This window comes from Leucopleurus acutus (genome assembly GCF_964270905.1).
Source record: "Leucopleurus acutus genome assembly, chromosome: 20".
Lineage (NCBI taxonomy): Eukaryota > Metazoa > Chordata > Mammalia > Artiodactyla > Delphinidae > Leucopleurus > Leucopleurus acutus.
Genome location: NC_139162.1, coordinates 42,381,295 through 42,452,562, shown reverse-complemented (window position 1 = coordinate 42,452,562; position 71,268 = coordinate 42,381,295). Strand labels below are relative to the sequence as shown.

At 48.7% G+C, this 71,268-nt stretch overlaps 1 protein-coding gene and 1 long non-coding RNA gene across 2 annotated transcripts in view; one reads left to right on the top strand and one right to left on the bottom strand.

Annotated features, from left to right (window-relative positions):
• LOC309976944 overlaps positions 1-4,135 on the top strand; it is a 16,920-nt gene extending 12,785 nt beyond the window's left edge. The window contains exon 3 of the long non-coding RNA XR_014327016.1: positions 3,809-4,135. This is a non-coding gene — a long non-coding RNA (uncharacterized lncRNA). The remainder of the gene's footprint in view (positions 1-3,808) is intronic.
• A 38,807-nt stretch (positions 4,136-42,942) lies between these two features.
• Positions 42,943-55,409, bottom strand: KCTD15 (potassium channel tetramerization domain containing 15). The gene is made up of 6 exons (XM_082862109.1): positions 55,329-55,409; positions 53,670-53,762; positions 52,845-53,020; positions 47,807-47,951; positions 44,850-45,155; positions 42,943-43,727 (listed from the first exon to the last, which is right to left on the bottom strand). The coding sequence occupies exons 2-6, from the start codon at positions 53,733-53,735 to the stop codon at positions 43,569-43,571; spliced, it is 852 nt and encodes a 283-aa protein (XP_082718235.1). The 5' UTR covers positions 53,736-53,762; positions 55,329-55,409; the 3' UTR covers positions 42,943-43,568.
• Between the last annotated feature and the right edge of the window lie 15,859 nt (positions 55,410-71,268).

Sequence of the window (71,268 nt, the reverse complement as noted above, 5' to 3'; positions counted from 1 at the left end):
CCTGCACAGAGCTAGGCCAGAGAAATGCAAAAGGAAGAGTAAAACCAAACTCACCTCTCAGGCTCCACAGTACGTGGGCTCTGGAGTCCGATCTGACTTCATACGCCAGCTCAGCCCCACGGCCAGCGTGTATAACTTTGTGCAACCTCAGATTTGCCATCAGGGTTTCTGGGCACTAAGCAAAATAAAATGTGTCGAGCCCTCAGCTCCATAATGGCACCCAGTATGTGATAGTGGTAGTTGAAAATAATGATGCTAACGATACAGCTCCTCCTGTCTCTTCAAGACTTTTATCAGAACAGCGTACTATGTTTACGTACTATGAATGTGGGGACGTACTTAGAATAGTTTATTCTAGTGTGATGCACAGGAAAACTGTGTTTTAACTCAGTAAGTCTTTCCCATCCTGGGTTTTGTAAAGTTGGAGTTTCACTGTTTCAAAAAGCTCTAGTGAGCCTGGATTGAGAAGGGTCAGCAAAGAAATTGCTTCCAGCTGTCCAAGGGAGGCCTGTTGGGAGAAATGTCAGCTCCTCTGCCATGTTGGCTGGTCCAGGTGGGACCCCATTCAGCTAGTGAGGCACCCATCATTCCCCGCAGCAAGGCCAGGACCAGGGAGAGGTGAGTGAGGCAATTGCCTGGGGGCAAAATTTAAGGAGGTGCCAAAAAACTCAGTAGTCAAGATAAATAACATTTTACTGCAATATATGTTTAATAAGAATTAATGCAGGGACTTCCCTGGTGGCGCAGTGGTTGAGAATCCACCTGCCAATGCAGGGGACACGGGTTCGAGCCCTGGTCCAGGTGGATGCCACAGAGCAACTAAGCCCATGCGCCACAACTATTGAGCCTGCGCTCTTAGAGCCTGCGAGCCACAACTACTGAAGCCCGTGTGCCTAGAGCCCGTGCTTGGCAACAAGAGAAGCCACCCCAGTGAAAAGACCATGCACTGCAACGAAGAGTAGCCCCTGCTCGCTGCAACTAGAGAAAGCCTGCGCACAGTAATGAAGACCCAACGCAGCCAAAAATGAATAAATTTTTTAAAAAAAGAATTAATGCAAAAAAAAATTATGATGAACAAAATATCACCACTTTACACCCTGGCCTCCAGCCTCATCTTACTGACCCCTTCAGCAGCTGTCAGGGTCCTAACATCCTTCTTGCTGGGTGTCTTGGGCACGGCTAGGTCTGCCCTGGTCTAGGGGAAGGGAACTGGGAAATGGGTTCTGTGACTTGCCTTTCATCAGCATGGGGAGGAGCTAGGAAACCTTTCTGGACAATTATCTTTGAGTGTGTGTATGATTTTTTTTTTAATTTTTATTTTTTGGTGACCTTCATTGAGGAAATGAGAGACTTAAAACAAAACATAGAAACAAGTGGTAGGAACATGAGCGTTTATAGTAGAAAACGCAGATTTGAAAACTTCAGAAAGTCTTCTACTGTCTGTTGTCTATTTTTCAGAAAATAGTCAAGGGTTTGCAAAACCAAGAACAATTTTTCAGTTTTAAGTGCTTTCGCTTTCCCCCAACAATGCTGCTTCAGTAAATACAGGCTCAAGGGTACATCTTGTCTGCCCTTCTAGGATCTGAGCATTCTGTACACCTGGCTTGAAAGCTCAGCTGATTAGCTCTCAGACACCACCCATCTCAATCCTAGGCACATCCCCCCATCCCTGGCTGATGGGGCTGGATGCCCAGCGAGAGAGGATGTTTTCACCCAGGAAGAGACAGGAAACAGCTACAGTGTAGAAGATGTTGGTTTGATGAGACAATCCATTAGTTGGTTGACCCCTTCCCAAAAGAAATGGGATTAGGGGGGAAAAAAACCCCCAAAAACCTTCTTCTGCAAGTTGGAAGTCATGTGACAAATGATTTTCGTTGCAATACAATATTTAAGTCAAACTAAATGAATAATAATATAATCATGGGCATTCTGCTATTCTTCTATATATTTTTTTAAAAACTAATTTGAGAATATTTAGAAGTAAGGTAAGCTGTTTGTGGCAATTATTTGTGGTGTGTATCTAAACACGCTGTTGGGCTTCCCTGGTGGCACAGTGGTAAGGAATCCGCCTGCCAATTCAGGGGACACGGGTTCGAGCCCTGGTCCAGGAAGATCCCACATGCCACGGAGCAACTAAAGCCCGTGCGCCACAACTACTGAGCCTGCTCTCTAGAGCCCATGAGCCACAGCTACTGAAGCCCGCCCTCCTAGAGCCCGTGCTCCACAACAAGAGAAGCCACTGTAATGAGAAGCCCGTGCACCGCAAAGAAGAGCAGCCCCTGCTCGCTGCAACTAGAGAAAGCCCGCACACAGCAACGAAGACCCAGTGCAGCCAAAAATAATAAGATAATTTATTAAAAAAATAGAAAATAAACTCGCTGCTGAGGGGGCTGCAGTTCTATCAAGGTGGATGTCAGGAGACCAGGTCAGGGGAGCTGGAGGAAATCTAGGGGCAGAAGGACCCCACTTCCGAAAGAAATGGCAGTGGAGGCAGGCAGGCAGATTTTAAGTTTTCAGGCAAACACTGCTTTTGAAAATACTGGATTCTATAATTTGTTATATTAATGATCTTCTTAAAATTATTACTAAAAATGCCATCCAGGGGAACAGGAAGGTAGACTCTGTTTTGTCCTTCCCTTTATCTGTGAACTTCATTTAAAAAATCACTTTATTTTCAGCACCTTGGTTTTGTTGTTTTTGCCAGAAAGTAACTTTTCTGTTCAACAGTATATTAATGCAGAATAGAAATAAAGATGCTTTTAAAAATTCTTTCAAGCACAAAAGGAGATGGTTTTCAACAGATAATTTTACATATTTACATATTTTACCTTAAGCATTTTGTAGTCTCTGCCTACTGGTGAACGGATCAGATTTTTACACTCTTTCAAAATGAACCAGTTTGGCTTCTAAGCCACTGCAAAGGACGGAAATGAATTCGAACTTTTTTTTTTCCGCTTCATTTTCGCATCTTCGCATTTCCTTATTTCACATGGTTTAAAATAAAATGCCTCCAGCTTTATTTTTCCTTTCTCAAGAGCAAAGTGAATGTGACTTTTCGGAGGGGTCACAGGATGCCCTGGGGGCCCTTGGGTGTTGCTGGGCCGCTGCCTGCTTTCAGCTTGACTGAAGGGCTTGTCAGAGTTTTCATCTCCTAAGAAACAAGCCGCCGGCGCTGGCCAGAAGCAGGGGAAGGCAGCCGTCTGAGTCCCACGCTGGTTCTTTCCCACTGACATCAAATCCTGAGGTTTTGAAATTAATCCCACACAAAGACAGCCCTTCATTGTGGTGCCTGTTTGAAATTAGACTAGCAATAATGACCTTTCTAAGATGTCTCGTTGTTAAGATAGCCCCCTGTTGAGTCTGAAAGGCTGCTGAGGGCCTCTCCCCCACTCCCCCGACCAGAGTGGGTGAGATGCCCCAGCAGTCAGGTCAAGGTGACCGCCTGGCTTGGCTGGAGGTGCTGCCCGGTGGCAGGAAGTGGCCGCTAGCCCAGATGGCCGGGCTGCCTCGGGCCCCTATGACGTGGAGCCACCGTTGCTTCCCAGGTCTGAGCCGCTGACTGTCCCGGGCTGAGAACTGCTCTCACCTCCAGGTAAAACAGATTCCTTGACTTCTAACCAGTATTTTTGTTAAAGGGAACTAGAGCCATAAAGGGACTCGACCTGAACATTAGCAAAGAAAGCAGTCATCCCTCCAAGGAGGAGGAGCCCCCAAGGGGCACAGAATGGGGACCGGTGGTCCTCCGCAGAACCCCCGCTGAACCCCACTTATCTTGCTTCTTTTACACAGTGAGTTTTCTTCCCCGTAGCACGTGGCTTCCACAGCAGACTGCCTTGCTGGGGACGTGGATGGAGTCGGGTGCAGCCAGGTGGGCCAACCGGGGTTCAGGCATCTGACTGTGCCCCCTGAATCCGGAGCAGCACAGCCGCCTCTCCGCTGGGCCCTGGGCACTCACCCACTGTCTCTGCGGTGCCCACGGGCTCTTCACACGGAGGCGACTAAGAAAACATTTCTCAGGGAGAACAGACTTGAATGGTAACATCCCTGCCTATTAACAGAAACGGAGTATTTAGAGCTTATGTGGTTTGAATGTGACCTTCTTACCAGACTAGCTCAGAATAACAATTTAGTTATTTTCGAAAATCGCTGTACTTCTAAATAATTAGATATTGTAATCATTTCCATCAGTGACTCCATTCGGAGCCCTGTTTCAGTTAACATGGTCATTGTGCTACCGTGGCCTGCATGTAGCGCTCGGTCTTTGGAAATAGGAAGTGTATGTTAAGCGTTCTGTTATTTCTGCTGCCCACCACAAGCTCTGCTATATTTTTCCCAGTGTTCCTATTTGGAGAAGGATTCTGTGCTGTTGAATTTTGATATTCCTAGTGTCCTCTGCAAAGGTGGTCTCTCATTTGAGTTGCTTCTTTTAACCCTTGGCAGTGGTTTTGAAGAGAAGAGGCACGTGAAAACGGTCTGAGTATTTTGTAAACAACCAAAGCTGATTTATCAAAAAGAGCACTTTTTTCTAGTGTAACAGTCTCTGTCAAACTTCTTTCTCTTTTCCGAGTGCTGGAGAATGTGCTGGGTCTGGCCTTTGCATTTGGAAAGTTAGAATGACGCCTCCTTCTCTGTTTTAATACATTTCACCTCTCTGAGGCAGACGGAGCAGAAGCTCACAAGGAAAAGCGATGCCCTTTCCTGCGGTGACATTAACCAGAATCACGTGGAAAACAATCCAAGCCTTGTAGGAAAAGGGAGCCATTAAAATGTGCCCTGAGCTATTGGCTGCACCCAATCTTGCAGCCTGGCTCACTCGCGGCAGCAGTCAGGAGGCTGCTCCCCTGGATGGAGAGAGCCTTGTTGTAGCGCCACAATTAAAATCAGCTCCTCTGCCAAAAATAAAAGGGAGGAGGGAGGGAGGAGAACATCAAAGACAGACTGAAATGTGTAGTTAGTAGTAAGAGTGGTCTCCTCTTGAACCAAAGCCTGCAGCGATTCACGGCCCCCTTGTTAATGAGAAATTTTGACCTCTGGTTTGTAAGTTAAACTTGTAATCCCAGCTAATGAAGTAAATCACTTCCAACTTGAGTCTGTTGTTCCCGTCTGCTCTGCACACTGCGTCTGAGAGTGAGGATCCAGGTCCACACACACAGATTGAAGGGAAATATAATTATTCAGTGACCGCAGAGTTTCTTGCGTGTTGAGGATGTGCTCGCAGTAACCCTGCAGGCGTGGATTGTGGACCTGTCTGTTATTTCATTGTAACCTGTGTGTTGATAAGAGAGAGAGCCTGTTAGACTCTGGGTTGAACAGCAGGATTGAATGACACTTCAGGGAGGTAAGTTGGGGACCCTACACACTGCATTTCTTCGTTTCTTTAGCAAATGGAAATCTTAGTTCCAGGCCAGCGACCGAGCAGACAGTCTAGTACTTTGCATAGGGTAGAAGTCGATGCATATTTCCTGAAGAAATGCTGCTGAATGAAGGAAAGACTATTCGGGTGATGTGGAGCTCAGAGGGAGAGAAGAAAGCACCGCTCAGGAATGTGAGTCCAAGAAAGGCAGGGCTGAGGAGTCTGCGAGCTGCCTGACTTCCGGCTGCGCTGAGCCTTGGTGGGGAGGAGAGGAGCCGTTGTGTGAAACTGGGTACAGCTGGGATGCTAAGGGGCTTGCTTCTTCGAGTGACAGATTATAGCGGAGAGAAAAGGGCTAAAAAATTACCCTATTTTAATTACGTGAGGGCAGAAGTAGGTATTAGGCTGTTGCTTCGTCTAAAAGGGATTTCATTCAGAGAGCTGTTGACATTCTGTTGGAGGTCCATGACACATCACATTCTGTTCCTCCCGGCTAGTCTAAATTCTCTAAAATTTTCCGGATTATTGTGTAAATTATCTTAGCTTCTGACCGGGAAACAATACTATTAATTTTTGGCCAGGAGACAACTCAGCCGCACAGTCTGGTGCCAGGGCATAGTGACCTGTCAGAGGTGAACCTTCTGGTCTTTGGGGAATGTTATCCCTCCCCCCAAGGGGAGGATGCCTTTTCTGGAGTTCAGGCCACCACCCTCCAATCTAGGCCGACTTTCCCAGTGGTGGGGAGGTGGCTGCCCTCGGAACCGGCTGGGATCACGAGCAATCAGTGGGACCTCCCATGGGGCAGGGGTGGCACTGCCCACCCTCTCTGTAGGCGGGATCTCTGTGACAAAAATCCCACAATGGAAAATGGCTCTTGTTCAGAAAAATCGGAGAAGCCGGAATTTTCCTTCTCCTATTGGACATCCTTGTCCCTCTCCAATCCCTTGGCAGGTATCAGCCTAAAACGTTTCTGAAGACTTAAAGCTTTCTAGGCCTAAGGAGGGAGTTTGGGAGGGAGGATGGTTTTAAACCACTGACTCCTGTTATTTCTGTTGAAGGGCACTTAGACCTAGTCTCCTTGTGTCTCTCTGGTTTTACATTAGACAAAGCGAAGCATTTGGGCATTTGTCCTGTTTGTATGACCCTGGAGAGAGCTCTGGGGTGAGTCCCCAGGCAGGAAAAGTCACTGACCGGTGTCTGAAATCTGAGGACGTCTGGGGCCTGAGGCTGGGCATTCAGATCTACTACAAACAACAGTGCGTTATACGTCAAGTGATTTGAATAATCTCATTTTTCCTCTAAATTTGAGCATGTATAAAATATTGATTTCATCAACAAGTGGAGAAAATGCCACAGCGAATCTGTTCTCCGATGGTGCACCTGGTATGTGGAGAAGCCTGTCGAGAGGGGCCATGAACATAATCATGCTTTATTAGCTGCATGGGCTTTTCCCTTTGTTTCTTTTCATTTAATTCAAAGTGAAACAACTCAGCATGCAAAACTGAAATTAGCTGGGAAAAAAAAAGGTGTAAGTGAATAAACAGGCAGATCCATTAGAGTCGATGGGTTATCGGATCCCTTGCCACTCCTCAGACAGCGGCCTATTAAAAGCGGTAATGTTTGCTGCCGGCGGTGCCCCTGGCAAAGAAAGAAGGCCAAGGCAGGCCTATTTCACATGCATCAGACACAAGAATTAAATAGACCAATGTTCCCTAAAAGACTGAAGTACATCTCTTTCTGACGTTCATCTCAGGCAAAAATTCATTGATCTCAGTATGTCCCTTGGCAATTATAAAATATTAAATCCAAGTCACACTTTTCTAGTTGGCTTAATTTTTTCTCTTTTCACAGCTTTCTATTTGATCAATTTTAACAAGTTAGGAATAGCATCTAATAATAAAAAGTGCAGAGTTTAAAAGTTTGTTCTTTTGACATTCTTTTCTTTTTTATTTTGTTTTGGGTTTTCATTAACTTTGTGTTATATAAAATGACTTGAATGCCATTTTAACAAACAGAAAGAACATGAGTGAACCAGAAGGTTCTTTACTGAGAATGATATTCATTAGTAGGCATCCAACGATAAGGACTGCCTGATTTAAAGATTTTTATTTTTTTTTTTTAGCACATGCCCAAATAGCCTTCTTATTGTTTTGTAGTCATTAATGCTCCTCTATTCCAAAATTAGCATGTGGTTTCAGCTGGGAGTATCTGGTGGGGCTAGAGGTTTGACTGCGTTCCACTGAGATTTACAAAAGATGCAAATTCCTTTCCCCATTTTTATGCATATGTAATGTTTTAGTGTTTGATGTTTGTTAATTCAGAATATACCATAAATGTTAACACAGACACACATGATAAAAATGCAGAATTTTGGCAGCCCGTTTTCATTAGACCATCAGTATGGGAATTATTGGGGGGGAAATGTTGCATAATAGTAACTTTACTCTCCAATTCTCCTTGCCATAAACTATGAGCACATCCCCCCCAAATTTATAATTTATAATATATAGAATCATTTTATGTGAAATAATAAATTCTTCTGAAATAAAATCTATTATGGTCTTCTCCCTACATTTAAGTTTTCATATGGGAAAGTTATTCACCTGTTGTCTACCAATTCCTTTATTTAAAGCTTCATTTATATTATGTCATTTAATTCTTACCACAAATCCATGAGGTCATGGTATTGTCTCCACTTTTCAGATAAGAGGTGCAAGGGGTCCACGATCATCCAGCACCTTCCCTCTCTGGCCAGCCAGGCCAGTCCCTCTGGGGTTTTGACAGCAGGATCAGAAAGAAAGAGAGGAGGAGAGGTCAGGTTGGAGAGGGAGAGGCCTGGGGGATAGTGCTGAGGAGTGTTGAAAAGGATGGGGCCACTGCAGTACGTCAGGGAGAAAGCAGGAGAGAAGAGACAGGTTCAGAAGCAGCACTGTGATCTGTGTATCTCCCTTAGACTGTTGGAGGAATGTCAGGATTGAACTTGGCTTATTTTGAAATTTATTATGTTTACGATGACAGATTGTGTTTCTTTGTCTGAGACACTACCCTGAGACTGGACCACATAGGTGATGGCTTTATAATTACTAAGGTTGTTTTGAATGGCCAATTACAATGTTTCAAAGAGAATTCAAAATAGAGCTGGAGCATGGGGACGAGAAGGCTCTAAGCCTGGTGGCTTCTGGGCTCCTAATAGGCTTTGCTCGGGTCTCTAAAGGGGCATCAGATGCAGAATTTTCTGCACAGTCTCTTTGTGGCTGTCATTGTCATTCTCCTCCTATGCCTGTTTTCCCTTGCTGCCCATGCGTCCTCACCTCTCTCACCATGCAATGATGATGCATTGCATTTTCCTCTCTGAGATGGCAAGAAAAGACCTCTCAAGGAGATGATTAGTGCCATAGGGGTCCAAACTGCCGTGAGCCATCTCTTGTCGTGGTCCAGACAACGCAGGGCCTGCTGTGGGACCCTGAGCCCAGGGCCAGCAGTGTGTACAATCATGGTGGGCTCACCCACCTCTGCGCCTCCCACCGTGATGTCCCCTCTCTGAGTCACTAGCCTCCATTAAGGTTTGCTCCCTCATCCGCATGCTGAGATCTCTTTTATCACTCCAGCACCTAGAACATGGCTTGACACAGAACAGGTGTCCAGGTAGGATCTGTTGAGCAGAAGGATGGATGGATGGGTGGATGGATGGACGGACAGACTGGAGAATGGTTGAGAGTATCTCGTAAACTCATGTCAGGAACTGAAATAGGCTACTCCTCCGAGGAGCATCGGCATTTTTTGAAAGACCTAATGTTGATGAAGATAATCAATAAACAATCTATGATAGGAATAGAAAAGAGTTTTATGTGAGCGAAACTGAGGACTATAGTCTAGAAGACAGCCTCTCGGATAACTGAGGAACTGCTCCGGAGAAGCACGGTTTTCAGCACAGTGTTATATCTTGGCAGAACAAGGAACATTAAACAAGTCTGGGATACATTCCTTCAGGGTTTCCATAAAAAATAGATCCGCACGTCCACAGCGAGTCAGTATGGCCTGGCACCTGGGAAGGGAGTCTTATCAAAGGAGTATGCACTGGCACCCCAGTAAGGTAGGCATTTCATCTTTATTTTTAATATGGACATTCTTTACTTCTGGTCAGTGCACCCTTTTCTTAATAATTAAAGCAGACGTACAACGTATGTTTGATAGGCCACAGTCTGCTTTAGTTAGCATACAGTTCAAGTTAATTCATGTATAAGCCAGAATGACTTCCCCTTTTCTCAATATGTGAACATTTCTTCTATCACTAGGAAGGATGCTACACACACCAAGAAATGTTACCTCAAAGTGGGGTTACCCAAAGTTTGCTCCTCTGACCACCTGTTATGCGACTTACCTGAGCAGCCTTTTCATTGGGTCCTTGGGCCCCACTCAAGACCTACTTAATCAGAAATGTGTCTTTTTAATAGGTGCTCCAGAGGATTCTTTTGCACTCCAGTATTTGAGAAGTTCTGCTTTTCTAAAGGTAAGATTTTAGGATTTAGGATGCTGATCTGCTGGAGGGGGAGCAGAAACTCTTCCCTGGTATCAGCAGCTAAAACCTCCTTTCTGCACCACCTACCTGATCCAAGGCAGCCCGAGGACCCAGCCCAGCCTCCTGGACACTAGGTGCCCTCCCTGCCACAAGGCCGAGGCTACATTCCCATAGCCCCCATCCCATCTCTCTCAGCAGCAGGCTTCTTCCTCACGCCCTGGGATCAGGGTGGACCTTTTGCAGCTTTGCCCTGCCCCCATGCTGCCCACATTAAGCTCCTTGAGTAGCAGGGACCTTGTGAGAGGCCCCAGGCCCTTTGGATCAGTGGTTCGCTACAAGCTTGTCCAATTCCCCCAAAGGAGGGAGCCTAGACATTTCCTTCTGGGATTCTGGGAGGAATTCCTGGATTATAGCAGCTGTCAGTGTGGGCTAACGAAGCTATTTCTTCTTAGGTGGAGCCTCAGTTATCTCATCTGTAAACTGGGAGTAAGAAGAACAACCTCCTTGGTTGCTTCGGACACCACGGGAATGTGAGAAACCTTTGCAAGTCTTAAAATGCGCAAAGGCTCTGCGCATATGTGCCCATTTTAACCTTGAATCCTGAAGTGTATCTGGGGTGATTTCCTTCCTCCATTGGTGGATCTAGGGGAAGACTCTCCTCCCCTCCAGATCTGAACCTCTCTATGTGCCTTGCGAGAGAAAAGTGCCTCTTGAAGGTCTGTGTGCAGTGAAACTTTGCACAGGCTTTGAGGGTTGCAGCATGTCCCCACAATCCCCTTTTCCAGATTAAATGTTTGCATCTCTTGTTATATTAGGAATTAGACCTGCTTTGTGATCATAGCACCTGAGTACCTGTAAAGTACAAAAATACAGTAGTGGCTGGTGTCTACGAATTGGCTGTTTTTGGTGTGCATGCGTGCCTCCGTGTGTGTGTGTGTGTGTGTGTGTGTGTAATATATATTCAAGGCAGGCAAAACGGTTTACATATTCCCAACCCATGTTAACAAGATGTTCTTTCCTGAACATAACATGTTTCTGAAAATTCCTGAATCTTTCACTCTGAAACTCAACAATATTGTTATTAAAATGGTTCTGTTTAAAGAACACCTTGGTGAACTTTGTTTCCTTTTAACAACATGCTCATTTTAAAGGTCAGGGTGTTGAGTTGCCAGAGCAGTGACCTAAAAATAACCTTTCCCTTCTACCTGAGTTTCTGATCCGTGATGTTAGCATTTGGAAACGCTCTTTCCCTTCTAGTTTCTGCAGCTAAAGGAGTTGCAGCCCCTTCAGCTATACTCATAAAAATTTGCTTCCAGACAACATGGTCTGTTTATTGTGTAATAATCGAAATGGCACTAAATTGCAGTGATTGCCGAACACTTAGGAATTGTATTAACCTCTTAAGTGCTAAGTGGTTTGCTGTCGTCTCCCCACTCAGATGTGCAGCCCCAATGTGTTTCTGTCCCTTTGCTTCCCTCAGTCAGTGTCATGGGGGAAGCAAGTGTCCTCAAGCCCAAGTCCTGCCTGGGAGCAGGCTGGACCCTGCTGGCACCGCACTAACCAGAACAGAGTCCTGCCTGACCTGTGGCAGAGATGATAAACTGTCCCTACCGGGGGTCCCGAGAGGCTGGATTGGCCAGTCTTGGCCCACCAAGTCCCACTTCTGGCTTCAGCTGTGTTGTGTGTTTTATGACAGTTGCTTTATAGCTCAGTTTGAGAATTGATTCTCCAAAGAGCAAAGAGAATAGCTGGTCTTTCTGCCAGAGCCATCATCTTTGGGAAGCTGCTCCCAGTTGGGCGAGTCCCGGCTGCCCTACAGGAGGCCAGGTGGCCGTGGCCTTGGCGTCCCTGCGTCCTGCCCGCCGCCAGCCCTGTCCACACTGCTCTGGCGAGCGGCAGGCCCGGGAAGGAAGAGTTAACCAGAAATGGAGCGGCGCTGCTCCAGGGCAGGCAGCCTCGCTGCAGAACCGAGCAGCGTTCGTGCAAAGGCAAGTCATTTCCCGAAACACTGCAGACACACGGCCTCGGGCAGCCTAAAACCTTTGGAGACCAAAATGGCTCGCAGGGGTTGGAAGTAATAAGGTGTTTTTCCCTTCTTTCTCCTTCACTGAAATTCTGCGAGGTTGCTCTGCATTGCTGGGGAACAATGGTGCTCTTTTTGTGTTTTCTATGGGTATTAAGATCCATTACGCTGTGACATTTTTAAGATTGGTTATCCTGTACTTTGGTGTTAAATTGAAGTTGTTTGTTTTGAATTTAATTCTTTCATTTTTCAAATGGAAAAGGCAGCTCTGCGTTGCGGTGAGGCTGGCTCACTGAAGTGTGCCCGTACTCATTCGGGGGTGGATATCTTTGCCATCCACGGACCTCGGCAGAATTAGCCCTGATAGAACATGACCTATTTCTCTATTGGAAAGTCTGTAAGAATCCTGGGAGACGACTTTAAAAACTAGGAACTAGGGGTCGTCTCCATTGTATGTCGAGGGAGAAACAGGATACGAGCTGGGTTTTAGCAGAATGTTATACATCCAATCTGTTATGCCTAATGCAGCCTGCATATAATTATTACTACTCTCTGTTTACGACAGCAGCAAAATCAGCTTCCATCCAACAAATGACCCAGCAGCAGTGGGCCAGCCGCCTCTGAAATGACATCTGTTAACTCTTTGTCAAATGCCCTCTCGTTGTCCCTTTCTCCTAAACAGCTCTGTGGTTAATTATGACCTGAGCATATGACACAGTCTTCTCGAGTGGAGAGAACTGCTTAGGGGCAAGGAGAAATCTAGCTCCAAGAAATTGTCTTCTCTTGCCCTTCAAAAAAAAAAAAAAAAGCCATAGCAAATTGTTTTAAAATAAACATTCATTTATTGCACTAGAATAGGTTGTTGGACTACGTTTTGATTAAGCACTAAGATTACAGGGTTATTGTATAGCATTGTGTCGAGAGGCCCAGCCATTCATGGAAAAAAGAATCACATCAAATTCTTGTCAAACCATAAAAAAGTTTCCATCAGAGGAACTTGGGCGGCCTTGATGCCTGTGGGCGGGGAGCTGGTATACATTTGTGCCACTGTTATCAACTTCATTAATGGTGAAAGGCAGTTTCATCTTAATTGGTCACTGGAACTTGGAAAGACCAATCTGATAAACCAGAATTTAGGCCCAGCCCCAATGAAGGAAGTATAAAGTGCCTTCTATATCCGGCTGCCCGGGGTTCGTGTGGGCTGGGTTTTCTCCCTGGAGCCGGTGTGGAGTGGCTGGTTTCCGGTACTGGCACTGATGTCCCATCTGGGGGCCTCCTTGCCTTCACCTCCTATGAGATGAGCTCAAGGATGCGAGTCCTAGGCCTTCACTTTGGATCCATACATCAGCGCAGGGCTGAACATGTGCCGATCTGGGTCTCTACTCTCTGCCTGCTCACGGCCCTGGGTTCTTGCAAGTGTCTCCCGCTGTGGTAGCCCCCTAGCTTCTTTGTGTGGAGATCATCAAAGGATTGCCGGGAACCGGGCTGAGCTGCCCCCACACAGGGCCACAGGGCTGAAGCCTGCCCTGGACACCAGTCCTTGAGAAATCCAGAATGGCATCCCTAACCTTGCCTGGGAAGGGCACTCGGGGGTTGAGGGGGTCCCACCGTGACTCAGAAGGGTCTCCCAGGCCCTTCTAGCCTGAAGGAAGCTCCTGATAGCCGCCTCCCAGCTGGACCCCTGCCTTGAGATTGAGGGGCGAAGTTAGCAGCCTGGGAGATTCCACAGCTTTCCATCTAAGACCCCGGGGAGCCCTGCCCTGTGTTTGGCCAACCCTGACGAGATAGCCTGGCCACAGACGTGACCAGGGACTGTTCTACAATCTGGAGACAGTAAATGGAAACCCATTCCAGACTGATGTTCTCAGATACTGTTTTCATTTCCTTTGTTGCTTCTGAAGGAAACGCATTTTAGTATAATTCAAAAACCACATTATCTGCCCAAATCCCATCTTTCCAGCAGCATCCTCTGAGTTGCCGCCCACATGGGTTCTGAGGCCTGCTCCTGCCCCTTGCCAGCTGGAGGGTCTGTGGGCTCACCTCTTGGAACCCACAAGGGTGAGAGGTGTCCCTGAGGGTCCCAGGTGTAAGCTTGTGTGAACACAGCAGTGCTGCCTCAGACGTCAGTTTCTTTTTACGCAGGCATTTAAATGTGTCTTCGCTTGGAAGCCAAGGCCAGACCAAGTAGATGGCGAGTTTTGGGGTAGAGGGAGCAAGTCCAGAGGTGGCCAGCTTGGGGAAGGAGGAGCGGCATTTCTGCGTGGATTTATTCATTCCCTAAGACCCTGACACGGAAGGTCCTAGACCTTGAATCAAAGTCGGACATTTCGGCTCTGTCCTTCCGTGCTGTGTCTCCAATCCCAATCGGGAATAAGCATCTGTGTGAGAGAGGTCCTGTTTCCTAATTTGTGGCAACTGGTTCCTCCAAGTAATATAATTATATTCAAAGTAAGTTATGTGATGGAAGCAGAATTTGAAGAGAGTATTGAAATGAATACTTTGGCTTTGTTCCCTGCTGGCTTTCTGCCAGGGAGGGGGGGCTGCTAAACGAGTTTCCGAAACCATGCCCCACGACGCACAGCCAGATGCTGGGACAGATCTCATGTGGTCTTTTTTTTTTTAATTGAAATATAGTTGATTTACAATGAGTTAGTTTCAGGTGTACAGCAAAGTGATTCAGTTATTCATATACCATACACACACACACACACACACACACACACACACACACATACATACATACATACATACATACATACATACATATATATATTCTTTTTTAGATTCCTTTCCATTATAGGTTATTACAAGATATTGAGTATAGTTCCCGGTGCTATACAGTAGGTCCTTGTTGGTTATCAATTTAATATATAGTATTGTGTATATTTTAATCCCAAACTCCTAATTTATTCCTCCCCCTTCCCCAACTTTCCCCTTTGGTAACCGTAAGTTTGTTTTCCATGTCTGTGAGTCTATTTCTGTTTTGTAAATACTTTCATTTGTATCATGTTTTGAGATTCCACATATATCTCATGTGGTCTTGTGCCACATCGCAGAACCTTGGCCCTGGCCATCCTGCAGACAGAATGGTCCATCCTGCAAACAGCATCCCTGGTCCATCCTGCAGACAGCATCTCCCCTGTGTGATTGGATAAACTGCCTCGTGTCACCCCTGCTTGCTTCACTCGAGTTTTAAGAACTTGATCCTGGGAAAGGGAGGAGAAGGAGCTGATTAGGAGTCAAACCCCTCATGCCCGGACCTTGTGCCCATGCTGCGTGATAAGGTGCAGGCCATAGAAGCTTCCTTGCAGGTCTCCTTTCCCAAGATGCTCCTCTCCTGCTCGCCCAGGACACAGGTGGGGTGTGGACTCGCTTCAGGAGGGGCCCTGAAAAGTGCATCCGGGTCAGTCCTGAGGCCAGGACCCTTCTCTGCCACATCCACAGGGCTGAGGCTTTGGGCCTGAGACTCAGGACCTGAAGTTTCCTGTTAGACTCTGTCCTGGGGATGCACATGTGGATTAAATTAGAGCAATATGTTTTTCTAACAGCATCTCGGCTGAAAAGCCAAGCAGATAAATGGAGACAAACCCAATTTTATGTGAATGGAAAGCGGCTGATGGGGGAGCCACTTCTGCCTGAAGCACCACAGCTGGCAGGGCTGCCCTCCTGGGCTTGCGCACCCTCCCACCTCCCCCTCCAGCCCTGACCCCGGAAGCACTCACCGTAGGGCTCCTTCTGCCTCTGAACACCCCTCACCGGGCCTCTGCTCTGGCCAAACCGGCTTCCTGCCCATCTCCAAACCTGCTGTGTGCTGCCCACCCCTTGGCCATGGCCGTCACCCATGCTGTGCTCTCTGTGCAGGATTTTCCCTCAAGATCGTCTGGCACCGTGGTGAAGAGTACACAGTCCACCAGAGTCACCGTGGGCAGGTCACTTACCTGCTTCGTCTTCAGTTTCCTCACCTGTCAGTGGGGATGATGATGTCTACCCCGCAGAGCTCAGGGAGGACTGAGGGATTGATTCACATGAAGCCCTTAGCACAGCACCTGGGACACAGCTAACATTTGTTGATCGTCATCATCATCATTATTATTGTTCCTACCACCTCTCCAAACACCACCTGGCCTCAGGGCACGGTTCTCTCTCTGCCCCACTGATCAGCTTCCTCGGAGGGATCATTTCCTCCTTATGGAGGTTCCTTCTGCACCTCCGATGGATGGTTTCATGCTGGCTGAAGGTAGGGAACCCTCAGCGCAGGGGCCTCGTCAGGGTAGCGGCAGAGGTGGAGATGGCAGGTATTTGGGTAACATTTGTTGGTAGCTTGGTTTGTGATTATGGGTTTCGGTGCTGGTTTTAATGAGAAGGAAGAGTGGGCCAAGCTCTCCCACAAAGGCAGCCTGTATCCATCACTCCCGGGCTCGCTCACAGGTCTTTCTTATGGAGCTGGTCCCGAGGCCCCCGGGGGAAACAGGTGGTAACTTCCTAGCAGTTGAACACTAGTCAGGAACTGATTAGTCCCTGGATGACTCAAGAGTTTAGGAGTAGTGTTTCGTATTATTGGAAGCCGCTCTCTTTTGCAAACACTTTCATGGACTTTCACTAAAGGAGCCCCTTCCTAGTATGACAAAATCATAAGTGGAACCCCTCCTTCTCCCCCGCCAGTGCCCACTGTCTGCTTCCGCACCATAAATCCTTCCTCATCAGACAGCCCCACTCAGCTGACATCCCCTAGTAGACCGTAATCTTCAAGAGGGAAGGGAAGGGGTTGTTCTCCGATTCGTACACCTGCCCCCAGTGCCGAGGCGCTTATACAAGTTACGGGTGAGGCAAGTGCTCCGTAAATCTCGAGTGCCTGATAGTACTACTTGGGAATGCCAAACCCTCCTCTCCTCTTGGCCCTCGCAGCTCTGTATCTGCACTCCTCTTCCGGACGCACAACGTTCTCCGGGAAGGCAGGTACTGCATCCAGTTCCTTACCGGCATCCTCCCAATGCTGAGAACATGGCAGGTGTTGCATAAATAGTTGCTGTGAACGAATGAGTAGAAGGAGAGAGAGTGTGAGATAATAGAAAATACATACTGGTCTCTGCCTTCGGTTCCTGGCACGGGGCTCCTGAAACCCTGGTAATTTCCTGGGTGGTAAGAGTGTCTTTTTTTCTAGTGAGGTGACTCTGTGGGGCTCCTGGATGACGGCTGGTCCCCAGAAACACCAAGCCATGATTAGAAGCTTGGAGTTTTCAGCCCCACCCGCGATTCTCTTGAAAAGGAAGAAGGGCTGAAAATGGAGTTAATGATAGATCATGCCTACGTGGTGAGGCCTCCACAAAAATCCCAAAAGTACAGGGTTCAGAAACCTTCAGGTTGGTGAACACATTCACGTACCGGGAGGGTGAACCACCCTGACTCCACGGGCACAGAAGCTCCTGTGCTTGGGACCCTCCCAGACCTCGCCCTATGTATCTCTACATCTGGCTGCACATCTGTATTCTTTATCGTATCATTTTATAACCTGGTAAATGTAAGTAACTGTTTTCCTGACTTCTGTGAGCTGCTCTAGCAAATTAATCAAACCCAAGGAGAGGGTCGTGGGAGCTTCTGATTTATAGCTGATCCGTCAGAAGCACAGGTGACAACCTGGACTTGTAACTGGCATCTGAAGGTGGGGGGCAGCCTTGTGAGGCTGAGCCCTTAACCTATGGGATCTGACGAGATCTTCAGGGAGATAGTGGCAGAATTGAGTTAAATTGTAGGACATCCAGCTGGTGTTGCAGAATTGCTTGCTGTGGGAACCCTCCCACACACATATGGTGACCAGAAGCGTTAGAAGTGAAGTGTTCCATGTGAAAAGTAAAGGAGAGGAAGAAGGAGGAAGGACTGAGTTTTCTTCCTAATACATAGAGAGGGATTGCTAAGAAAATGGCAATGCAGGTTATTGTCACAAGAAGACGGCTGTGAGTGTGAAAGAAAACAAGGGCCGTGTGAGACCCCTCTGGACAATGACCTTCACCGAAGGTGGCCCTGTAGGGAATAAATGCCCTCTCTTACTCTCCTCTCTCATTCCAATCTTGAGCTGGAGAGGCCTGGGGGCTTGACCCCCACTAGAAGCCGGAGGCAAAGAGCCCATTAATGTGGACCCCCTGGGCCAGCCCTGAGGGCGGAGAGGGATCTGGAAGTGCAAAATGAGCATGCTTGGCTCTCTTGGGAAGCAGGGAAGTGGATCCCATTTCTCAGCACTGTTCTCTGACAGGTACAAAAATGGCCTTCGTCAGCTTTGCCGATTCCATCCAGCTCAGCCTCTGATGCATTTTAAATTCCCCACAGAAGACAGACAAAGATGGACTCAGGTAGGGTCCTGCTCAGAGACAAACCTCTGACATCCCCACCTCCAACCGACTACACCCCAGCCTCAGACAGGGGGATCAGGAGTCAGGAGTTTAAAGTCACAGCCAGGCTCCATCCCCAAGCTGGTTTGGGATTATCCAGGTCAGAGAGCATGGGAAGGAAAAAAGCAGATTTCTTTTTTCTCTTTGAGTTAAAAGTCTGCAGCATACAAGCTACTCTTATATGCACGTCTTTTTGGAGACAAAGGGCAGTTGGAAAATTAGGAAGCAGTTTTTTTTTCTTTTCCTTTTCTGATTTGATGCTGGTGTCTTAAGAATCTGAGTTTATATGAAAAATGTGAGAGTGCCAAACCTCAAAGCAAGTCCTTGGAGCCAAAGTGAGTGGAGTGCTAGCGGAGAAGAAAAACGAGGGCGAGGTCATGATGCGGTGTGGCGCAGGAGGCCCCGTGGGCCCGCTCGTCTGGAATTCTGCAGCGCTCGGGTTGTGTGGGATCACAACGCTTCCCAGCGCTTGTTCATATATTATTGCCACGGGTGAGATGGGCGGGCAGCAGCATCCCACACATTCAAAAGACCTGTGTTACTGGTGGAGGGCTTGGATTGGCTCTCTGTTGGGAAGTCCGAATCTGGGAGATGCCTTATCACCCAGCAGGTCCCCCTTCTTTCTCCATAAAGTGGGGACCCCCTCTCAGGGTCCCACTAAGCACCTCCCCTTCTGGGTGGTATATATCTTTTACACTCTCTCTCCCTCTCTCTATATAAACATATGTCATGATGATGTGTATAGATCTAGGTTATTCATTTTAATTACTGAATATATTTCATTATATGACGTACTACATTTTATTTATCCACTGCTCAATTAATGGAAATGTAGGATGGTCCCACTTTGGGGCTAATAAGCAATGCTGCACTTAACACATTTTCATGTCTCTGCGTGCACCTGGACTTGAGGACGCTGGGGTATGTCGTTAAATGAGGAACTCTCAGGTGATGAGTAAGTGCATCTTCAGCTTTTCTAGCTCTTGCCAGATTCATCTCCAAATTGTGTCGTGAAAGTACACTCCCACTGGGAACACATAACTGGTCCCATTTCCCACATCCTTGCCAACAGTTGATGTTATCAGATGATTACATTTTGCCATTCTTATTCCTATTTCCCTATTTAATAGTGAGCTTGAATATCTTTTCACCTGTTTATGGACTATCTCATTTTTCTCACCTATGATTGCCTGATAATATCTTGACATTTTTCTACTAGATTATTCGTATTTTTCTTATTTATTTATAACAGTTTGTGAAACACTTTGGATATGATTTTTATTTTATTTTCAGTTATAGGGGCTGTAAATATCTCCTCCCAGTCTGTGGACTGTTTTTTTGTTTTGTTTTGTTTTAACATTGCTGATGGTATCTTCTGATGTGCAGAATTTTTGAATTTTAATGTAGTAGAAGTCTCCTTTTCTTTTGTGGTTTATAAGTTTTCTATCTTCTTCAAAAAATTCTTCTCTCACCTCAGTGACATAAAAATATTTTCCTATATTTTTTCTCACTTCATATTGATTGAAGTATAGTTTACACACAATAAAATGCATCCATTTTAAGTGTAGAGCCTGACACATTTTGACAAATGTGTACAACCGAGTAACCCCGCCTCCCAAAGAAAATATAGAATGTTCCCTCACACCTGCCCGGACAAGCTGCCTTCCTACCCTCAGGACCCAGGCAATGACTAATCTGCTTTTTGTCACTATAAATGAGCTTTAACTTTTCTAAATTTCATTTAAATAAAATACACGGCCCATAGATAGACTTCTGGCTTCTTTTGCCCAGCATGTGGTTTTGAGTTTCATCCATGTTGTCACATACCATTTATTTTTTTATTGCTGAATAGTATTCCATTGTATGGCTATAACACAATTTGTTTTTCCAGTTAATCTGTTACACATTTGAGTTATTTCCAGTGGGGCTGTTATGAATAAAGCTGCTATGAACATTTGTGTACAGGTGTTGATTATGTACATATATTTTGCTGTTTCTTGGATAAATATCTAGGTGTGGAATCTCTGGTTCACACAGTCAGTATATGTTTAATATTATAAAAACTGCTAAGCTGTTTGCAAAGAAATTGAACTATTTTACACTTCTGAAATGTAAGAGAGTTCTAGTTGCTCCACCAAAACTTGGTATTGTCAGTCTTTTTAATTTTAGCCCATTTTAGTGGGTGTTTAGTGGTATCTTATTGTGGTTTTAACTTATATTTCCCTAATGACTAATAATGTTGAGCATCTGTTTATGTGCTTCTTAGCTTGTGAAATGTCTGTTCAAATCTTTTTCCGATTTTAAAATTGGGCTGTTGGGACTTCCCTGGCAGTCCAGGGGCTAAGACTCTGCCCTTCCACTGCAAGGGGCGTGGGTTTGATCCCTGGTCCGGGAAATAAGATCCCGCATGCTGTGCAGCATGGCAAAAATAAATAAAATAAAATTGGGTTGTTTGTTTTAGTGAGTCCTTTGTAGAGACTATGCAAATCCTTCATAAGATATGTGTTAAGAGTATTTTCTCTCCGTTTATGTCTTGAACTTTTAATTTCTTGATAGTGTCTTTCAGAAAGCAGTTTTTCTTTTCATTTTGATAAAGTCCAGTTTATCAAAACTTTCTTTTATGAAAAGAAAATAAGTGTCTTGTCCAACACATCTTTGCCTACCCCAAGTTCACAAAGATTTTCTCCTGTATTTAATACTAGAAATTTTATAATTTTATATTTTACATTTATGTCTATTAATCTATTTCAAGTTAATTTTTGTGTAAGTTGTGAGATAAGAGTTGAGCTGATTTTTTCCATACAGATGTCCAGTTGTTCTGGCACCATTTGCTCTAAGGACTATCATTTTCCCAATCAAATAACCTTAGCACCTGTGTCAAAAATCAAGTAACCCTTTAAGTGTGGGTCTATTTCTGGACCTCTATTCTGATCTGTATTTCAGAATCTATATCCTCTGATCTATATATGTATCCTGACACCAGTACCACATTGTCTTGATTACTATAGTCTTACCAAAAGTCTTGATATCAGTTAGTATACGTCCTCCAACTTTTCTTTCTTTCAAAATTGTTTTGGATGTTCTAGGCCTTTACATTTTCATATAAATTTTAGAGTAGGCTTGTCAGTTTCAACCCAAACATAAAATCCCACTGACATTTTTGATTGGGATCGCTTTGAAGCTGTGGATCCACTTGGAAAGAATCAATATTTTAGCAATACTGAGTCTTCAGTCAATGAACATGGACTGTTTCTCCACTTATTTAGGTCTTCTTTAATTTGTATCAACAATGTTTTGTAGTTTTAAGTATAAATGTCTTGAAAATCTATTGTTAAATTTAGTCCTATATAATTTCATGGTTTTAGATGCCATTGTAAATTTTTAAAAATTTCACTTTTCAATTGTTTATTGTTATTATGCAGAGAAAAAGCTGGGTTTTTTATATTGAGCTTGAACTCTGAGGCTTTACTAAATTCACTTATAATTTCTAGTAGGCTTTTGGACATTCCTTAAGATTTTTATGTATGATATCATGTCATCTTTGAAGAAAAAAAAATTCTTCTTCCTATACAAGCTGTATATTTTTAAAATTTCATTTACTTGCCTTATTGCATTGACTAGGATATTCAGTACAATGTTGAATAGAAGTGGTGAGAGTAGGGCTTCCTTGGTGGCGCAGGGGTTGAGAGTCTGCTGGCCGATGCAGGGGATATGGATTCGTGCCCTGGTCCGGGAAGATCCCGCATGCCGCGGAGCGGCTGGGCCCGTGAGCCATGGCCGCTGAGCCTGCGCGTCCGGAGTCTGTGCTCCGCAACAGGAGAGGCCACAACAGTGAGAGGCCGGCGTACCGCAAAAAAAAAAAAAAAAAAAAAGTGGTGAGAGTAGAAATCTTGTTATTCCTGATCTCAGGATGAAAACATTCAATCTTTCATGATTAAGTATGATGTTAGCTGTAGCCTCTTCAGAGATGCCCTTTAGTGGGTTGAAGAAGTTCCTTTCAGTCCGTGTTTGCTGAGCTTTTTCTTTTTCATGAATGAATGATGAATTTTGTCAAAAGCTTCTTTTTGCCTCTATTCAGATGATCATATGGATTTTTTTCCCTTTATTCTGTTAATATAGTGAATTACATTGATTGACTTTGAAATGTTAAATCAACCTTACATTCTTCCATTAAACCTCATTTGGTCATCTATTGTTGGAATTAATTTGCACATATTTTGTTGAAAACTTACACACTGATGTTAATGAAGTATATCAGCCTGGAGTATTCTTTTCTTGTAATGTGTTTGTTGGGTTTCATTATCAGGTTAATATTGGCTTCATAAAATGAGTTGGGAAGTGGTTCCCTCCTTCTGTATTTTCTGAAAGAATTTATGTATGCTTCTAAATGATTTCTTCCTTAAGTGTTTCACAGAAATTCTCAGTCAAGCCACCTAGGCCCCACAATTTTCTTTGTCAGAGGTTTTCAAAGTTAGTAATTAACCAAAATTTAAAAACAGATGGAAGACTATTTAGACTTTCCATTTCTTACTGGGTCAGTTTTGATACTTTGTATCTTTCAAGGAGCTTTTCCAGTTCATCTGCATTGTCAGATTTGTTGACATAAAGTTGTTTATAATATTTCCTTATTATTCTTTCAATGTTTGTAGGATCTTTAATGATGACTCCTCTTTCATACCTGATGTTGGTAATTGTCTTCACTTTTTTTGTGTGATCAGTTGAACTAGAAGTTTTAAATTTTTTTTGATGTTTTCAAGGTTTTGATTTCATTGATTTTTCTGTTATTTGTCCATTTTCAATTTTATCAATTTCCACTCTTATTTATATTATTTCTTCACTCTACTTTCTTTTGGTTTGATTTGCTCTTCTTTTTCTAGTTTCTTAATATGGTATCATAGATCATTGACTTTAGACTTTTCTTCTTTTCTAAATATATGTGTTGAAAGATCTTAGTTTTCCTCTAAGCACTATTCAACTGCACTCAACTCCACATTAGCTGTGTACCAATAATTTAGTGTGTTGCATTATTATTATTCAATCAAGATATTTTCTAATTATCTGTGATTTCTTCTTTACTCATTGATTATTTAAAACTGTATTGCTTAATTTCCAAATATTTGGGTATTTAATAGATATCTTATTGATTTTTAATTTAACATTATGTGGTCAGAAAACATCTATGATTTCAATCCTTTTAAATTTATTGAGGCTTGTGTTGTATAACAGCAAATAGTCTATTTTGGTGACTGATTCATGTGCACTTGAAAGGAATGTGTATTCTTCCATTATTAAGTATAGTGTTCTATAAATGTCAGTTATGGCAAGATGGTTGATAATGTTCAAGTTTTCTATGTCCTTATTCCATTTATTTTATCAATTATTGAGGGAGGAATGTAGAAATCTCCAACTATAGTTGTAATTTTATCAATTTCTCCTTTTAGGTATGTTAGTTTTTGCTTTATGTATTTTGAAACTTTGTTAGTGCAAAAAATTTTAGATTTTTTTATGTCTTCTTGATGAATTGATCTTTTCATCATTATGTAATGTTCTTGTTTATCTCTAATAATACTCTGTCCTGATGTCCACATTGTATGATACTAATATAGCTACTTCAGGTTTCTTATGAGTATTTAAATGGTATATCTTTCTCTTTTAAAAAATTTTTAACCTATCTGTGTTTTTATATTTAAAGTGTTTCTTAAACAGCATATAATTTCATCTTGCTTTTTTATCCAATCTGACAATCTCTGCCTTATAGTGTTTAGACCATTTATAGTTAAAGTAATTATTGATATGATTAGGTTTAAGTCTACCATCTTGCTGTTTTTCTTATTGTACCATCTTTATCGTTCTTTTGTTCCTCATTCCTGCCTTCTTTTGGATTAAATATTTTTATTATTCCACTTCTATGTTGGCTCATTAACTATACGTCTTTATTTTCAGTCACGCTCTAGGGTTTATTTTGTGCATCTTTAACTTATTACAGTCTGCCTCCAACCAATGTTATACTACTTCATGTATAATGTAAGAACTATACAGTTTTACATTTTACTGCCTCATGTGCTTTGTACAATTGTTATTATATGGTTTACTTCTATATATGTTATAAACCTCAAATGCATCTTTAGTTTTGCTTTAAAAAATCAAGTATCTTTAAAGAATTTTTTTTAAAAAGCAAGAAAAACGAGGGCTTATATTTATCAACCTATTTACTATTTCCACGTGTCTTCCCTCCTTTTGTTGATTCACATTTCCATTTTGTATTGTATTCCTTCAGCCTGAAGAACGTCCTTTACCATTTCTTGAGGTGAGGGTCTGCTAGTGACATATTCTCTGAAATGCTGAAAAAAAGGTCAACCTGTAATTCTATATCCTGCAAAGGTAACCTTCAAATTTAAAGCAAAATAAAGACGTTTTTCAGGCAAATATTTTTGAAGATTACCTTTGCTAAATGTAGAATTACAAATTGACATTTTTTTCTTTCAGCACTTAAAGCTGTTATTCCATTTTCTTCTTGATCGCAGTGTTTCTGTCAAGAAGTCAGCATGAATTATCTTTGTAATTCCTGTATGTAATGTTTTAATCTGCCTTTAAAAAATATGTATAGTTGCTTCATCACCTGTTTTCAACCATTTAAGTATGATTTCTTTGTGCTTATCCTATGTGGGGTTTTTGAGATTCTTCTGTCTGTGGGTGGACATTTTTCACCAAAATTGGGAGTTTTGGATCATTATTTCTTGAAAAAAATCCCACCCCCACTTCCTTCTTTGTTTACTTTTTTTTTTTTAATTTTTTTTTTTTTTTTTTTTGGTGGTACACGGGCCTCTCACTGTTGTGGCCTCTCCCGTTGCAGAGCACAGGCTCCGGACGCACAGGCTCAGAGGCCATGGCTCACTGGCCCAGCCTCTCCGCAGCATGTGGGATCTTCCCGGACTGGAGCACGAACCCGCATCCCCTGCATTGGCAGGCAGACTCTCAACCACTGCACCACCAGGGAAGCCCTTTGTTTACTTTTATAGTTGTGTTATACTGCTTGATAGTTTTCCACAGACCATTGAGACTGTTCATTTTGTAAAGTCTTTTTTTCTTTCTGCTTCAATTTATTTCTATTCTATGTCTTCAAATCCAATGTCTTCATGTTTGCTGATTTTTATCTTCTTCAGTGTCTACTCTGATATTAATCCCATCCAGTGAGATTTTCATTTCAAATGTGAATTCTTCATCTCTAGAGGTTCAATCTGGCTCTTCTCTTTATGCATTCCATTAGTCTCATTATGTTCCCTTTAAATCTTTGAATTAAAAAAATTGCTGATTAAATTTCTGTTTTTGATGTTTTTCTGTAAATTCCTTGGGATTTTACTCATCAACAACATGTCATTTGCAAATAGAGAATGTTTTATTTCTTCCATCCCGATTTGTATGCTTTTAATTTTTTTTCTAGGTTCTTGAGATGGGAGCATAGTTGATTCATCTGAGACATTTCCTTTTTCTAATGTTAAGCATTTAGTGCTATAAATTTTCCTCTCATCACTTCTTTAGCTGCATCTCACAAATTTTGACATGCTGTGTTTTCATTTTCACTCAGTGATATATATATATATATTTTTTTTTTTTTCTTTTGCGGTATGCGGGCCTCTCACTGTTGTGACCTCTCCCGTTGTGGAGCACAGGTTCCAGATGTGCAGGCTCAGTGGCCATGGCCCACAGGCCCAGCTGCTCCGCGGCATATGGAATCTTCCCAGACCGAGGCACGAACCCGTGTCCCCTGCATCAGCAGGTGGACTCTCAACCACTGTGCCACCAGGAAAGCCCAGTGATATATTTTTAAAATTTCTTTTCAGGATTCTTCTTTGATCCATGGACTATTTAGAAGTAGGCTGTTTAATTTCAAAGTGTTCAGAGATTTTCTTGTTGTCTTTCTGTTATTGATTTCTAGTTTGATTCCCTATGGTCAAAGAACACACTCTATATGATTTCAGTTCTTTTAAATTTGCTAAGATTTGTTTTATAACCCAGGATATGGTCTATCTTGGTTAATGTTTCATGGGTACTTGAAAGTACTGTGTTCTGCTGTTATTGGGTGAAATACTCTATAAATGTCCATTCGATCCTGCTGGTTCATAGTGTTGTTCAGTTCTATGTCTTCCCTAATTTTCTATTTAGTATGTCAATCAGTTGCTGAGAGTGGGCTGTTAAAGTCCCCAATTAGAATTGTGAATTTGCCTATCTCCTTGCAGCTCTATCAGTTTTTGCTTCATATATTTTGAAGCTCTGTTTTTTGGTGCACACACATTAAGGATAACTAGATTTTTTGGTGGATCAATCCTATTATCATTAAGTAACGTCCCTCTTTGTGCCTAGTCATTTTCTTTGTTCTGAAGTCTACTTTATATGATATTAATATAGTGACTCCTGTTTTTAAAAATTTTTTTTTTTTATTTTTATTTTTTTGCGATATGTGGGCCTCTCACTGTTGTGGCCTCTCCTGTTGCGGAGCACAGGCTCCGGACATGCAGGCTCAGTGGCCATGGCTCACGGGCCCAGCCGCTCCGTGGCATGTGGGATCTTCCCGGACCGGGGCACGAACCCATGTCCCCTGCATCGGCAGGTGGACTCTCAACCACTGCGCCACCAGGGAAGCCCTAAAATTAATTTTTGCATGATATATTTCTTCCATCCTTTTATTTCTATTGAGATATAATTGACATTTAACATTATATTAGTTTCAGGTGTACAACGTAATGATTCAATATTTATATATATTGCAAAATGATCACCACAGTAAGTCTAGTTAACATTTATCACCACACATATTTACATTTTTTTTCCTGTGATGAGAACTTTCAAGATCTACTCTATTAGCAATTTTCAAATATATAATACAGTATTATTAATTATAGTCACCATACTGTACATTACATCTCCCAAGACTTATTTTATAACTAGAAGGTTGTACCTTTTGACTACCTTCACCCATTTCCTCCACCCCCCACTTCCTGCCTCTGACAACCACCAATCTAGTCTCTGTATCTATGAATTTGGTGTGCTTTTCTTTGTTTATTTCAGTTTTGTTTTGTGTTTTAGATTCCACATATAAGTGAGATGGTATTTGTCTTTCTCTGTCTGTCTTATTTCACCTAGCATAGTGCCCTCAAGTTTCATCCATATTGTTGCAAATGGCAAGATTTCATTCTTTTTATGGCTGAACAATATTCCATTGTGTAAATATACCACATATTCTGTATCCATTCATCCATCAATGAACACTTAGGTTGTTTCCATGTCTTGGCTAGTATATGAACATGGCTGCAATGAACATTGGGGCATATTTGAGTTAGTGTTTTCATTTTATGCAGATAAATAACCAGAGGTAGAATTGTTGGATCATATGGCAGTTCTATTTTTAACTTTTTGAGGTGCCTCCATACTGTTTTCCATAGTGGCTGTACCACTTTACATTCTACCAACCGTGCACAATGGTTCCCTTTCTCCATGTCCTCATCAACATTTATTATCTCTTGTCTTTTTGACAATTGTCATTCTAACAGGTATGAGGTGATATCTCATTGTGCTTTTGATCTGCATTTCCCTGATGATTAGTGATATTGAGTAACTTTTCATGTACCTGTTGGCCATCTGTATGTCTTCTTTGGAAAAATGTCTATTTAGATCCTCTGCCCATTTTTAACTTAGACTGTTTGGTGTTTTGCTATTGAGTTGTATGAGTTCTTTATATATTTTGAATATTAACCCTTTATCAAATATATGACTTGCAAGTATTTTGTCCCATTCTGTAGGTTGACTTTTCATTTTGTTGATATTTTCTTTTGCTGTGTGGAGGCTTTTTAGTTTGATGTGGTCCCACTTGTTTATTTTTGCTTTTGTTGCCTTTGCTCGTGGTGTCAAACCTAAAAAAATCATTGCCAATTAAAAAAAAATAATGTTTGCATGATATATGTTTTCCATCCTTTTATTTTTAACCTCCTATGTTGTTATGTTTGAAGTGAGTTTCTTGTAGGCAGCATATCCTTGAGTTGTGCTTTTTTACACACTCAGTCAATCTCTGTCTTTTAATTTGTGAATTTAGAACATTCATTTTTAAAGTACTTACTGATATGGCAGAACTTAAGTCTGCCATTTTATTATTTGTTTTCTGTGTGTTGCCTCTGATTCTCATTGCTCTGTTTCTCTTTTTCTTGCCTTCCCATGGGCTATTTGAGCATTTTTAGAGTTTCATTTTGAACTCTTTATGATGTTTGTGAGTATATTGCTTTGTATAGCTTTCTTAGTGATTCTCTAGGTATTACCATATACATACATAACATCGCAGTCTATTGGTGTCAGCGTTTGACCACTTCAAGTGAAGGATAGAAATGATACTTCCATTTAGATCCTTTTACCATCCCCACACTTTAAACGTAATGGACTTCAGAGTTTCCCCTATATACATCAGGTGGTATTATAACTTTTGCTTCAGCCACAAAATATGATTAAAGAAATTCATGAGGTGAAGGATAGTCTGTTGAATTTGCTTCTATTTTTACCCATTCCATCGTTTTTCTTTCTTTCCTGAATGACTCAGTCTTCTACTTTTATCATTTTCTTTCTGTTTGAAGAGGTTCCTCTAAGGATAGATCTGCAAGCAACAAATGCTCTTAGTTTTCCTTTATTTGAGAATGGCTTTATTTTCTTTTTATTCCTGAAAAAATAGTTGCACTGGATAGAGGATTTGTAGTTAACGGTTCTTTTCTTCAGCACTTGAAAAATGTTGTGCCACTTCCTTCTGACCTCCATGGTTTCAGATGAGAAATTCATTGTCATTTAAATTGATCTTCCTTTACAGGTAATGTATTGATTCCCTCGACTGTTTTTAAGATTTTTTTTTCATTGTTCTTAGTTTTCAGAGATTTGATTACAATAATATCTTGGTGTAGATTTCTTTTAGTGTTTCTTCTCATACTTTTCAGTCCCACACTCTTTTCTCCTCTCCTTCTGGGACTCTGATTATATGAATGTTACATCTTTTTTATTGTCTCACAGAATTCTGAAGCTCTGTAATTTTTTTAGTCTGTTTTCTGTCTGTCTGTTGTTTAGATTGAGTAAATTCTATTGATCTGTCTTCAGGTTCATCACTTCTATCCTCTGTCATCTCCATTCTACTACTGAGTCCATCTAGCAAGTTTTTTTTTCTTCCAGCTGTTGTATTTTTTAGTTTTGTAATTTCCATTTGGTTGTCTTTTATTACTGCTATTTTTTGCTAAGATTTTTAATTTTTAAATTTGTTTCTAGAGAATTTGTGTCTGTTGAAGCATTTTTATGGCAATGCTTTAAAATTGTTGTCAGGTGGTTCTGACATCTGATTCATCCAGTTATGGGAGTCAATTTTCTTTTCTCATTCAAATTGTTGTTCTTTGGAATGATGAGTGATTTTCAGTTGTATCCCAGATACTTTTGTTTTTATGTTATGATACTCTTGACCTATTTAAATCTATTTTAGCATGTAGGTTCTGGTATATATTCATCATATGTAGATATATATGTATACCAGAATCTATATGTATTAGTTCTAGTGATGGTTTGCCTATCAGAATCCTTTCAATGTGATTCTAGTCTTCTAGCTTCATTCTTCTAGCACTGCTGGGGCTACTGCTCAATCTCTGTTGATGTCATTTGTTGATGTCATTCCTGAGGCCACCTGGTATTGCTGGGCCAACTTCTTCAGCTGGATGGTTGGGGATGGGAGACAGAATCTGCTGGGCCTGGATCTTTTTATGCCACTAGCTGATGCTGCCCCTGCAGGTGGACCGGCTCACCAACCTCACCAGCTCAGACCGCCTGCCAGTGCCTCTGTCACGGAGCAGGCATTGGGGGTCCCCACTAGGTCTAGTCTCTTTGGGGCTTTTCTTTACTTGTCCTTTGTCCAGAAAGAGTGGACTTTCCTTGTCTTTTTGGTTTTTTTTTTTTTTTTTTTTTTATGCCCGTTGGTGGTTCTGAATTGTAGGAATCTTTGGTACCTAGTCCTCGGTATATGAGAGATAAAAAAGAAAACTGGAGAAATTCACTACGTTATAGTTCCTCAAGTCCTGAATCCCCTAGCTAGTCCACCTTCAGCTTTCTGGCTTTAAGAGTCTTTTAATCATTGTCTATTAAATAATTTCCAAGCTATTTAGTTAGAATTAGAGAGTAGTGTTTTAACACCTCTTCTTTACTCCATTGGTAAAGGTGGAGGAGGTCTTCCTGCCCTAGGTTTGTGGGGATGGTTGAATACACAACAGCTGAGACTGGGCAAATGAGATCAACAGCGTTTTAATAGTCACATATAGTCATAGCCTGAGGGAGGACACCACATGCCATGCAGGGTCACATGGGGGTTTCACTTGGGAACAGAGTGAACAAAGAGGGGCTATAGGAGGCAGGCTGCATAGTATCAAGAGGGTGGGGTGCCCCCTGGTTCCCACAGGAGAATGTGATTAGCTTATTTGAATAATTCCATGGGCTGGTATGGCACTGAAACCCGATACTCAGGAATAAACTGGAGCTGTGCCTGGTCCCTTTGATAAGGAGGTTGTTTGGCTAGAGGACCTCATCTGTGGGAACAGAGTGAGGAGGGAACTTACAGTTATGCCATTTGAGGGCCTCCTGATTTTACCAGATGCCAAGGCAGCCCACAATAGTGAATCTTACATCACAGAGAGAAGCAGGGAAAAGTACCATCTTTCTCCAGAACTGGAACTCAAGTTTTATTTTAAAAGTTATGAGAACTTTGTATTCTGATCCAGGTTTGTTTTGATATAAAACTGCTTTTCTCCAGATCTTCTATTAAAATTGTGGGTATATTCTTGGACCATCAGCATGAATCCTGAGCACACAGTATGCAGCTTGGGGTGATTTAGAAAGTGCTACTTAAGTTATGTTTTTCTTGAAGTATTTTAATTGAAAAGTAATACAACCATATTATAGATAATTTGGGAAATATGGAAAAGGAAAAGAACCTTCATAATTTTAACCTACCATCATATCAATTATAATTTTAGTATAATTTCTACAGTCTTTTTTCCACCCAAAATTTAAAACTGTAAGTATAGAATGTATATAGTTTGTTCATCTGCTTTTTATGCTTGATGGTTTATCAGAGTTCTTCTATTCCTCTTTCTTTCCTTAACATTTATTAGGTGGGGCTGAGCAAGAGAGGAAGCTGTGGAGGTCCAAAGTAGAGCTTGTACCCTGAGGGGTGAGCAGGACATCTGCAGAGGAGAGTAGTTCAGTGCAAGGTTGGGGGGGTGTCTGAACCCACGCTGGATGAGGAGAACATCTGCACAGTGGTGTGGCCTAGCACATGTGTCAGAGCCCAAGGAGGATGAAGAAGGCATCTGAGGATTTGGGGGGAAGGCAGTGACTGGATACTTTAAGCCTAGGGGAGCCGTGTTTCTCACTGTTGGAAAAGGGAGAACACTAGACTGGAATGTGGAATTATTGGTAAGAACTCATGATTTTCTATATATATAGAAATATATATATAATGTGCATAAAAGCATGAGTATATATGTGTACACACACACTTACATTCCCTGGCATTGTCCACTAAGAAGGTTTGGGAGAAGTGATACCCCAATAGCAATGAGTACACATAGCCCTATATCTTGGTTTCTAAACGGTATTCTCCATTAGAAGGAACCAGTGTTCCTTGCAGGAAGGGCTGACTCCAGGGCTGGAGCAGGAAAAATACAAGATGACTTTGTTATGCCGGGAAGCAAGGAGGTACTAAAAATGATGAGGATATGTCAAAGGAGTATGAAAGCCAGCATAGAGAAGCTCCCACTGGCCAAGTCTGGGGTAACTGGAGCACCAAAATAAATAAGGTAACAGATTATGACCCAATGAATAGAACAGAAATGGATGAATAAACAGATAAACAAATAGAAACTTCCATGAAGAACGGGGTATTACAAAGTTTCAAAGTACTGTTAACTACAAAGAGGAAAGGAGTAACTTTAAGGAGGAGAAACCTGGTAGATACCACCTTAATCGAATGATCAAAGTGAACATCGTCAGTAATGGGACAAATAGAAATCATGTGCCACCTGATAGGACGCAATGAGAAAAACAGGAATACCCTTCTGGGATATTCTGACCAAAGATGCCTAACCTGAATCTTTATTTTTTAATTAAGGTGAAATTCACATAACATAAACATCATCTTTTTAAAGTGAACAATTCAGTGCCATTTAGTACACTCACAATGTTGTAGGACTACCACCTCTATCTAGTTAAATATGTTCATTACTCCAGAAAAAGCCCCTACTCATTAAGCAGTTACTCCCTGTTACCCCCTCCCCCCAGCCCCTGGAAACCAATAATCTGCTTTCTGTCTCTATGGCTTTACCTGTTCTGGATATTTCATATAAATGGAATCTCATGCGATATGTGATCTTCTGTGTCTGCCTTCTTTCATCTTACATAATGCTTTTGAAGTTCATCCGTGTTGCAGCATATATCAGTATCTCATTCCTTTTCATGGCTGAATAATATTCCACCGTATGGATAAACCTTTTGTTTATCTGTTCATCCACTGGTGGACGTTTGGGTTGTTTCCACCTATCGGCTATTGTGAATAGTGCTATACAAGTATTTGTTTGGTCATCTGTTTACAATTCTTTTGAATATATAAGTGCAATTGCTGAATCACATATCCTGCTCGTGTCATGAGACAATATCGGCAAGCCAAAACTGAGGGACATTCTCTAAAATAACTGGCTTGTAATCATCAAAAACGTTAAGGATATGAAAGTTAGGGAAAGATGGGGGAAATTTCCCAGATGCAGGAACTAAAGAGACAGGACTACTAAATGCAACACATGATCCTGGACTGGTTGCCTTACTATTAAGGAAGCTACCGGAACAGTTGGTGAAACCGAATGAGTCAGAGCAGTAGACGTTGGTAACGTATCAGTGTACTTTCCCGATGTTGGAGACCGTTCGGTGGTTATATAGGAAAATGTCCCTGTTTGTGAAAAACACACACCAGTATTTGGGGGTGATGGAGCATCATGCCGACAAGTTGCTGTAAAATGGCTCATATAAAAATCGTTTTGCCTGGTGCGTACAGATTTTCTGTGGGCTTGGGATTGTTTCAAAATGAAACAAAATTAATTGAAAATATTTGATATATTTTCACTCAAGGGCTCTCCATATTTGTTTCCAATTTCCTCCTCTTCTCTCTTGAATACTCTCCATTTAGAGTCTTGCCTCCTCATTCCCACTTGACAGGGCGAGTGTTAAAGTCACTGATGAGCTCTATGCTCCGGAATCCAGTAGTCAAGCCCCAGGCTGCACCTTACTCTTGCCTCATCAGTGGCATCTGGCGGGTGGATATCGTCTTCCTCACTCAGCCTCCTGACCTTCCTCCCACCTTGCTGGCTGCTCCTTCTCGGACATCTCTCTGCTAATCCCTTCTTATCTCTCCTAAATTCTAGATGTTGGGTGCCCAAAACTCAGTTCCGGGGCCTCTTCCCTATGCTTTCTACCCTCACTCCCTTGGAGACCTCATCCAGCCTTTACCTACTACCTATCTACAGATGACCCTCTAACTTCTGCCTGCAGCCTGGACTCCTCCTGAGTTCCCCACTTGTGTACCTGACCATCTGCCTGCTCACCATCTCCGCTCCTATGCCTAACGGACATCTCAACTCAACATGTCCAAACCCGAGCTCCCAGCCTTCCGTGTTTTGCTCTCCCCCCAATAGTCTTCCTCATCCCAGTAAAAGGCAACTCCATCCTTCCTTTGCTCAAGGGAAAAACCTTAACATCACCCTAGACACCTTACTGTCTCTCATATCCCGTATCTGAACGGGCAGCTATCACAAGGATTCTTCCTTCAAAGCGTATCTAGAATCTAACCATCTCTCTGACCACCTCCACTCCTTCTACCCTGCTCCTTCCCCACTCCTCGGAACTATGACAGTAGCGTCTAACTGGTCTCTCTGCCTCTCCCTTTGCCCCCTCAGTCCCTGTCGCTCCTCTAATGACCGCTCTTCAGCGGATGCTCATCTCACTCTCTTCAAAGCCTAAGTCCTGATAATGGCCCACAGTCTAGCTTAGATTGGATGCTCCAGAGGCTGATGCTGAGATAAGAGCTGGAGCACAAGTGGTTCACTGGGGAGGTGATTCCCAGGAGCAGATAAACAGGGAAGTGAGACAGGAAAGGAAGGAAGCCAATACGAGGTGTGTTAATCAGTGGGTTACCGCTGTAAGCACCGGAGCTCCATGCTTCTGGGGACCTCTGGGAGGCTGCCTGGGGCATGCCTCATAATTGGCAAAGGCAAGCAGCAAGGTACCTGGGTATTTATTCACCAGCTCCACATTGGTTGGGGGCTACTCCCAGGGAACTAACTCCCTGGCCTGCCCTGCTGCACTCCTGTGGCCAGAAGAGGCCCTCAGACAGAGAGCTGCAGGGGCAGTAGGAAGCCAGAGGGTTTGCGTGCCTCCCATGGACAGTGCTGAAGGGATATAGGTGGGGCACTGGCAGCACTTTCTTCAAAGGCCCTACATGCTCCGACTTCTGTCCTATACCAGGTACCCCTGTCACCTCACCTCCTCTCACTTCTCACTCCTTTACTTACTCCAGCCACACAAGCTTCCTTCCTGCTGTTTCTCAAACACGTCATGCATGGTTCTACCACAGGACCTTTGCACTTGCAGCCACCTTGCCCAAAGTGCTCTTCTACCAGGTATCTGCCTGTCTCTCACCTTACCTTCTTTAGGGGCTTTATCTAAATGTTACCAGCCCAGCAAGGCCTTCCTGAGAAAACAGGTGGCCCCCTCCAGTTAGGACAATCTGAAGAGAGTTTAATAAAGTACTATTTACAAAGGGTAGACAGGGTATAGGGAAACTGGAAGGGGTGGTAATTTGCCCTGGGGCTAATGAAGGCAGCCATAGTTACCATAGCTAGGCCTGAAACGGCAAGGAAAGGATGTGTTCTTGGAGCTGGGTGGGCTGTATGAAAAGACTCCTAATAGGGGGTGAGGCCTTTGGAGGAGGGATGAGGGAGGCTGACCTCAGTTGCCTTCTGCCCTCCAGTCTCCTGAAGGTGTTTCCCATCAGCCATGACCAAAAGGAAGCCAGAGGGTAAGGGAACCCCTTCATGCTGTTCACAGATGTCAGCCCACAAGGAACAAGGCAGAAAAAGAGGGACAAATGGTAGGTGTCCAGCACACCAGGCAAAATAGCAATACACACATACTACCTATCCCCTTCTCTGCTTAATTTTTCCCCTTAACTTAGTACCATCTAACCTATGATATATTTTGCTTATTTATTTTGTTTGTTGTCCATCTCCCTCTACAGGAGCATAAACTCCACAAGGTCAGGGATTTTTGCCTTCTTCATTCACTACTGTATGCTGGAAGCACCTAAACTAATGCTAGGCATATAGTCGGTGTTCAATGAATAGTTTTTGATTGGATAAGGTGGCTGCCTAGCTGTGGCAGACAGAGCAATGCCCCCAAATATGTCCACATCCTAAACCTAGGAATCTGTAGATATGTTAGGTTATGTGGCAAAGGGGAAGTAAGATTGCAAATGGAATTAAGGTTAATCAGTTGACCTTGAAACAGTCAGATTACCCTGGATAATCTGGGTGAGCCCAATGTAATCGTGAGTCCAGAAGAGTCAGAGTCAGAGATATTTAAAGATGCTACACTGCTGGCTTTGAAGATGGAGGAAGAGGCCACAAGCCAAAGAATGTGGGCAGCCTCTAGAAGCTGGAAAAGTCAAGGAAACAGATTCTCCCCTAGAGTCACCAGAAAAGAACGTGGTTCTGCTGACACCTTGAATTTAGCCTGGTAAACCCATTTCAGACTTCTGATCTCTAGAATTGCATGATGATAAATCTGTGTTGTTTTAAGCCACTCAGTTTGCGGTAATATGTCACAGCAGCAATACGAAACGAACACACTAGCTGTTGTTTTTAACGGCTGGAGCATGGGTTCTGGAGCCAGTTATCTGGGGGATCTTGCACCTTTCCTTTTCTCTGTAAATAAGACTATTGATTGCTCCTTCATCCCAGCTGTGGTTTAAGGATTTGGTGAGCTCGTGCACGACATGCACATGGCTTAGAGCCTGGCCTCCAGTCGCCCCTCCACTTGACCACAGACCCTACAAGTGCCTGGTAGACTGTAGACAGTACATATTTATGGAAGGATGAATACATTTCATCAAATGATGTTCCATAATAGACTTCATCTTTCCTCTGCTTTTAGAACACTGGGTTTTCTCCCTACTTTCATTTTTACTCTTGTTAATAAAACTGAGAATCTTGGGACTTCCCTGGTGGTCCAGTGGGTAAGACTCTGCACTCCCAATGCAGGGGACCCAGGTTCAATCCCTGGTTGGGGAACTAGATCCTGCATTCCACAACTAAGAAGACCGCATGCTGCAACTAAGAAGTCCGCATGCTGCAACTAGAAGATCCCATGTGCCGCAACTAAGACCCGGTGCAGCCAAAATAAATAAATAAATAAATAAATTAAATATTTTTTAAAATTGAGAATCTTTGTGCACAGTTTTTTTTGTTTTTGTTTTTTTGAAATTAGTCTTCTACTGCTTCAAAACAAGGGTCCCTGCTGGCTGCAAGGCTGGTGCTCACCACACAAAAGCAGATGGCTGCCTTCAGCGCAGGGTGGCTCAGCTCACCCGGCAGCTAAGCACCTCCCAGGACAGTGAGGCCCACGTGGTCAGCCCAGCTGGAGATGGAAGGGGGGAGGGGGGAGAAGGCAGACTAGAGGCTGTGTCTGAAGTCACTTTGATGAATTCCATTCCTGGGCTGGGCTTCCACTGGGCTCCTCCACCAGGGCATGGGAAAGTAGGGGAGGCAAGGGGATGGAGAACCAAGAGAGTGAGTGATGGTGCTGCAGTCATCTGAGCCAAGGAAGCCTCTCTGTGAGGCAAGAGAAGTGTCAGGGGCCAGTTCAGCAGCTCTGGGCGGTGCCGGCCAGGGTGAGCGCATCCAAACTGCCCTCCCTTCTGGTACTCTTCCATGATCGGCGCTCCTGAGGCTGCACACCCACTGCCTGGGCAGGGAGGTGGGGGCTTCCCCAGATGTCTGGGACAGTGAGAGAGGCTGAGCTCTGAGCAAGCAGGGGACAGAGGAAGCAGGGAAGCGAGCTCCAGCCCTCTGCAGTGCCAGACCACTTTCCATGTGTCTGGCTCTGTGCTGCTCACAGCTGGTGCCCCTACAACCCACAGAACCTGAGTTTGTAACTCAGAGGGGAGGAAAGGGTTGTGAAGTGAAGCCAGCAGGAGAACAAAGGAGGCTTTGCTTGAGAGGAAGGCACCTTCAAGTGAGGCCCCCAGGGCCTGGGGAAGTGACTCACAGGCCCCGGGGATGGACCCACCCATGAGGGCTCCGTGGGACTGAGAATGCAGCCCAGCTGCCCACGGGGTGGGGAGAGGGTTGTCAGGCTCCTGCTTTAGTTGGGTAGACCTCACCCAGTGCGCCCCCTACTGCCCTCCCTCAGGATCTGGTGTGCATCCAGACTGGGGGTTTGGGGGCGGCCCTGTGCTCACTGGGCACTGCCAGGCCGGGCTGTTGCCACTGCTTTGGCTTCTGCCGCCTTGGCTGCAGGCACGGTCCCCTCTGCCTAAGCTTCACTCCCATTGGCCCAGCAGGGACCTGGGCTCCCCAACTCTCAGCAGAGCCATACTGCTGCCCTGCCGGAGCGAGGCCATCAGTGCCACCAAAGGTGGCACTGTTAGCGTTTGGCTCCGTCCCAGGCTCCCTGGATGCCTGTGATGAGAACTTGGAGAGCCCTGGCAGCGCCCCTCGGGCAGTTGCATAACCTCCCCCAGTTATGCTCCTTATACTGTGTGGCAACCGGGCGAGAATTCCAGGACCTTGCACATACTCGTACAAATCTGCCTTCACGCTGTTTGGCTGCAGGGAGAGGCGTGTCTCTGTGGGCCCCGGGAAATGGGGGTGTGTTCGCGTCCCAGAGGGCGTGGCCCGCGTCCGGAGTGGGAGCAGCCGCCTCACCCGGTTGGTGCAGGCTGTTTGCCCCAAACCGCAGCTTCCGCGGGAGCCCTGGACCGGGTCCAGGACGCAGAGGAGGAAGCTCTGGTGACAGTCTAGACATGGGCTTTGAACAGCAGCCTTGGACCCCCCCCCCCCCCACCCGAGCAGCTCAAGCCCGTGGCAGGTGGCGCACCTCCCGCCCAGTCCAGCCAGGGATGTAGGGACCCCTGTTTTCCTAGGGGCAGGGCCGGCATCCTCCCAGGGGCTTGGCTTGGGCGTCCCAGCGCTTCCCTAGCTCCGGCCCTGCTCTTCTAAGGCTGTATCGCAGTTTGTGATGTCTGTGTGAGGAGGTCCTGGGAGTCAAGGCCTGGATGACCCAGCTGTTGTCATCCTAGAGCCATGACTCAGTCGAGTAAGAGTGCTGTCCAGCTCAGCAGCGAGGCCCAGAGATGGCTGTCAGGATTGGCTGTTCTGTGTAATGGAAACAAAGAGGAGAATCCAAATGCAACTGACCTCCAGCCATCTCCTTTGTATTCCCGCTGGGGAGTGTGCCTGCCTCTGTCCCTGGATCTCTCATTAGAATTTCAGAGAAGCCTTGTTCACTATGGAGGTGCCAGTCATTGAGGCCGGAGAGGTTGCCGGCTCTACTTGCGAGTCAAGGGATTTGCGGGTCATCTATATTCGATGTTACGACAAACTTGAAAACTGTACTATGGAAAGTTCTTTTCCAGATAACTTTACAGGACCTCAAGTAAACAATTCTTGTGGATAAACAGACGTCTTCTCTTAGCCCTGTGGGCTGTCTTGTCCTCCAAGTACCTGCAGTGGCTGGTACATGCTGGCTGTCAAACAATCAATGGCACAGGTGGCCAGGAAGATAAAGATCTTTGCAGTAAGCAGGACCCTTTTGCTGACTGAGGTCCAAAGCCCCTGCAGCCACGTTAGCCCACTGTTCAAGTCAAAGTTACATGACCCCAAAATAGCACAAATACTGTCCAAGACATCCTTCCACTGGGGGTAAGAGGGTGGGTTGGAAACACAGGGGGCCTCCTCCCTGTGAATAAACAACTACCTACAGGCAGCAACGCCTGGATACATATCCCAGGATTGGCCCCCACTCTGCCTGAGGCTCTGAGGTTTGAAGAGCTCCCCACGGGTCAAGCAGGTGTCTTGTTTTTCCAGCTCTGGGGCTTGGGAGAAGACAGCTGCCATCTGGTGTTCCCAAACAAGATCAACCAGGGGCAGGGGGTGAGGTTGGGGGGCTTCCCAGGGGCTGGGCTCTCCTTCCACTAACAGCTCTCAGAGCCATGCCCCTGGACTTACCGAGGACTTGAGGGCAGGGACTGAGGCAGGGGCTGTGAAATCCTTTTCTGACCCACAGCCCTCCCTGGGGTTGGGTTCCATTTGGGTCACTCTGATTCTTCTGAGAGAATGTCACTGCTAGTCTGGCTCCTGGCAGGAAGCGGCCCTTAGCTGCCACCCATACTCTTTTCTTTCTCTTGGTCCACAAAGGGCTGCCTCATGAGCCTCAATCTTCAGGCAGGGCAAGGCTTCTCTCTACAGGGAGCCGTCTCCTTTGGGTGGCACGGGGGTGAGCAGAACGACGGTCAGCCACGTCTCATCACATCTGAGCCAAGGCCAGCGTTATGTGGCTGTCTTTGTGCTAAACACATTTGCCCACCCACCTTAAAGTCAACAGAAGTCGAGACCATCAAACTGCGACATCACAGTTCTTACAACATCCCTCATCAGCCCAGATATCAGGCTCAAGGGCAGCAGCTGTGCTCTCTAGCCAAGAGCTGGCCCTCCAGCTCTGTCTAGAACTCCCCATTGGCTTGAACCAAGTGCCCTGCCTCGAACTGAAAATCCTCTGGCAGCTCCTGCATTTGACGTTCCGTCTTGTCATCCACTTAGGAGGAACTCCAGTCTTGTGGGTCCTGCAGGGCCACTGCAGCTGTCGTCCTGTCTCTGGGGAGTCAGGAGGGTGGACAGGGCCTGATGGGATGGGCCATCTTGGCAGGTCTGCCTCCTGGATGGGAAGAAGGGTAATCTCCAACCCCGTGCTCTAATTAGGCTCTGCTTGACTCAGCCAAATGGGTCTTCCCTTGGTCAGGGGCTCAACGGAGCCATTTTTCACATCCATGCTTCTCTGCCCCTTTGTCAAATGTGTTAGTGGTTTGGTTTACATATACACGTGCACAAAATGAATATAGTGCAAAAGGGCCCAACCCTCCACGGCAACTCCTCACCTAGATCAGGAAGGTTCAGTATTTGGGACTAGGGCTACTCAAGGTGCTTATTCAGTGGTCAAGCCAAGTCCCAAGTGTGGGGAGCAGCGGCTTAAGAGTCACTCAAGCCAGAGCACCTTCTTGCGGCTGCCTCGGTAGATTAGAAACGAAGCGCTAGAGCTGGGTGTATAATTCATAAAATATCCTTTATTTTCTATGGAACACAGTCAAGCGGTAGCTTTAAATTAAAAAAAAAAAAAAAGCTTTTTAAAAGATATTAGTGTCGTGACCTGACTCTGAGCTCCGTGTCATTAGGACAGTGGCCAAAGCCACCTGTTGTAGCTTTGCAGCGTTCCTGCATGGGCAGAGGTCTGGTGGGGAACAGGGAAGTGTTGGCACAGCTATCTGTCTAGTTGCTTAGAATCAAGAATAATTTATGAAGAGCAGAAGTAACACTTACAGCGCTGGCAACTGATCAAGAGATTACTTACAATATAGTACATCCATTCCAGGAAGCATAAAGATGTTTGTACTTACTGTTTATAGGGACTATCTTAGAATTTTTGCATCACTTTGGGAACATGGTATTTCTCTACAAATTTAGAAATTCCCTAAATCATACTTCCTGGTTTGTCTTAATTAGTAAGGAGATAAGAGTAACATTCAGTAAGGTAGTTACTCTTTTTTTTTTTTTTTTTTTTAGCACAATGGTTTAATCAAAATGATAGCTTGCTTGAAAATGTTAGGGAATCTCCACCGACCGGCAACCATGCCGGTTATCATACTATAAAAATCCATCAACACACGCGGCACTGAGCTGTTTCCACAAGACTTCCTTTCTAATAAACACAACACTTTCTCCTCCTCTCAGGTGTGAACCTCAGATGCCAAAATGCCCGTGTGCCAACTGTAGGCATGTTGCTGAGCAAAGGAGAAGGTTGGCAAGTCTCTCCAGCAAATTCGATTGCACAGTGGGATGGCGACTGCTCTGCGGCCTCAGACAGCACATGGCTGTGGCCCGTCCCCCAGGCAGGGAGAGGCTGGTGGCTCTTACTGGCATGGGAAAGGGTCCTGGTCAGTTAGAACATAAGGACTTTGAGGAGAAATACAAAAAGGCTCATTAAAATTGGAGGCCTGCGTAAGTACATTCAAACTCCTCGGAAAGAGACGCCTCGAGGAACCCGTGCAGAGCTAGGGTGACCTGTCCTCATGCGAAGGGCTGCGTGTCCCCTGGCTGGCCTGAGCCATGCGTGGACCACCTGCCACCTTCTCCTACTGCTCTGCGGCGCTCTAAAGGGGACGTCAACCTCAACCAAAAACCAGAGGGAGGGAAAAATCACAAACATTGAAGGCTGGGTTCAAAAGTCCCTGGACACTTTGGGTCTGCCTTTCCCCAGCCTGCATCTGGTTAGGGGCTGTGAATCAGAATTCCGAATCTGCACCGCCCAGGGGGGACAGGCACAGCAGTGAGGAAACACCCAAATGCAATTAACAACAGCAAGCTCAGGACCCTTGTTCCTGCCCCTCCCCCAGTTACGGCTGTTGGTTCTTCCTCATCTGAACTGAAGGAACGGAGGGAGGAATCCCATCCCCAAACCTCCCTGCACAGCACGGAATGCTGGAATCTGGCTGCCGCTTCTGCACAGGATGGAGCCCCAGTCTTTCGCTTTATAGCATCATTTATGGCATGAACTAGGAACATAATGTGTTTACACAAACACGCGACAATTGTACATCAGCATCTTTACAATATTAAAGGAGTCATATACAAGTCTACAGGCATCGTACAAGGGGCAGTGCTGGCCAGGACGCCCCGCCCACCCAGCAGTTCTCTGCGGTTTCTCCAACCTGGGAAAGAGCCGTCTCGGCAGGGGAGGGGAGGGGAACTGTGTGTGACAAGGCAGGCGGTATCCATCTTTGGGCCTGTCATCTGAGAGGCAGCAGGTCTGTGAGGACCCCTCAGAGGCAGTCCTCGTTGGAATCCGGGGCCAAGAACCCAAGGTATGACTCTGTCCGGGTCTTACTGGCAAGCTAGTGTAACAGTCTAATTAAAATTCAGTGTGCATATGAGTGTGGGAAAATCAGAGTGGGGGACGGCTTCCTGAGCTGGGGACCCAGAGGATGCTGCTGACAGATGGGCCCCTTCACCGTGGGACCCATTCCTGAGGTAAGGATGTGGTGTGGCCCCATGGCTGGTCCTGATGGGGAGATGACTTCTATGGGAGCCCAGGTGTGCGCACGCATAGACAGGAATCGAAGGCCCTGGGCATTAGTTGGTCACGTGGCTCTCAGGTGTGGCCTGTGCCCCAGGTGGCAGCAATGGTAGGGTCTCAAGTGGCTCCACAGCTATCCATCCCCCACACCTGTACCACCCTCCTCCCAGCAGCCCCACCCCGTGGGAGCCCAGTTTCAGCCCCTGTGGCACTGCCATCCCTGCATCTGCTCCTAGAGCAGGAACCAGAAGTTTCCAAGCCCTGCTCTGCGGGCACCTGGGCCCGAGTGTCCAGCAGCTCTTCCACCCCCCATGCAGACATGCTGCGCGTCCGACTGAGCTGAGCACCAGATAAAGAAGCATTGGTCCTTGTCGGCCTCTCTGACTTGTGCACTTACAGTTACTTCCGTCTTAAATACTGTAGAAAAATAAGCCATCTCTGACGCAAGGAGACCCACTGGAGTCTGCCGTGTGGTGAAGGATGGACAGCTCCTCGGCGTGCACTGGGGAGGCCTCTGCTGACCCTGCCTTGGCACACGCGGAGCCTCGAGGACCGGACTGGGAGCTGAGGGGCCCAGACAACTGGTGGCCGAGTTCTCCCGCCTCGGCATCTTTGGGTCACATCAACAGTCCTTCAGTGGACATGCCTCCAGCATCCCACATTCTGTTGCCATGACACACGGGGCCTTGGGGCTCTCTGGGCAGGCTTTGGACCCTCCAGCCCCACCCTCAGTCTCATGGCCACCGCTAAGCAGGCATAGGCAGAACTCCCCAGCACTGTTTCCTGGTCCCTGGGGTGTCCCCAGGGCCCAAAGGCCTCAGGTGGGCACTGAGGCAGGGCCTAGTCCAGGGGCTCCTGCTTTATTCGGACAGCAGTGGGCGTGGGCTGCGGTCGCCGCTCCTCCCGGCAAAGCACATATTCACTGAACTGGGACGAGTCCACGCCACCCCCGCAGGACGCAGCCATGCTGAAACCCCTCTGGAACAGCCTCTCCAGGACCTGCCGGGGAAGAAACAGGGGTCAGTCCCGCCCAGCTGTAAGAGTCTGCCTGCCCTGCCTGGTGGGCAAGTGGGCACTAGCCCAGGGCAAGCTACCTTCTCCTGTTAAGACATGTCTTGCTTCCTGACAGAAGTCCCTGCAGAACATCCAGCGGGGCAGCCACAGAAGGGACAGGGGCGGCCGGGCCCCAGGGCCCCTCAAACAGCCAAACCCTGCTGCCCTCAGGGGTCCACAACCTTGATTGGGCCCCTCTCTCTCCAGACACATGGTCCCAGGTCCCCCTCCCTCACTGAGGCCCCAGTAATAGAGACCCTGCCCCCAGCCTCTGGGCAGCCACCTGCTTCCCTGAGCTGCGAGTCCCAGATGGTTTGATGCCTGGGGGCCCATCAGCTCAAGGGAGCTTGGGGTGGAGAGGAGGCGTCCTCCTGATGTTTGAGTCTCTGCAGGTCTCCGTGTCCACGTGGGCGGGCTTGCGCCTCTGTGAGGGCAGGACCTGGTCACTGTGTCTGACACCTGGGTCCTGCACCTAGCAAGTTCTGACGGACAGCTTGTGGAATTTTCCCCACAAAGTCCACTCTGCCCCAAGCCTGAAATAGGAGTCTGCTCTTGGGTCTGGAAGAGCTGATGGAAAATAGGCCTCCACTCCACGTGGGGCTTCCCAGCTCTTAGACCCATCTGGGGAAAGCCAGTCCAAACACGCACGGGGCGGCTGTTTGGGTGCTGGTGGCCCCGGGCAGCATGACGAGTAGGGGGGCTCCAGGCCGCCGCCACTCTCAGCCTCTGACCTGCTGCTCCCACTGCCTGGGTTTAATTTGAATCCAAAGTCAGACTCTGGGTGTCAAATGAAGCACACTTTGTTGAAAATACTCTAGGCCATTTTTATAGAACATCCTTTCGGGAAAGAAAAAAAAAAAGCATAGATCAATTTTTTTAAGTCCATCCCCCAGGCGCCATCATTTAATTATGAGCGGGACATAAATTATGCATCGACACATTGTTGCCTTTTCTGTAAGACGGCACGGAGGGTCTCGCCATTGCCGGGACCGAGCCTCCCTCCATCTCCCTCTGCCGCCGGAGGGCGTCGGCGAGGCACGGGGGAGGCGGCGGCCGGCCCGCCCTCACCTGCACCGAGTTGAGCCGGCAGTAGCCGTTGAGCGGGAAGCGGATGACGTGCGTGGGGTCCTGGTTCCAGCCGGCGTTGACCGAGTTGCACATGACGTCCCCGGTCTCGGGGAAGACCTCCTCGATGAGAGCCTTCTCGCCGCTGAGCGCGATCCGCTCACCCAGGTCCGGCGTGACCCGCACCACCAGGCAGTCGCAGGCCCGGCTGCGGCGCCGCTGCGCCTGCTCCTGCTGCCAGCGCTCCAGCTCGCGCACCATGGGCTGCAGCTGGTAGTAGCGCGCCTCCTCGTACAGCAGGCTGAAGTCCTGTGGGCACGCACACACGGCTGGGGGTGGTGGGGATGTGCCGGGCCGGCTCCAGGGGGCCCCCCTCTCACACCCCGCACCCCCAGGGCACAGTGTGGTCTGGGACGGTTTGTCCCCATTGTAGGGATGGGGAAAACGAGTCTCGGCCTAATGTGTGCCCCCCAAAAAAGGTGTTGCCTCCATGCAGGCAACGGCTGGTGTGCACCTGTCCCAAGACCCCATGAGCTCTTCCATCTGGCCCCAAGCACTGGGGGTGGCTTCATCCCCCTGAAGCAGAGAGAAGCCTCTGGATAGACCCGGAGGCTAGGTTAGAGGAGCCAGAGGCTGTGCGGATGCCTGGACACCTACTGATTTGTCAGCAAGGCACGGGGCAGCCCCGTCCTCACCTGCCATGGAGGAGCTCACTGCGGGGCAGGGAGGCGAAACAGACCTGTCTGGGTTGGATTTTCGGCATCATTATCTACCAGACCTTCTCTGAGCCTCAGTTTCCTCATCTATAAAATGGATGTAAACACCCAGCTCAAAGACGGGGTGAAGCTTAAAGGACAAGATGGGCCCCTGCCCTTGCAGGCAGTGTGAGGAGGTGTCTGGGGGACACCCACCTCTCACCAGCAGCCCACTCCCGGGCTGGTGGGCTCGCACCAACCACCCCTCAGGCCCTGATGATCAGACCGCTGCCCCGGTCAAACACATGTCCACCCACACCCACCCCAGCCCTGAGAAGCTGAGGACCCATGACCACACCACTCAGCTCAAGTCCGGCTGGTGAGCCTGAGGACCCCTGGGGGGAGTCAAGGAAGCCCAACCCCCAAAGCCGGGCCCACCCCACTGTCCCTAAGTCCGTTCCTCCTGCTGACTGACCCCAGCTTTCGGAGTCACCCCAGGGGAAGCCTCCCCAGGCCTGTGATCAGTCAAGAACCCATCCTGTGGAGCTAGAGACTGTCTTACAGAGTGAAGTAAGTCAGAGAGAGAAAAACAAATATCGTATATTAACACATGTATGTGGAACCTAGAAAAATGGTACAGATGAACCGGTCTGCAGGGCAGAAAGAGAGACACAGATGTAGAGAACAAACGTATGGACACCGAGTGGGGAACGTGGCGGGGGGTAGGATGGTGGTGGGATGAATTGCGAAATTGGGATTGACATGTGTACGCTAATATGTATAAAACAGGCAACTCATAAGAACTGCTGTATAAAAAATAAATAAAATAAAATTCAAACATTTGAAAGAACCCATCCTGTCCCTCCACAGGGGTTCCTCAGGGCACCATGCCGGGCCTTTGCTCTCATCCATGCAAGGTTTGAAATGATGTCTGCAAACCAACAACCCCACTTCCTTCCTCATAGCCCGGAACATCTCCCCCGGATGCCCCACCAGCTCTTCCACACAGGAGTGCGGTGCCACTCCCCCACAGCCTGTTCTACCCTGGGCCTCCACACAGCCACTCAGGACTCAAGCTGCAGGCCAGAGGCACCCTCGAGAGCCCCCGACCCTCGCCATCCACACCCGTGGCTCCTGCATCTTCTTCCTAAGCGTGAATCTGATCTACCAACTCTGTTCCACCTTCACTGCCTCTACCCTCCTGCTCCCCTGCGTATCCTTTTCCACACAACAGATCTGACAGTCATGGCCCTACTCACAACCCTTCCACTGCATTCAGGGTAAAAAGCCGAATGCTGAGCCGGCCACCAAGGTCCTGACACCAAGCAGCAGCCTTCCTTCCTGCTCTTTCCTTCCCCGTTCATACGGTCCCAGGCTGCCACCCATCCGGCTCCTTGCCCTCCCCTCTCCCCTCCCCACCAAGGCCCTCACGCCTGTCTGCCCCCGTTCCTCCACCATCACCCAGAGAAACAGCCTTGCCTCCAAACCCACCCGGGCCCGCTCTCCGCGTGGTTCCCTCTCACACTGCTCTCTGCTTCTCTGAAGTGTCTGCCCCTGTGGAATTCAAGTGTTTTTTGGTTCATCGTCTGTCTTCCCACTAGACCGTAACCACTATGGGGACAGGACCCACGTCTGCCTTGTCTTTCACTGCATTTTCAGCCGGAGTTCAGCTGTTGGCACCCAGGAACTGAACTGAATGAGGGATGAAACAGCCCCAGGGCCACTGGGTCCTCTGGGTGCCGGCAGGAAGAAAGAAAGGAAGGACATTTGCTGGTTGGAGCTGGGGTTGCCCAGGCATGGGCTTCCTGCCTCCGGGATCCCCGTGCCGTGAGGGGCCCAGCACCGGAGGCAGGACTCAGAACCAGGTCGGCTGCCGCAGACAGGCTCGCCCGGAGACCTGGGGGCAAGCTTTTGTTTAAGGGTGTTTGGACTGGATCAGTTTTCCCCCTGCCAAGTGCCTACGAGGAACAGATCTGGGAACCTCTAACTCCTGTAACTCCGGCACACGACAGTCGTTCAACACGACAAACATGAAACCGGGGTAAGCGCCGCTGCCGCTGCTTAACTGCTGTTACACCCTGATAAATAAGGTAAAAATGTGAGAAAACAAAATTAGTTTAGGAAAACTGATTTAGCCCTCGGCTTCATCGTTTAAGTTTTTATGGTTGCCGTGACAACTGTGGGTCCATTTATGAAGTCACAGCCTACCCTGTGGAACGACACCGCACAGGCAGTGTGCCGCGCAGCTGCCAGCTGCGGACTGACCTTGAAGTCATCTGGGAGCAGCAGTTTCGACGTCCGCAGGAAGCTCAGGACATAGCGGAAAATCTCCCCATCCCGGTCGATGAAATAATGTTGCTTCAAACTGTCCAGGACGATGGGCTCGGTGCCATTGAAGAGGCGGCTTATTCTGGGAGAGATGGGGGCGGAGATGTGGGATGGAAGGGCGGGTCCACCTGCCCTACCCCGACTCCTCAGAGCTCGCCCTGCTGGAGGGGCGAGGGGCCTCACACGGTGACTCTGAGCTGCGCCAGGACTGAACAGGATGTCTGCACACGCCAGCGGCAGCCGGGACACCAGCGCGGCAACCAGCGCGGCACCAGCACATGCACACGCCCCGCCTGTACTCACAAGCCACAGGCAGAGAGAGGCACACCCAGCTCTGTACGCCCGCCTGCCCGCTGACACAGGCTACAGGCCTGGAAAACCACAGCGAGACACAGACACAGCCACCCCGTCCCACGCACACAAACCCTTGCCAGACAGAACTGCCCAGAAAACCCCCACTGACCACCAGACACGCCAGCTCACGGCCGCCCACCCAGTGAACACATGTAAACCAGCTGCCACGCTCCCGGGTCACACACATCCACCTCGCCCAACCTGCGCGAACGAGCAGCGGACAGGACACACCCGGGCAGCAGGCACGGCGTCACATGATCCCCTCGCTCACAACACACAAATCACAGGCAGACCCAGACACATCCCGGTGCGGGACACACCAGGCAGCACGGGTCCACCAGAGACACAGCTACGTACGCTCAACAAACTCACAAACGAACCACCCACAGCCCTGCGCTCAGGGAACCCTAGGGGAGAACAGAGGCAGGCCCCGGGGACAGCACGTGTGTGTGCAGCTACAGTGCACGCACGTACACACACACACACACACACACACACACACACACACACGCATACCCCAGTGTGTACACACATACCAGTGTGGATGCACACAGAACAGTGCACACACGTTCTCCAATGCGTGCACGTGTGCTACAGCGTGTGTGCACTGGGGAGGGGACCGCGAGGGGAGGCCAGGTCCCAGCACCCCACCTTCTGAAGGGCAGTGGCTCTGACAGAAGCACAGGACCTGCAGGAGGCTCTCGGGGCGCCCTGATGCCTGGCCCTCTCCACTCCAGGGAGGAGGAACCAGGCCTCCCCACTTCCCAGGGCGGCAGGCTCTGGTTTGGCTAACTTCCCCTGCAGACCCCAGGCCCCGGTGGGGAGAGTTAGGATACCCCGAAGAGGGGTGGGGACAGCCAAGAGCTCGACTCGGGAACCGCAGGGAGGTCGGCGGCGTCTCCCCAGGGGCAGCATCTCCAGACATCCTTCGGCAGACAGGCAGGGCCACATACATGTCCCCAGCTGGACCCTGCACAGCCCGGGAGAAGGGTGGCCCCGACCTGGGCCCCAGGCCTTCCAGCCCAACCTGTACAAGTCTCCCAGGAAGGCTCCCCTCTCCCCAGCAGCCCCCTCCGCAGGCCCTGCCCCACTCCTGCCACTGTGTGCCAGGGCAATGAGCTGGGGGGTCACGGCACCCAAAGCCTCTCTCGGGGCCTCCCATTGACACCAGCCTCTCTGGTGGCCTGGCACACTTCAGGCATTGGCCAGGAGGGTCTGCCCGGGGGTAGAGTGACTAACCTGTTCTCACTCTGGGGACATGGCCCAGCGGGGCCATATAAAGGGCAAGGCTGCCTCGTAGAAGGGCATGAGCAGGCCAGAGCCCATGGGGAGGTGTGGAGAGGCCCGAGCCTGTGGAACCAGTGCTGCGGTCACCCAGATACAGCTCATCTCAGAGCTCCAAAGGCCACAGAGCCCTATCACCCCCCAGGCCTGATGACAATGATACTGGAGAACACAGCCCCGCTGCACAGCTCTGTGGGCTCCAAGGCCTATTCCAGGCCTCAAACTCCCCAAGACCTAACCGCAGCAGAGCCTGGGCATCCAGGTATCAGAATAAGGGCCACCCAGCAGCCCTGGAGACAGACAGGACTGAGCGAGGCGCCAGGTGCCACGGGCAGTCATCCGCAGACTGCTGAGGGACCCCACGTGGCACCAGCAGGAAGAAGTGAGAGCCATTTCCATAGGTGAGCCAGCACGTGTGAAGCCTCCGTCACCCTGCAGAATTTGCTCCACCCTCCCTGGCTGAGCTCAAGCTCTGTGCAGCAAGCAATGTCCCACGGCTGCTTGTGTTGCAAACCCTCCTGACATCAGGCGGTGAAGCTCCAGACCTGCTGGTCTAGACGACTCCCAATCCACCACATTCCAGGGCTTCCTGGGTTCTAGGTTGTCTTATGGGTCCCAGGCTAGAAGGCTCCCAATCTGCCTTATTTCAGGACTGGCTGCTTCTAGGTCTTTCCAGGTTCGGTGTCTCTTCACAGACTAAGGCCTTTCATGCCCTCAGGGTCTGAAGCTATCAAGGACATGAGCAGCTTGAGGGAAGGTTAGTCACTTCAAAGGGAGCTCCCGACACATGCGTGTGGTCTTAAGAGTCCATTGCCACCGCAGGCCACTCTCTGAGGGAGGCTGCAGGTTCGGGGTACCAACTTCAGAAGTCTTCCACAGAATAAGCTGGCCGGTTCTGACCCCAGCTGATAGGGGTTGTTTTCTTTTTCTTCTTTCTTCCTTTTTTTTTTTTAAGCCTCGGCTCCAATTTCCTGCATGTTTCAGTGGCAGGTTTTATTAGTTCTAAAGTTCCTGGACATCTTAATTTGTTGCTTCCCACGGCGAGGATGAACGCAAGCGTGGGGCTGCCATTGGCAGGAGCTAAACGACGTTCCAAGTGCGCTGGCAGACACAGGAGTCCACTCCCAGCCCCGGGCAGCTGGGCGGGGCCGGCTCTGGGCGAGGACCCGTTGGCGCTCCCTGCCTTGCCAAGAACCAGAAGCCCAGGCACAGCTCTGGGGGCACCGGGACCTGAGGGGCTGGGGGGGGGCTCCCGGCATTGCCCAGGGTGGGGCTTTGCTGACATCCAGAACCCCCTCCACCCTCGGTGACCTTAACACAATTCTCCATCTCCAGGTGACTTATACATCGGTGACCCTGGATGAGGGACTGATCTTTGTTTCCAGAATTAGTGAAAAACAGTTTTTTAATTTTAATAATTTACTCAAAGAAGGATGAGAGAGAGCTGAGGGGCTCTGGCCAGCAGAGCTGCCCAACCCACTTCTCAGACCTGGCCTGACCCACTGTCCTGACTGTCCTACAGGTCACACCACCCTCCACTGGCCTCTAGGCCCAAGCTTCAGGCCTGAGGAGCAGCTCTCCTGTGAGCCGGAAGCCATCCAGGCAGGACAGATTCATCCTGAGGCCCCAGGAAAGAATGCAGACCGCCACCCGCTCCGGGCACATCCTGCTGGCCCGCGGGTCCCACAGGTCACGGGCCAGCAAGATGGCCCGCCCCACGTCGGAGCAGGACAATGGGTGAGGATGGGCTGTGGGTCTGGGAGGGGAGGACCACCCCCTGCCCGCCCTGTTCCAGGCAGCAGCCTGGAGACAGAATGAGGAGGCCGTTCCCCTCAGGCCTGGGCCATGATTACTCCAGAAAGGCAAGTGTCTGATTTCAGGGAACACTCTTCAGAGACGTCGTGGGCAAGGGTTTCATGAATTTCACTCGCAAACGTCGTCGACCGATTAAGGGATGATCTATCTCAAACAAGGCGCGCATGCCGCAGAAGGCTAAATGGAAATTAAATAAGTGGAGTCCATCTCCCATCCTCGACAGGGCTCTGCCAGAGAGCGCCAGGCCGACACGGCTGACGTGGCCTCCCAGGTGCTGCCCCCTCCGAGACCCCCAGGTCACAAGCGCCCCAGGCCTAGCCTCTGTCTGCTGAGGGAGCGAAGCTCCAACCGTCACCTGCACCCGATGCCCCCAATTCGGAACGACACACTGCATCCACCTCCAGCACTCCCCCCTGGAGGGCGCCACCCTGGCCTCCAACGAGCTCCCAAAGCCGCCACTTCCACACGCTATGAATCCTCCGTGCTCGACGAGGCAGCCGGATCCGAAAGCTTCCCGGAGCCGCTCCCCCTCGGTGTCTGGGGGATTAATTAACTCCTCTTTTTATTTTAAATGTCTAAAACAGAGGTGATGCCCTGCAGCCGTGGCCCTCCCGCCGCCAGCCCTCAGTGGTGGCCGCCTCACTGTACCAGGAGCAAGCGGTCCCCGGCTCAGCAAGTAGCGTGCGGCATCATCTCCAGGAGATGCTCAGAGACCCGTCCCACCTCTGGCCAGCCCTGCTGTTACAGGCGGAAACCAGGTCTGCCCCTAGGAGAGAAATGCCTGAGAGGCAAAAGCAGGAGAGTCAGCAGTGCCCGGCGCCTCCCACAGCTGAGTCCAGGAGTCCGGAGCACCGCGGAGCTGGGCAGAGTGTAAAGCTCCCTGCAGGGAGGGGCCTGGTCGGAGACGCTTTGCCCGCTGATGGCGGTATGTGGCCCATGCTTGTCCACAGCTGTGGATACTCCCGAACATCACGGAATTCCTAGCCGGTCGCTGCAACCCCGCCAAATCCAAGGGAGCCTGCTGCTAGCCCTTAGGGTCCAGCAGTGGCCACCCAAACAGGCAAAGAGGACAAATTGCAGCTGCCCCTCACCCTTCCCCTTACGCTCTAGCCCAAGGGTTAGGCTCGGAAATAGGATGAACTATTCCTCCCCAGCATGACGCCAAGAATTGCTCATGCAGCATTGCTCACGAATGGTCCCCTTCAAAGGCCGGGCTTGAGTCTCACTCAAGAGTAACCTGAAGGAACATGCAGCTGGCCAGCTGCAGGCGGGGCTGGCTCTGAAAAGTGGCCTCTGCCAGTGAGTCAGGAACTCCCCCTAACACTACCAATGCCACCAGCTCAGGGTCACAAGTCCCTGCGCAAAGCAGCCGTTGACAGGGGCACTCAGCTTCCTGAACCCTAGTTCCCCAGGTCTAGGAGCAGGGGGGCCTTGGAGAGCCCTGCGTGTTGGCTGGTAGCAGGCTACAGATGCTGCCTGTCACCACTGCACGCCCCGGTGCCATGAGGGGCTCGGCTCTTACCTGGAGTCAGGGTACTTGGTGAGCGTGGCCAGGCTGCTGGTGTACATGTGGCCGCCCACGTCGATGTGCACAGGCGCGTTGGACTTAGTGAGCTGGGCTGGCAGTGGGATCCCCTGGGCGGCCAGGGGAGACACAGGCGACCGGGTGAGAGACAACCGAGACATGCTTCCTCCCTCCTGGAGATGGAAACAAGGCACAAAACAAGGGTTTCTCCACGACGGAGCTATGCACTCCTTTTATTGCCAATGTGATCACAGATCTAATCAGATCACTTCTGCCTGTGCCTGATCACATATTCAGCTGACAAATTGTGGCCACCACTGTAATTAAGTGTATTCGCGTCATTTTCTTCAAAGTACCAGAGGGAAAAAAGAAAGATGCTTATTAGCAATAAGAAATCAAGAAAAAAAAATTTTGTTCAAGGTGTCAGCCTCCAGGGGCATAAAACAAACTGCAAAATTCTAATTAAAGGTCGTGGGCTTCTGTGTTAGATGTGAAATATCCCCTGACAAACGAATCACCAATTTGTGAATTGGGATTCAGGGGTTTTTGCAAGTTTGTCTCAGTAACGAGACACCTCTAAATTAGGGACTTCCTCAGCACCTAAGGCATTGAGTTTTATACATGTAGTAAATTTCACATCAAATTAAGAGCGTTTTTGTTTCCAAAAAAAATACATAATCGTGCGGCCAGTCAACAGCCGTCTCTTGAATGCCACCGCTGTGGCTGCAGCTGCGAGGAAGGGCAGCCAGTGAGCTGGCGCTTGGGAAGACGGCAAATGGGAGGACACCAGCCCTTGACCCAGCCCACCCTGCTGGCTCTCACCGCGGGGCCAGTGCTGCCGTGGGCGTGAAGCGAGGACCCGCTCGGCCGCTCCTTGCGGTGAGGCATCTAGGCTTCCATCGCTGCCCAGAGTATCTGTGGGAAGCACCAACACAACCAGACAGGACTTACTCCTCAGTGGTCCTGGGCGCCGTGTCTCCCAGTCAAAGATGCTTACAATCGTCCTTTATGAACATGCGTCCCAGGACCCCATGCCCTACCACACTGCCTGCTACTATCCTGTCCCCACACCCCAAAGCAAGCCTCCGGGCCATAGGAGATTACTTACACACACACACACACACACACACACACACACACACACACACTTTCACACATGTGTTTTCAGGGCAGCTCCATGTCTGCTAATTCAGCTAATGACAGTACTGAAACATATGCTCACCATTATTGCCCCCAAAATGTTTCAGAACAAATCTGATTTTCTTGGTATTTTGGTTTTGAGACACGTTACCAAGCATGTCTCCTCTTACTTCAGAGAGAACCCTGGGAACCACAGCTCAGAGAGGATCCCCCCCACCCTCCATGGGCTTCGGAGCCCCAGGACCTCTTTGAACACCATCCCTGCAGTGTTAAGATGCAGTTTGCAACTGGCTGGACACAGAGAAGCCAGGGAAGAGCGAAAGTCACTTAGGAAGCCACCGCTCCCCCTGTGGCTCCTTAGAGAAGAAAACTTCTCTTTGTTTGCCCAGCCTGCACCTCTGCAGTTTCTCCCCAGACCCCCGGAATGGTCTTGTCTGTGCCTAATATATTCCAGATCCCTTTGGGATCACAGCCCCAAGGCATTAGAGAAAGCTAGCCAGAAGGAGACAGCAGCTCAGCTAATGAACACTCTCTCCTGCCTCTCCTCTCAGCCGCAACCACCTGAAATAAGCCTGTCCCACAGTCTCTAGAAGCTGTCTGAGAACACTTGCAGGCCCTATGCAGGAGAGCTGGAGGAGAGCAGGTTTAAGCAGACCCCTTCCACTGACCCGGGGCTGGGGGAGATGTGCACAGTGACTATCACCCCCCCCCCCCGCCCCCACTGGCTTCCATATACCTAAACCTGGACTTATCCTTTGCAGGTTTAATCCGAACCTCTCTCAAGGATTGACTTTGTGCCTTGAAATTCAACATCCAGTTTTAATACATGAATCAAGGTCCAATGAGAATCAAATCCTGCAAATTTAAGCCGGGCCACTCTCCCAGGATTTGTCCTGCCCTCGGTGTCCTGGCCAGTCCTCTGACAGGAAACCGGTGGGGGGTGGCTATTAGCAGACAGTCATGTTTAACTTCTAGCTGTCCAGGGTCTGCTGCTTTGGGCATTCCTGAGTTCCCGCAAGCTTCAAAAAGAAAACCAGGTCACTTATCTCAAGGAAGTTCTGAGAAACCAAAACATATCTCAGGAATGGGCTATCCTGCCCTGGGAGGCTCTGCTAGGGAGGAGTCAGAAGGAAAGCCACACTGAGGATAAACTGTGCTGGAAGGAATTCCGATGGAACGTCTATCAAAGCAGACTGCACAATGCCGGCCCTACTGCCAGGACACTACTCAGAAGTGACATTTAACACCAAGTACCCATCACAAAAGCTGCTCGATCCTGTTCTCACCCAGACTTTTCCATCGCAGGCACCACCTGATGTTCATGGCACACCAGAAACTCACCATTGGAAGCCCCAGGCTGTACGCCTTGCCGCGAACCTCCACTGCTCCCTCCGACAAACGCATCTGTGCTGGACAACGACCCTTTCCCCGAGACCACTGCCAAGGTCAGAAGCATAAAGTGGGTGCAGGAAGAGACACAAGTTCATTCCGCCAGCACCAGCATCAAACCCACGACCAGCCCCAGCTCGCCACGCCCCTCCCGAGGCTCAGCCAAACCGCCTGTTGCAGGGGCCTCGGCGGTCGTGTGCTGCACGGCCCGCGTGTTTCCAAACCGGCTGGGTACTGACCCGCTTCTCCAAGCTGCGGCGGGAGCCCGGGGTCCCGCGCCCGCCCGCCACCGAGCCCCGCCCGCCCGAGCAGAGGGAAGCGAGCAGAATGCCACGCTCATTTACACACAAAATGATTTTGTGTCCTATTGTGCTCGCAGTTGTTCAGCTCTCTGGGGGTGATTAAACTGGCTGAGCTGCGGCAGCTTGAGACGATTTCACTAAATCGCTTCTTCGTGAAGTCGCTTCTTTGCTAAGCTGTTATTTTAACCATAAAAGGTAAACAGAAGGCGGCTCGAGAACTCCCTTCAGGTCTGCGCCCAGGGCGCCAGCCCCGGGCAAGAGGGCCAGGGGCCTGCAGAATTGTCCAGGGGGCGGGCCGGAAGGGAGGCAGGCGGGCCACCTGGCGCGCGCCAGCCCGGCCGCGGAGCCCGCCGGCCGGTGTGAACTTCGTTCGGGGCGGCCGGAGCCGGCTGGGTGCAGGCCGGCGGCGCCGCGGGCGGCGGTTGCCGCGGCACCCAGAGCGCCTTGCCGGACCGCGAGGGTGTGCGGCACGGGCGGGGCGGAAGACAAAGTTAAATCAAGAGGCAGATACTTAGAGACCACAGATGGGAAGCTCACCTAATTAAGGACGTAAAAGCGCTTTTGTTCTCAAAGTTTATTGTTGCCGGGATTTAAAAAAAAATTAATTGAAACTAATGCTGTTATTCACTCGTGCACTTAAATTCCTTCATGCACATTTGAGACGCAGAGTGAAAACTTGAAGCTGATCTTTCTGCAGCCGGAGGTGGGGGGCGCGGGAGAACTGAAACGCGCTCCAGCTACGGGGGAGGGGGGCTGCTTGAGAGTGTGCCGGTGCGCGCGTCCAGGTCAGGGGGTACCAGCGGGAATCGGGGATCCGGAGGCGGCGATCGCATCTCCGCGCGGCCCGCCTGGGGCTCCAGACCCCGCGCGCTTGGGACAACCACCAGACCGCCAGCCCCTCCCGCTCCGTTTCGGACTCGCGGGTGGGCGTCAGAGGACACACATCTGTCCCGTTGGAGACTTTTTCTCTCTCTGATTTGGACACCAAGCCGGGCCCAGTCAGCCGAAGCCCCAGCTGCGTGAGCCAGGTTCTGACCCCGGAAACACGCCGGCCCTGCAGGGCGCTCGGCCCGGCACTGAGGCCCGAGTGCCGGGACGTGAACACCCCCTCACCCCCACCTCCCCGTGCGGCAGGAAGCTCGGTGCCCGCCCGCGTGGGGAGGGTCCACCCGGGGCCAGGGCCGGCCCACGTGGGCAGTCCTCCCCTCCCGCACCAGGCCTTTGTGCTGGGTGCCCCCGTGCCGCCAGCCCCCGCCGCTCTGCACCGGGACAAAGCAGCCGCCCCTCCCACGTCCGAATCACGGCCGGGCGACTTTCTGGGTATCGCAGCCACTTTAGGGACAGGGGTGCGCGTCGCTGAGCGGTGGCCGCCCGCGCGAGGCTTACCTCGGAGCCGGAGCGGCGGATCGGACTCGGGCGCAGCCCCCGCCCCGCGCAGCCGCTGGTCTCGGGCGCCGGGCGCAGCCTCGCCGCCTCTGCTTGCTGCGCGGGTCGCTCCGGTCTCGTCCTGGAGTTACTTTCTCTCTCGCCCCCAACCCTCCCCCCACCCACCCCTCCCGCCCCGGCCCCCGCTTCGCGCGGCCCCTCGCGGCGCGGCGCGCCGGGGCCTCCCCTCCCCGCCCTCCCCTCGCCTCCTCCCCTCCTCGCGGCCGCCGCCGCCGCCTCCTCTTCGCGCCGCTCTCCGGCTGCCCTCCCGCCGCTCCCACCTCCTCTCCTCCCTCCTCTCTCTCCAGCGGCCTTCCCCGATTGCTGGCGAGAAAGCCAGCCCCCCACCTTAGCCCGTAGCCCGCGTCCCGTCGCGGCCGAGCCCGGACGCAAAGGGCAGCGATCCGGCTCCAAATTACCCAGCGCTGCGAGCGCGAGCGGGAGCGCGCGGCGACTCCTGGCTCGGGGCTCGGCTGCGCCGCGGGGCAGAGGATTAGAGTCGCAATTAGCTCCGCGCGCCCGCGCCTGCCGCGCTTGGCGACAAAAACGCGCCGTTTCCCTTCCTTCAGCCGGGCGATCACCACCCGCCTCCCCCGGAGTCCGCGCCTTCCCGCCGGGGCCTCCGCCAGGACCCTCCCGGGAGCGGTGCGCCCAGGCCCCCGCGCCCTCCGCCGCCCAGCCCCCCGCCCCCCGCCGGCCAGCCACGCGGCGCCCGGGCCTCCTCCGGGCTCGGGAGGGGGCGGGGGAGAAGCTGATTTTAATCATTGTCATTTCATCTGATGTAATATTTCCCCGGGCGCTTTCAGCTGGGCATAAATTTTCGGCTCCCAAATAAGTAACACAGGGCACGTTTCTCACATTTCTTGACTCCTCGGTTACAAAGAGGAGAGCAGCCGCCGCCGCGGCGCCCGAGGGTAGGGGCGGGACTTGGGAAGAAACTGGGCTGCGAGTCGGCCGGGGCTGCAGAGGAGCCGGGGGCCGGTGCCGCCCCTCCCCCTCCCCCTCCCTGGCCTTCCTCCCCGGGTCTCTGCCCCGGCTGCCCCTCTACCGGGGAGCAGCGCCGCCCGTGACGTCTGCGGACACGCGGTCGGCCACCGCGGGGGAGGGGCGCACGGGGGGCGCCCGGCCGGCCCCCCGCCGCCAGACGCGCCATTTCCTTTACGCGCGCGGCGCGATGGAGACGTCTACCGCCAAGACTCCCCGCGGCGCTGAGGCCTGCGCCCGGGGCGTCCCTCCTGGTCCTCGAGTCGGCTGCCCCTTCCTCCTCCTCTTCTACCTCCTCCTCCCCTTCCTCTTTCTCCTGTTTCCCTTGCGCCCCGCCCGTCCCCCCTCCTCCTCCTGGACCATTTCCCGGCTCCTAGGAAACGGAGCGCGGAGCCTCCGGTGCACTGCGCCCGGCCTGCACTGCGCCCCCGTCCGGCTGCGGGGACGCCCGGGCCAGAGCCAGGCTCGAGCTGGAGGACCGGTGCGCTCCGGCCGGGGACGGCGCGGGGGCCCCCACCCCGAGCTCCAGCCGGACCTGGACGCCCTCTAGCGGCTTCACTCACGGGAGGGGCGCTGGTGAATAGAGGACAAGGTGGGGGGCCTGCCTCCCTTGACCAGGAGACCTCGCGCGTGGAAAGAGGGCCCGCACCGCCGTACTGTAACTTCTCCACGCGGGAATAAGGAGAAACTTTCCTCCTAAGGGAAGATTTTATTTATTTATTTACTTTAGAGCTCGAACTACAGGAGAAGGGGGAAATTTTCTCATTAAAGTTACATCCCTGCAGTTAGTTCAATTACTTGATATATGCAGAAGATGTTGTTAATTTATAGATTTAAATAGCTTACAAAGATGCCGCAGGCCCCATCAGTTAATTTCCTTAATTTATGGATTCTTAGCTGCTCCTTGAAGAGAAAGGGGCCCTGGAAGTAGGTCAGGGATCTGTGCAGCGGCTCCCGCACGGCCCATGGGCTGCCCACTCAGCTCCCCACGCCCTGGCGCCCCGGGCTTTTGGCTCCCAGCTCGGGCCTGACAGCACCACTGTCTGCTCTGTACATCTCGGCCAGGCCCAGCAGATCTGCTTTGCTCCTTGGTGACTGCCCCAGTCTCTCCAGAGCTACGCAAGGCCAAGGAGCAGCAAAGCTCCCATCTACACCCACCCCACCCGGCACTGCTGAAGGGATGGGCCCAAATAAGACGTGAAACAAATATCCAAATACTTTGATCTCCTGTGTTCTCCCTTAAATGCTGGCTGGGATCACACATGGAGAAAGGCGTGTGTGGATACCCCAAACTTCTTCAGGGAAAGAAACTTCCCCCTTCTCAAGCCTTGGAGTGCTTGGGGGTGGGGGCGGGGAAGAGGGAGGCATGAGGAAGAATGCTCCAGGCTCCCATCTGAGCAGAGACCCACTGAAAACTTGCTTGTCATGGGGCCACCCCTGTGACCCCATCGCCCCTCACCCCTCTCCCCTCACCCGCTAGGTGCCTGCTAGAGCTTCTTTGTTTTGTGTTCAATATGGATGAATATATACATATAAATTAATACTTAGATGGGTATAAACTAAACTGTTTTAGGAAGCCACATGGCGATGTGATTAGTATTGGTATTCATGATTTAACATTTCTTTTCCCACTAGATGAAGTTTCTAAGATTTGCAAGGTACATGTCAAGGACGGGTGTATAAATGGATTTTTATTTATTCACAACTCCAAGACTAATTGCTTCTCTTTGCCTCAAGGCCATGAGATTGGTTTTAATATGACACTTCAAAAGTATTCATGGAACTACAGAGATACTAAGTGTCATTGTTTAAGAGACAAATCTCACTGTGGTACTGGTGACCCTGCAAAGAGGATGTTCCATTTCATTTTAAATTCCTCGATGTTTTTTTAAGCGTTTCACTTTATACCAACTATATTAAAAATGCACAATTTAATTGAAACAAGAACTGACCATTTTGAAAGACCTTTATTTCCTTAATATTGCTGGGAACTTTGTTTTCATATTCCTGAATCCTTTTATTAAAGAGCTGAACTTTTTACGTGTCATTAAGAAGAGTAAGTTTGGGCCATAATTTATTCTCAAGTGTTTTAAAAGTTCCTGGCTAAATGTCAACCATCTTTTACATTGAGAGACTTGGACGTGGGCTGTGATAGGCATTTAATGATCTGTGGTATATAAGGCAGTGGTGAGGTTTTGTTTTTTTTAATTGAAGATGTATAATTAGGACTGAAAACATACTGAAACATCTTGTGAAACACATCTTGTTTCATTACTATAGTCCAAGAGATGAAATGGGATGTGAGTCTAATCAGAATGGAACTTGCTTTGTCAGTAGATTTGACGAGCACTTGAGCCATTATGGTTCACGTATTTTAAAAAGTGGGTTCAAACCTGAGCTTGCTTTGAGGCTGCATGAGCTCACATGAAGCCGATGTGGGTCAGGCCCTGCATCAAGGTGTTGTGGACAAGACCTCAGTCTCCGGATGTTTCAGAGCGGCTTCCAGTGTGACTTTGTGTTTTGTTGTTGCTGTGTGCAGACTATATTTTAAGATCAAGACCTTAATAAGAAGATGAGGTCCCAAAGTCTGCTGAACTCAACCTTCTCAGGAAGTCTGTGACCAGGTAGCAGATGTACAGACTGAGACACAGCTGCTGCCCTCCGAGAGGGGAGAGTGTGAGGGTAGGGGGGTGGGGAGAGGCTGGGGTGTTAGGGCTGTCTGCTCCGCCACCCCCAGGCTCGCTGGGGTGAAAGCCAGGCCCTCCCAGGTCTGCGCCCACCTCCAGACGCAGAGATGGCCCCTGACCAGGCTAGGACAGAGCCAGCCTGGCCCAGAGATCACAGTCTGACATCCGCTTGGCCTCTGCCTCCATTCCAGGAATCCCCCAGTCTTCCCTGTAGGACCCCGGTGAATCTGGAAACTAAAGAGAGTGATAAAATGTGGGACTGTTAGCGCCGCGCCCTGCAAACAGGGCCTCCTGACTGTCAGCCAGGTGACGGGCTCCCTGGAGAGCAGCGGTCCAAACCTGACTGAGGGATGGCAGGTGGGGGCCCACTGCCTGTCCTTGAAGTTAACAAAACAAGACCAGCCGGCTCCCACGGAGCTCTGCTCAGTCCCCAGCACTACGCTCAGTGGGATTTCTGGTTTCTGATGGGAGGGAAAGCAGGGCCTGTCTCCAGGGGCTACAGACCACCCCCTCCTTCTTGCCTTCTGCCTGCAGCCCAGGTATGCTGCTCAGAACCAAACCAACCTGCCCTCCCCGGCAGCCAGCATCAGGGTGACAGCGATGAGACAAGACTGAGATCTCCTGACCAGGAATCCTAACATGGTGGTGGCCTGTGGATGACCTCTGGGGGACCAGGGCCCCTCCCCCAACTTGATCAATATTCTGCATCTGAGCCTTCTTCCCAAGAGAAGTTTCAGCACGTTTACCAGATTTTCAGAGTCTGTGTGAGTTGGGTGCAAGTAACAAAACCTACCTCACAATGGGTTTCACGATAAGGAAGGTGGATTCTTTTGCATAATGGCACGTGGGAGGCAATGTGGTCCTGGAGTCCATTCAGAGACTCAGCGGAGGATTCAAGGACCCAGGCTCTCTCCACTTTCCCCTGCCACCCTCTGCATGTTCTCCTGTCCTTACGCCAGGTCCTCTCTGGTCTCAAGATATTGTAGCTCAAACCTTGCTATCTTCCTGGACATGCGTGGAGAACAGGGAAGTGATCCAGTGGCCCTCACAGCCCTCTTTGGCACACCACTGGCCAACTTGCAAGCCAGTCCCGGGGAGAGCGTGGACCAATCAGGTCTAGCCCTGGCCTGTGAGGGGCTGGGGTTGCTGCCCTGGGCCGTGGGGTGGAAGGTAGACCCTGGGCACAGTCAGGATCTGCCTTGGGGGAAGGAGGAGAGGATGGGCTTTGTGCTGGGGGCCCCAAAGGTGAAGAGCTGTTGACCAGAACCCTGAGCTGGAAGGAAGGTAGAAGCTGAACAGGCAAGAGAGTCCCCAAACCCCAAAGGGCACCTCCAGAGAGGCTGCAACAGAGATGATGCTCCAGGTCCTTCTAGGGTCCCAGGAGACCCCTGACCTGGCAGAGTAGGGCTGCCCTCAGGCAACCAAGCCAGGCCACTGACCCCAGGCCCTCTGACCTCCTCACCTCTGGCTTCTTCTCAGGGCTCCTTCTCTCGAGCTGCATCAGTGAAGTCCCAAGGTCCTCCCAGCAGCCCTTCAAGGTATGGAGACGAGGCTGTTCCCTGCAAAAGCACCTGGCGTTCATCAGGGCAATCAACACGTGCTGCTCTCCCCATGCAACACACAGAAAAGAATTCCGGAAAGGTGAGGCTATTGCAGTTGCTGGGGGCCAGTGAGGCCCTCTCTAGGGTCCTCCAGGTCTCTCAATCAATGTCAGGCTGGCTCGGATCCCTGGGAGGACAGCCTTCAATACCAAGTCCTGTCCCTAAATGACTGTGTGGCTGCCACTCTGGCTCCAGGTGACCATCAAAGTGGCCCTGGGGTCACAGGACTAGGGGCCCTGCAGATGCATTTACATGGGCCTGAGGGAGAGCAAGAGTTGAGACAGTGGGGCAGCCTTTGATCAGTCATCGACCCTGCCCAGGGCTCCTTCCTCTGGCCAAAGGTCCGTACACTGACCCTCTTCCATGTCACAGGCAATTCACTTGCCTTGGGCCTAGGCTTTAGGGAGACCGTCTATGCGTGGCATGAACTTGGAAGTCTGAGTACAACTGGGTGACCTTGGGTTTCATCTCGCAGAGTCCCAGTATCCTCCCGTGTAACGTGAGAATAGTAATGACGAGGAGCTGATGCCCTCGCTGGGAGGATTCACGGTGAGAGCAGATGCAGAGAACTCGGCTCAGGCCGGTGTGAGAGCTCTTGGAAGGGTGATGGTTGCTTGCTTCCAACTGACCTTCCTAGAATCTCTGGTGGGGCTGTAGTTACACCTCCGGATCCTACTCCAGGTGCTGTTGGCCCAACACCCACCTACAGGAGACACACAGAAGCTGGGGAGGATGAGAGAGACGGAGGCCCCTTGACTCCAAGATTTGGGGGTTGAAACCTTGTGATTGTATAATTAAGACAAACATGTATACGTTAAAGGGGAGAATGTAAAAGTTGCCTAACATTTAAAGATAAAACACAAAACTTCAGAGAAATCTCATGCTTGCTTTGGGCCATGCCTCTGGGGTGGGGCTAGGAAGTGTCCTCAGGCTCCTCTGAGCTCAGGGCGCTTGGGGGTGGTTGGAATCACAGGTTGGGACCCAGGGGGCAAAGAGGAGCCCCAGAGGCCAACAAGGGTCTGCTGATAAATTCTTCTCATTTTTCAAACTGTGAAACTCTTTACTGTCTTTTTAAAAGTAATTTTAAGTTTCAGTGAACACTGCATGATCATTGTAAAACACACACACACACACACATACACACACACACACACACACACAGTGAGATGTACAAAGGAGAAACAAAAATTGGTTTCTCCTTCCCCGAGAGCATTGAGTCGGTAATTTGGTGTTTGTCCAGCCATTCGTCTTCCTGTTCATGTACACACACAGAGACACAATTACATAGACTAGCACAGATATGCACACACGTACACACACTCAGGGACACACAAACACAATCACAGACACATACAGCCACAGATACACATACAGTTGCACAGAGACACACACACGGACATGCAGGTACACACACGATCACATGCAAGTGGCAAACACAAAGGGACACGCACACACACATAATGTTGCACAGGCACAGATACACATGGAGCCTCAGAACCACAGACACGTCGTGTGCACAGCGTCCAAGCAGGTGTGCAAACATGCACGTGTGCACACGGTTTTTAAACTATGGCATCAAACTACTCATACTAACCCGCAGTCTGTCTTCCCCCTTCTGTGTATTTCAAAATATAGAAAATAATCTAACAAATATCTATACACTCACCACCCAGGCATGGCAAATATTAACAGCTCAAATATTTGTTTCAGATTCCTATTTAAAAATCAGATGAAACGATACAGACCAGTTAAAACCTCTCCCTTCTTCCCCCACCCTGTAATTGCTACCCAGAAGTTGCCACATTCCTGCGCACCTTTTTATACCTTTTGCGACACATGAATGTATTCATAAACAATGACATTTGTGTCTGCTTTAAACTTTCACATAACTGGTATCCAACGGGTGCCTCCTCTTGCGTTGTGTTTTGGCCACTTGCTCTTCTCACATCCCTGGGCCTGGTAGGTGCCCCTCCTTGTCACCCCTCTGATCCATGCAGTGGCCTCTGCCTCCTGCCCTGGCCCCCATCCCTCAGCCACCTCTTCTGTGCATATAGGCCAAGGGCCCCCAAAGGCCTCTCCCATTGGAATTGGGTCTTTGATGCTGAAAACAGTGGTTTCTGGGCACTGTGGTGTCAGAGGTAAGGAACGGCCCCACCTCCAGCTCCCACCTCCCAGCAGGCTGCTTTTGGAAGAGGTGTTTGGATGTGGTGTTTGCTGTTTGGATCCTCCTCCCCTCCCCCTCCTCCCTTTCCCCATCCTCCTCCTCCCTCTCTCCTCTCCCCCCCCTTCTCCCCCTCCCTCCACCTCTGTCTCTCCCTCTCTCCCTCCATCTCCTTCCACCTCTAGGCGATGCAAGCCTCTGGCTGAAAAGCTGGAAGGTCACCCAAGGAAGTGCAAAAAGAAAAGGCATCTTGTTATATCTCAAAATATTATCTCCAGACTAATTTTGACAGTTCTGTTTCTGCATTCAGGTCTCTTACCCTTTTAGAATTAACTTTTGTTTGTGGTTTGAGGTCAGGATCTAAAAAAGAATTTGTTTTTCAAAATGTCTAGCCAGTCTTTCGGGTGAATCAACTAGTAAAAATTTTATATTAGGCTTTTGACTGGGACTGGGGAGAATCGAGGTCTTATTTTTGCTTTCTAATAGAGGAATGTGGGATTACAGGTAAATTGTAAAAAATTAAAACATTTGTTATTTTCGTAATTAGAATTAGTTACAAATTAGCCCCCCTCCCCTCCACACACACCCTGGCAATCTCATATTCCTCTTCCTAGGGAACCTCAGTTTGGTATGTGATAGATTAAATTATTGATACCAGTTTTTCCCTGCCCTGTAGTGGCTTTAGACATCTATACCCTTGCCATGGCACCATGCTCGGCAGAACGTACTCCTCCACTCCCCAATCCTGGGCTTCACCAAAGGGAAGTTAGCAGATGCAGCACAAGGAGCAGAGGCTTGAAGTATACTCCTGCAGCTGAGCTTGCCTCTCGAGCTTCTGCCATTGCAGTAGGAAGAAAATGCCCCAGGCAACTGCTGACCCTCCAGGTTGAGCCCCAGAATGAGACACGTGGGGTGGGGCTGCACCAGCAACCATGACACATGAGAAATAAATGCTTATTGTTGTATGCCACTGATATTATGTGTTTCTTTGTCACACAGCAAAAGCTGACTGATACAAACTGTATCCTTGTGTGTGTGTGTGTGTGTGTGTGTGTGTGTGTGTACAATCCCAATCCAATTTGAGTGGGAATGTATATACTATACATATATATGATACATTTTATTCTATGATTTATAATTATATATTTATTATAGATTATATATAACATAGATAGTATATAAAATTATATATGTGTGTATATTATATATGTTTGTTTATTTATTATACACCTTGGCCCACCCCTAACATTTGCAGGGACCAGAACAAGAGCATAAATGGAGATCCACCTTTTTTATTAATTTTATTAATTTTTTATTCGAGAATAGTTGATTAAAAATGTTGTGTTAGTTTCTGCTGTACAGCAAAGTGAATCAGTTATACATATACACATATCCATTCTTTCTTAGATTTTTTTCCCATATAAGTCATTACAGGGTTTTGAGTAGAGTTCCCTGTGCTATACAGTAGGTTCTTATCAGTTATCTATTTTATATATAGTAGTGTGTATATGTCAATCCCAATCTCTCAGTTTATCGCCCCCCTCTTACCCCCTGGTAATCATAAATTTGTTTTCTACATCTGTGATTCTATTTCTGTTTTGTAAATAAGTTCATTTGTACCATTTTTTTAGATTCCACACACAAGCGATAACATATGATATTTGTCTTTCTCTGTCTGACGTCAGTTAGTATGATCATCTCTAGGTCCATCCATGTTGCTGCAACGGCCTTATTTCATTCTTTTTTATGGCTGAGTAATATTCCATTGTCTGTATGTACCACATCTTCTTTACCTATTCATCCATCTGTGGACATTTAGATTGTTTCCATGTCCTGGCTATTGTAAACAGCACTGCGATGAACATTGGGATGCATGTATCTTTTCGGATTATGGTTTTCTCCAGATATATGCCCAGGAGTGGGATGCTTCTGGCCTTTAATCCCTTAAAACCACCACAGAGCTCTTTCTCAGGTCACCAAGGACCTACGTCACCTCCATTTCTCAGCCCTCACGTCACTCCACCTCTCAGCAGGCTTTCGCTCAGCCAGCCACTCCTCCCCTCCCTCAGCTTGACGGTGATCTGTGCCGCCCAAGAGCTCCCAGCTCTCTTCCTCTGTGAACTCCCTCCCTGCCCCCTCTGAGGTTAGGGGAGGCCCCCAGAATGTGCGACAAGCCCGAGGAGCTGTGTGCCACACCACACGCCTTCCCTGCCTGGGCAGTTGTGGAAGCTGGTTTTGAGATGGAGCCTCTGTCAACCCAGTTCCCAAGTGACCATGATAAGCAGAGACCCTGCTAACCCACGTTGGCCCCATAGAGTGAGGGAGAAATAAACTTCAGTCTTTTGTAGCCTTTGAGATCTTAGGGATATTTGTTTATGCAGCATAACTGCCCCTGGACTGGCTGCTGCACTTGACATCTGCAGAGCAAACCTCGCACGTGTTTCTTTCCCCTCTTAACTCAGCCCACTGCTGTTCAGTTTTGTTTGCTGGCTCAGCCCCCCTATCTGGCCATTCCCAGGCCTCCTCGTCCTCTCCTCTTACAGGTTATCCTTCCGTAATCTCACTCACAGCACTTCTGCATGACAATGACTCACAGATTTACACCTCCTCCCACCTGCAGGTCCCGCTGCCTCCCCACTTGATGCCTCCCAGGGGACGTCTCAGAGGTTCCTCAGACTCAACATATCCTGACTCAGACTCATGATCTTGCCCCCCACTTCAAACCTGGCCTCCCCCTGGTTTCCCCATCTTCCCTGCCACTCACTTGTGCAAGCTAGAACCTGGGAGTCATCCAGGAACCTCCTTCTCCTTGATCCTCTTCTCCATTTCCCATCTCCGTCCATCACCAGGGACTATCTAATTACCCATCCACGTTTCTCTATCACCACCTGCACCACCCTGGTCCAGCCACCTTCTCATCTCATCTGGATGCTTGAAGGACTATCTTTCTGTCCTCATTGCTGTCAGTCTTGCCCTCACAATTTATTTTCCTCATGCCAGCCAGAAGGATCTTTTCAAAAGATCGTGTAACCGCTTGCTTAAACCTTGCCAAAGCTTCCCTTGCTCTAAGAGAAGATAACACCACCCTCAGTGGTGCATGCGGACTGGCCCACCTCAGGGTCCCACTTCCCTGCTCCCCCTCAGGGAGGGCTCCTCCCTGGAAGCAGGCTCTGAGGTGGAGATTATCAAAGGAGGTTTCTTACAGAGTGCTTTTGCATCAACATTCGTGAAAGGGAGGGCAAGGAAGGAGTGGGCAGAGGGAGAAGCTGAGCTCTTATCAATCTCTACAGAGGTCTCAGCTGACCCCACAAGGAGCGCGGAGTTGTCCCCCACATGGGGCAAGTGTGCTGTGCTTCTGTGCCGCCATATTGGTGGCTGGATGTGTCTTTGGATGTGGGGTGTAACCTTGGGCAAGGCGTCTCTTTTCACCCGAGGCATTCTCTGAAGGGAGCTGATGGCTAAAGGCTTTCTGCAGGCAACACTCCCAGAAGTTGGGGGAATAAGTTCTTTCGTACTGAAGGGGGATTTGGTGGTGCAAGAAATGTCCGACACAGTCCATCCCTTGCATGGCCAGGCTCTACTTCTTCATAAACATGCAGGGAGCAGCTCCTCCAGGATTCTGGTGTGCCTCTGCCTGGGGGAATTTAGAAGAGAGGGTTAGTGAGGTTAACTACAGCCTCCACTGCTGCAGTTGGTCTTGAGGCTACAATCGATATTCATCTTCCCTTGCCTTCGTTATCAGTTCTGGATTCCCCCCACGACTGTTCTGGTCTCAGTGGCTTACCTGGTGGAGTAACCAGACCCTCATCCCTGAGGGGTCTGAGACCCTGGCAAACATGACCTTCTCAGGCCAGAGTTGCTGCCCTTGCCCATTTACTGTCAAAACTGGGCTGGGAAATACCACCAAGCAGGTGGATTAACCAGGCACCGAATCTATCTCTCCGTGCTCCCTACTGTATAACAAAAGTGCTACGTCTTTCTGATGATCAGGGTCCATTACCCCTGCCAAGATGGTGAATCTTCTTTCTTGCTGGTCCCTTGGCACGAGGAGCCTCAAGTGTCCTCACGTGTCCAGGCAGCATCTATAGCCGTAATTCACAGAACTCTTACTGTGGTCCTTGACAGAAGCATTCTTTATGAGAACCAGGCCCTCTAAACCCTTAGAGCCCAAGATTGTGGGAAGCACAAATTTCCCAAGTGGGTGGCTAGGAGTGACGGCAAGCAGGACACTCTTCCTTCCACTCCTTGGTTCCCAGACCCATCTTACCTGCAACATAGTGTATTCATTGCCAATCGCTGTTGTAATAAATTACCCCAAACTTGGTGAGTTAGAACAAAATAAATTTATTATCTCACAGTTCAGGATGTCAGAGTCTGAAATGTATCTCATTGGGCTAAAACTCAAGCTGCATTCTTTCTGGAGATTCTAGAGGAAAAGCCATCGCCTCGCCTTTTCCAGCCCCTAGAGCCTGGCTCATTCCTAGTCTCATGGTCCTTTCCATTATCAAAGCCAGCTGTGGCTGGTTGAATCTTCCTCACACTGCATCGCTCTGACGCTCTCTTGCTTCCCTCTTTCACTTAGAAGGACATTGTCCCCACCCAGATAATTCAGGATAATCTCCCCATCTCAAGATCCTTAATTTAATCACAACTGCAAAGTCCCTTTTGCCAAGTAAAGGGAACATATTCACAGGTTCTGGGAATTAGGACATGGACGTCTCTGGGGGAACGGGTTGTTATTCTGCCGACCACACATAAGTAGACCCATGTCGACCTATTGTCGATTTAAAGTGTACCCTTTGCTCTGGAAAATGGCACCCCATCTTTGCAAAATATTAACTCCGAGCTGGTACTTAGGTGTGCTTATAACAGGCTCTTCCGTGCTTTATCAGATTGGCAGATTCAGGGTGATATAGGAAGTGTTATGACCAGTGCAAATTACAGTCGTTTGCCTCCCCTCGTACCTCCATTGCTGACACAATGTTTTGCGGGACCCTGTGTGGGTGCATCAAATACTCTGTAAGCCCTTGTATAGTTGTCTGGCTTAGGCCCTGTGGGCAGGAAAAGCAAATCTGTACCCAGAATATATGTTTACTCCTAAGAAAATGAACCACTGCTCCTTTCAGGATGAAAGGGTTGCAGTGTGGTCAACTTGGATCTGTAGGTTGGTGTCCTCAAGGAATGGCACTGTGTGTAGGACTTAGCTTTGGCCTCTGTTGCTGGAAGATTGAACATTCAGCAGCAGCAGCAGCTGGATCAGCCTTGCTGGGTGAGATCCCATGCTGTTAGACTTCTTCATAGCCTCCACCCTGCCACTTGCGCCGGCAGTGAAGAGGTCAATGACAGGAGCTGGTTGATGTCACTTGGCCAAGTCATTCTGTTGACTTGGTTTAGTGCCTCTTCTATGAGGCACTTTCTTTCTCCAGTGAGAAAGAAAGCTTCACACTTTGTGCCATGTCCCATCCACATGATTGCCCCAGATGGCCTAGCTTCTAATCAGTCTCCTTCTAGTCTCCCAACTAGAAACCCTATTAGGTTTCTATTGGGCTTCTCTTTCCATCAAAGAGGATCGCAGGTGCTCTGCCCAAAGGTCTACAGCTCTACCCATTGGAAGGATTTCAGTCTACAATGCTCTCTCAGGGTCAATCCTGAGTGGGGCTGCAGTGAAGGCACCACTTATTTTCTTAACTTGCTTCCACATACCAAGCCAACACCTCTGTGAACAAAGCTGGTCTTTCATCAGCTGGTCATACCCCTCACCATGTGGCCGTAGGTGTGAATCAATGGAGAGGGCTCGTGCAACAGTGGTGGATAACAAGGTAGTCTAGGCTACCTGCTCGCACACCTTGCTTCTGGCTTCTCATCCTGCTCATACTTGGTCTTAGATGTTCCACTTCTGTCTTATGATGGTTGCTGCTGGGTCCACTTGACCTTCTGACTTGGTGGGTCTGACGGAACTCAGCTCACGATGGGCAGCGCTACAGTCTGAATGTTTATGTCCCGCCAAATTCATATGTTGAAACCTTGACCCCCCCCAAATATGATGTCATTGGGAGGTGGGATCTCTGGGAGATTCTTAAGTCATAAGGGTGGGGCCCTCATGAATGAGATTAGTGCCTTATAAAAGAGGCTCCAGAAAGATCCCTGGCCCCTTCCACCACATAAGGACATGGTGAGAAAATGCTGGTTATGAACTAGAAAGAGTGTCTTCACCCAGGCATGCTGGTGCCATGATCTTGGACTTCCCAGCCTCTAGAACTGTGAGACATAAATATTTGCTGTTTATAAACTATCCAGTTTATGGTATTTTATTATAGCAACCCGGACAGACTAAGACAGGCAGTTATGGCTGCATTTTCACTTGGTGTCCCATGGTCGGTCTATACCAGGGCCCATAGCATGCTGGGAACAGCTTTTCAAAGGATTTATAATTTTCCATATGGCATGGCCTTGTGACAGAACCTTAAGAGTCTGCATCGTAATCCTCCCCTTGGGGCTTGCCAAAAACTCCACATGGTATCTTTTCCCAGTGCCGATAACCTCCAATACCATAGGATCCTCTGGGTCGCACAGCCTGAGTTGGCACCTCTTGCATCATAGCCTGGACCTGCTGCAAAGTCCTTTCCATCTCTGAACTGAATCAAAGCCAGCAGCGTTTCCTGTCTCCTGGTATGTGGTCTGGAGTAGTCCAGACCACATGTATGTGGACGGTGCCTTCAGAACCCAAGGAGG

Bases quoted from the DNA above. Each gene is read 5' to 3' on its own strand.
- KCTD15 (XM_082862109.1), bottom strand. From the start codon at position 53,735: ATGCCTCACCGCAAGGAGCGGCCGAGCGGGTCCTCGCTTCACGCCCAC. The intron at 53,021-53,669 runs GTGAGAGCCAGC...TTCCATCTCCAG, and splicing joins ACGGCAGCACTGGCCCCGCG to GAGGGAGGAAGCATGTCTCG. The intron at 45,156-47,806 runs GTCAGTCCGCAG...GCGTGCCCACAG, and splicing joins TGCTCCCAGATGACTTCAAG to GACTTCAGCCTGCTGTACGA.